Source organism: Thamnophis sirtalis, unplaced genomic scaffold (genome assembly GCF_051295495.1).
Source record: "Thamnophis sirtalis isolate CommonGarterSnake01/CBP01778 unplaced genomic scaffold, rThaSir2_p1.2 scaffold_6, whole genome shotgun sequence".
NCBI lineage: Eukaryota > Metazoa > Chordata > Lepidosauria > Squamata > Natricidae > Thamnophis > Thamnophis sirtalis.
Window position 1 is genome coordinate 23,172,822 of NW_028261386.1, and position 72,089 is coordinate 23,244,910.

Sequence of the window (72,089 nt, forward strand, 5' to 3'; positions counted from 1 at the left end):
CATTCTCTTCTGAATTGGGACTTTAAGGGTGAGGAAGGGATCAAATCTCCTTCACCCAACCTAATACCCCTTTCCCACAGAAGTCCAAAAAACTCTGATGATGTCACCAGAAAGAAACTTAATAGCTATCTAAAACCTTGAAACTTGCCCATTCCTATCTCAACCACAATATGGCTTGCTTGGGCATTTCAACATGTAGAAGACAAACAAATGAGATACAAAAGGCAGTAACATGAGAATTAAGGAATGATGGCAAAGCCTACATTCAGAATTTTATTATGACCTCAAAAAGTTTTGAGTAAGGGCCAATAAATATGACTGTTGGGAACTGCTGAAGATTTAAGAACTTGTAAATGCAAAGTCCCTGAGCCATCAGCTCTCTCTATCTTGCCAGGATGTACCAGCATGCTGATGGAGTACAAGCAAAACTAAATCTGGCCAACTATTTATTATTGATTACAGATTTATATGCCACATATTTCCAAATTCACCTACATTCAGACATAAATATCTTGCTCTTCCTACTACCACTTCCATCTAAGCCTCTTAACAATGCTTGGACAAGGCTTTGTAATCCTTCAAAAATCATATGAGATTGAGGTACTATAACACAACATGTGCAAACAAGTTTAAAGCAACAACACCCACAGGCTTCTTTCAGTAAATTAGGAAAATTTCAGAGCACAGATAAGCTCCCCCAAAATGTCATGACTTGTCATCTTTCAAGATGTTTGCTTACTCAGCAACTAGAACTTGCAAAAGGATTTAAAAAATCCTGTGACAGGGATTTAGCTGATGAGATTTGTAAGAATCAGGAATACAGCTACAACTTCTAACAGTTACATAGATTCTTCAAGGTTTAAAACCATCAGAGGAAACCTATAGATAGAAGAAATGCAGCCAGGTATTATGTGGTAGACTTATGAAGAACAGAAGACTCGGACTCAAAATAATCTTCCCTGAATGGATATCTCCAAGCAGCTAGAGGTGGCGCAGTGGTTAGAGTGCAGCACTGCAGGCTACTTCAGCTGACTGCAGTTCTGCAGTTCAGCTGTTCAAATCTCACCGGCTCAAGGTTGACTCAGCCTTCCATCCTTCCGAGGTGGGTAAAATGAGGAGCCGGATTGTTGGGGGCAATATGCTGACTCTGTAAACCGCTTAGAGAGGGCTGAAAGCCCTATGAAGCGGTATATAAGTCTAACTCCTATTGCTATTGCTAGATTTGGCCAGATTGACTGGTTTGTACAAATGTAAACCCAGTCCATTTGGAAGACACTAGGTTGGGAATCCAGCAATATAGTATGTTGGTGCCAAGATGAGATCAATAGGGAGATCTGGAGAAAACCTTACGATATACTCTAATGTTTATGGGAAAGTTGTCAAAGAAAAGTTCAGAAATGGTTCAGTACTAGAAACCATTTTTGCCCGGTACTTCCAGGCTACTTGGGAAGAAGAAGAAGAAGAAGAACAACAACAATGTACTATATGAGCAATCTAGGAAATTATAATACAGAAAGGGAAATCTTTGAGGAGCATGAATACTGGAAGACTGGCAAAAGGAACCACTTACACTGGAAGAAAGTGAACAGAATTGATATGTGGAAAGTCTCAAACATGAACCATCCAAAGCTAAATGCAAAGAAAGAAATGACAATGACCAAATAGACATTCCTGGCATCACTGAGATCATTTTTGGGCAGAAGAGTTTATGCAGTATTGTTCTGGAAATGACACCATCAGAAGGACTGCAGTAGCACTGATAACAAATGAAAATCACCAATAGGTTGGCAGTTTTCAAGCACTAAATGCAAAAATAATGGCTGATCAAATCCAAGCTAAATCTCTGAATGTCTCATTTGTTGAAATGTATGCACCAACGACAGAAGTATCTGAAGAACAGCTCTATGCTGACATTTAAGAAGGGCTATAAAAAAGCTGAAAAGAGATAAAATATACTTTATGGGAGATTTCAACACCAAAATTGGAGACAATTAAGAAGCAGAAATTGTTGGCAGATATTTTTAATAGAAACTGGATTACCAATACAAGACTTATTCAATCCAAATGCTAATTGTACACCTGGACATTCGAAATTCATTGTATTGCAACGAAATCTATTATATGTTATGCAGTCAATGACAGAAAAACACATTTATCTCTGTTCAAACTTAATCTGCTTCACACTATGATTTGGATTATCAACTACTTGTAGCTAAAATTGATTTTAATTAAAATTCTGTAATACAAAAAAAACAAAAAAACAAAAAAAAACCAACCCCGAACATGGTACTGTACCTAGGAATGTGATAGTGACAAGATTTCATCTCTATACAGTATGTAGTTGAAATAAAAAGAATTAATCAACCATGGAAAACCAACCTAATAAACTATGGAAAGAAACAATAAATAAAAACATCACATTTCAAATACACAGTCTAGAAACAGGTCCCATACAAAAATCTAACAAAGATAAGCAAATGGTTTTCAGTGGAAATCATCCAAAGAAAAGCCAAAGGCTTCACTAACAAAGCATGGTAAATGAGGACTTTCAACATAACTAGAAAAAAATGACAAATACTGGGATGAGCATTGTATACAATGGAAGACAGAAACTAAAAAGGATTACTTCTTGCCCTAAGAAAACCCAGACACCATTCACTACAGGCAAAGGAAAAATAAGGGGCAGAGATGGGAGGGAAAACAATGATAAGAAACAAATAAAATATAAATAGAATAAATATTCTATTATAGCATTGGAAATAGTAATGTTTTTAACTCATGACATAACAAACAGAAATTTGAAGAGAAGTCAGATATATTGTTCTTGTGAGCAGCCCAGAGTTGTCTCTTAAAATGGATGGCCATAGAAAAATATTAACATTTTTTTAAAAGTATTAATAAATAAAATTAAAATTTATTATTAAAAGTAAATCAAATTATTGGAACACAAGGTAGCATGGGCACTGAAGCAGTTGTCCAGAGAGACCCTGGAGTTGAAATTTCATCAAAACTGCTTGAAAAGCAGCAACAGCAGCAATTAAATTAAATAAAAAGATATGGGATGCCAATAAATGGATGAAAGACTGGAAAAAGTCACATTCAACCCAATCCCCTCCAAAGATTAACACTCACAACTGATACACAAAAGGCTTGATTTCATACATTAGCAAAAATGTGTTGAAACTGGGTCAAACATGAAAAAAAGAGCTGTCCAACACATAGAAGAGGAAGAGGTACTTGAGACCACATTGTGAATGTTGGAATAAGCATGCAGATTTCAAAAGGACATATATTTATTCCCCATTGACAATACCAAACCTTTTCAATTACACTAAAATTTTATCTAAGTAGTAGTAAGATGCGAATGTTCCAGGATGCTTGATCAAACCAATAAAGCATTATGCAACGACAAAGACTGTGCTGTCAGAACACAAACTAGTTCAAGACTAGAAAAGATGTCTTGCAGGCCTGTATTCTATCCCCTTTGATATATAGATAGAGGCAGTTTTAAGTAAGATGAATCAGAATCAGAAGAAAGATTAGTGGCAGGAATATTAACAATTTAAGAGATGGAGATGATTCTATATTGGCAGAAAATGCTGCAGAACAAAGAATTCAAAAACTTAAGGCAGAAAGTGAAAAAAACTGGATTGCAGCTAAATACCAAGACGTTTAAGGTTACAAAACAGCTGGAAATGGTGACATCAAGACAAAAATTGATTGAATCAGTCCAGGACTTTATTAGATAATTTGGTTCCACAAATGATTGAAGACGTTTAAACCAAACTTAAATGTAGAATATCACTTAGCCATGCTGCAGTGAGTAAAAGGAAGATCCACAAGGCCATCAGTCTTAATACGAAGTGCAGAATAGTAAATATGATTGCTTTTCTATAACTACTTAGGATGATGAAAATTAGACAATTAAAAAGTGGTAGGAGAAATGTAGACTCCTTTAATTTATGGGTTTGGAGATGTCTACTACGCATATTTTGGACAACAAAAATAACAAACATGGAGATTTTAGATTGCATGATTCCAGAAATAACACTGGAAACTAAGATTAACTAGCTAAGGCCATCTTATTTTGACCATATCATGTGATTAAATTCCTTAGAAAAACCAATTATGTTGAGAATAGTTGAAGGCTCTGATACAGGAGGCTGGTAAAGGAAATGCTGAAGTGATATTATCAAGCAAGATATGGTTTAAAGCTTAAAAACTTAAAGTAGTAAGATATTGGAAAGAATGAAGAGAGCAAAGTTTAAAGGATCTGAAAGTTGGATGAGACCGAATACAGGTTGTCCTCGACAAAAGTTCAATTAGTGACCATTCAAAGTTACAACAGCATTGAAAAAAGTGACTTATGACCATTTTTCACACTTACTACTATTGCAACATATCCATGATCACATGATCAAAATTCAGATGCTTGGCAAGTGGTTCATATTTATCATGATCGCTGTGTCCCGGGGTCATGTGATCAACTTTTGCGACCTTCTGACAAGCAAAGTCAATGGGAATCCAGATTCACTTAACAACCATGTTACTAACTTAACAAATGCAATGGTTCACTTAACAACTGTGGCAAGAAAAGTCAAAAAATGGGGCAAACTCAATAAATGTATCACTTAGCAACATAAAATTTACACTCAATTGTGGTCGTAACTCAAAGACTGCCTGTAGATAAAGGGTTGGGGAAGGCCACCTAAACATTATTATCTTCACTTGTCAGGCACAATTAGCATGCTTTCTCTATTCTTGATAATAAGGTGCAGAAATATATATTCATTTCTATTCAGAATTCACCACAATATTGGTGGATCCTCCAAATAAATCAGGCTTCACTACATTCCTCTTCATTCAAAGAAGGGTTAATTCAGCATATTCTCCTTTTTTCTACTACAGTTCTGATAACAAACTTGAAGGACTTTAAGCAAGTGATAAGAATGGTCACTGATGACCATTCATCAGCGGAGAGCTGCTCTCTCCACTTTTTTTATCTGCAGCAACAATCCGCTTGTTTACCAGAAAATGAAGTTTCAGACAGAATAAGTAAAGCAAAGAGAAAAATAGGTGATGAAGTTGAAAGAGAAATCCTTTCAGGAAACTGGAGAACCTTAATATGTGGAGCAGTTTTTTTAATCTCCAGGATATTTCCCTCATGTCCAATAAATGGAAACAGAAAAACGAAAATGGACATCTCCACAAACTGATTTCCCCCCTTCTCCTATTTGCACACACTCACACACTGACATCCCTAGTTTATATAGCTATTTTTTGCATCTGCTAAAATATCCTTTGGCCAGTTAAAGCAGATATCACAGTAAGTTTAGGTAGAAGGGTTTATGTATCACCTTGAATTGGCTTTATTTGCTTCTAGCCTGATACCTAATCCCAGCAATTGTGGTTTGTAAATCAAGGTATACAGCAAAGCATGTTGTGCCAACCCAACTGATGTGGATTACTCCATTAGCCATGGAGAAAGGGACCTGACTTTAGCACAATGTGTAAAACGGGTCTACGGACAACTTCACTATGTGACAGGACGCTCAGAAGAACTGTGCAGGATCAAAATCCTTCTTGTTTCATGTTCAGTTTCACAATGAGCAAAAACCATCTCTAAGAAGCTATTAAACAGGATGTAAGAACTGAGTTGATTTTATTTATTTATTCATCAGATTTTTACATGCCCGCCTCACCTAAATGACGCTGGGCAGTTTACAACAAAACGGGTCTCCTGTTGACGTTTCACAGCAACTGGGAACAAACTGGCTCAGTTCACATATTGGCCTATAAAGTAATGAGGTTGAGTAACTATAATTCAGTGGGAATCGATAGAGCACCAGTATGGCAACCATCACATTTATTTATTTAGTTTGTCACTCATGTACAAGATTACAGGAATTAGAATAAACATAATAACACAGGAAATGGGTACAAATAAATGGGGACAGTAGGACAGGGACGTTATCAAGTAGATGAACCTAGCAATTAGAGGTTGATAATCTGGATTAATCTGAACTCACCCCAACTCCGAAAACTGCAATTCGTGTCTAGCTAACTTTCCCAACAGACCCCCCCAATCACTCTGAAAGGAAAGGCATTCAAGCAAGCACACAAGGCCATGGCAAGAGACCCTTAAAATAATATTTATAGCTCAGGATTAAATTGAGGGGTCATTAGCATTCTGTGCGCTACGTTGTTTTCTTGTAGACCGTTTAATTACCCAAACTACATAGGTATAACCTCATCAGATAGAGAGACCCTTTCCCCTCCATGAATGGAGGATCTCGATGATCTCATCACAGACTATATACCCCCCTCCTCCCGCCTCCCCAATTCCTTACACTTCTTTCGGTCGATCTTCGGGCTGCCCCGCTTGCTCTCGCTCCTTCTCTCTTTTAACGGCAGCTGCTCCTCCCAAGCCCCATCTCGCCCCATTCCCACCCCGAGTCAGAGTGGACAAGACGCTGTCTGGGATGCCTTCCCACGTCCCCCCCCCCCACACACACAACTTACTTCGCGGAAAGCGTGTTGATGGAGCCGGTGATCAGCATCAGCGCCGCCAAGCAGAGCTGGTACTTCGTCCAGGCCATCGCTGCTCTTTGCCGCTCTCAGTAAGCAGCCGGCCTCGACTATCCCCCGCAGCGGCTCGGGTGCATTTCCTCCTCGGCACGTCACATGACCGCCATCGATCAGGTGACAGTCGGCTGCGCTGGCAAGGGCGCCCGCGGTTTGCGAGCCGCCTTCTCAGCAACGACCGTGGGGGAGAAAGCTCGTGATCGTGTCCTCCTCTTCCCCCCTCCCTCCCTCATTGGAAGCCGATGGGTGCTTTGTGATCAGGGCTAGGCGGCAGGGAAGCGGAGCCTATGCGCTTTAGCTGAAAGCAGGCAGGAGTTCAGCCGGTGAAGCTTCCTCTGCCGTTCAGCTTGTTTATGTCAAGAAGGGGTTTTGTCCTTAGTTGCTGGCCTCCCTAACGATCGCAGTGTGCTGCAGTCCTAAGGAGTGACGGTTGATAAACTAATTTTGAGCCAAGCATTTTAGGGAAAGACACAGATTTTGCTGCTTGCGCGAAGTGAGGAATAGCCGAGCTGGGCAGAAATTAGATTTCCTAGTATACAGATACGGAATTGAAACTGCAGGGAAGAAGGAAGTGTGTCTGCTTATCCCAGATTACTCATTTTATAAAGAGAATTAGACTTGGTTAATACTTGGGTGGGATACTATTAAGATATTCCGTTCCTGAAGGCCAAACTGAAAAGTTGAAAAAAAAACATCTTGAAAGAAAGCAATGGCAAGCTATAGCAATACTGTCGCAAAGAAAATTCCATGGATACGCCCTGGAGAAATCCAACACAATTTGTCTTTTCTTTACTTGACATGCCATGTTTCCTGATAGTGAGATCAAATCTCTGATTTACCTCAGACTGGAGATTCTAATTCTGTTGGGTTTTTTTTTAAATGGCAGCACAATTGCACCACGAACCAGAGCAAAAGGTAAAATTAATAGCTTTTTTGAGGTTGGTTGATCATCAAAAGGCTTGCATTTTTTGGGGTGTATGGAGGGTCGAAGTGGTACATTGGGTTTGTATTTTGGGGGGTATTGTTGACAAGAGGAATGGCTGTGTTTATTGTTTAATGTTAAATGGCCCTGGTTATGCACAGTATATATGTGACTGTACGAAATGAAAATGGAAAATAAAGCACATTTACACGAGAAAAAAGGCTTGCATTTTTTGAATGTACAAGGAGATGGTCCAGGAAAGTGTTCAAATATATTATTTGTTTTAGAAAGTCTGTTAAATTACGTAACATTCTATGAATAATTACTATCTATATGCAGTCATCTTTGGCTACTCTCCTACATTTAATTTCACCAATCATCTCCTTTTACTATTTTTTTCCTCTGCTCCAACGAATCTGACACAGCAGTGCATGTATTATCTTGCAAGGATAATGCTACACACATTCAAATGAAGTGACTCAAATGTAGCCAATTGTAATGTTAATATTTATTTTAATAATTTAATGTTTTGTCTTACTTAGCTGTAAGCCGCATAGAGTTGCTTCTTGATGAGATGGACAGATACATATTTAACAAATATAAATGTGTATTCCAAGAAAACTTATGCTAAACCATTGTTATTTTACCAAATGTCAGAAGACTTTGTTTTGTTTTCACTGTTTAGTCATTTAACTTGTTTAGTTTAATTGTGTTAAATTTAGGGACAAAGATCTGCTTGGGCTTCTTTTTTTTTGAATATGCACAGTAGATAAGTAATGAGTTCAGGAACACCAAATTTTGGAACAATAGCATGGCAAGTGTGTAATGTTTTACCACACTTGAATATGCTGAGGCCACATAGTTGAGAGTGACTTGGGACTTCACAGTTTCTAGAAATCTACCTGTTCCAAAGTGCATTGCTGAATTATGCAAAGTCAAAATGTGACCCTCACTTTCCTTTGCATTTGCACTCAGGCTGGAACTCAAGAAAATTAAGAGTTAACAACATCTGAAATGGCCATCTTATCCCTCCTAGCAGAAACTGCTGTTTTGATTAATACCCCAAATATAGTTGATTGGCTTACAGAACTGCGGGCACCTCAGCATGTTTTCTGTTCTGCAGGATCTAAAGAAAGATAATAGCAATAAAGTGGTAAAGACAAAGCAAAAAAAGTCAATTGGAAGCCTAAGTTAGGTTCAAGGTTCAAGGTTCATTTTATTTATATGCCGCCCTATTCCCGGAGGGACTCAGGGCGGCGCACAAACCCAAGGAGGGGAAGGGAAACACAAAAACTACAACAAAAAATACAGGGCATTTAAAACAACCAACAGCCATACAGATTCGAGAGGGGAAGGGAACTCATCGACCCCAGGCCTGCCGACACAGCCAGGCTTTAACGGCTTTTCAGAAGGACTGGAGAGAGGTGAGGGTCCGAATCTCTGCGGGGAGCTCGTTCCAAAGGGCCGGAGCCGCCATTAGCAATGTCTGACTAAATATATGGTTCTTTTAGTAGATAATATCTATCAAGCATGGCAAAAAAGGAGTGGAAAAATGAAACCCAACAGAATAACTGTGGCTCAGCCCAATTTGCTTCATAGCTTGGTGAAAAAACATCCATTGGTGCAGACAAGATTTTAAAAAGTGCCTCTAGACTTAAAAACATTACATGTGGGAATGTAGATTTTTATTGTATTATATTTGTTTGGATAGACAAACATTGAAAGCTCTTTTAGTTTGTTGAGCTTGATGATTCATCTTGAAATTAAAAAAGCTTTTAAAGCATATGACTAGTTTCTCTAAGAGATTTACCGAGCCCAAGACAACATAAAAACCATAACTAACATTCCTTCTGGCATTTTGAATTATGTCTCATTAGGGAACTGATGAATTTGGCTGTAAGGTTGACGGACCACATTTTCTTGAGTTGAGAATCAGATTCAATTCCTGGCACTTTTATTTTTAAAAGTGAAAAAGCTATTATTGGCTTATTACTCCTGAGTAATGGAGCTGCTTTGCCTGGAATAAATGTTGTGCATTAAATCTACTGAAACCTCAATTTTCCTCCTACAGTATACAAAGCACTATACACAGATTGGTGCCCTCTACTTTTTGGGTTTAAATTTTTTTTTTTAAAAAAACTAACTGTACCACTATTTCTGAAATCTCATACAATGTAAGATTTTTGACTTAGTGTTAAATTTTGGACTGTGCTCTAAAATTGCCTGGGCAGCAGAATAGGCCAAAGTTCATATATCGTTCTGTTGTGGAAAGCAACTTTTAGAGCTGTCTTCACAGCTGACCAGTCTAAATGCAAGCTAGCTGGAGTAGATTTCCAACAGTATCTGACATGGACTTTGTCACATATTGAATCAAATCCTCCAATCCTTCTCTGCCACAGGGAAGAAAGATTTCAGAGACTGCAAGCAAATCTCTGGGAGAACAGAGGCAAGGAGTAACTGCTGACCAAGGAAGGAAGAATTCGGTTTTAAGAAGTAAAGGGGAAGCAGAGGCAATGCTTGTTTCAGGAGTCTTATTTATTTCTATAGAAATAGGTCAGTGTTTAGATAAGAATTTGCTATTAGCATTTTGATTTGATATGGATGTGCTAGCTAAATCTTTATTGTAAACCTGTGTTTATGTCTCTAAATAAAATGATTGATGTATAATTCCCACAGTTGTCATATATTTTGGATTGTGTTCAAGAATCTAGCTTTACAGGCTTTAAATGATCACCATGAAAATCTGCAGCTAGATGGATAGAAGAGAATATTTGTAGCTCAGAATTGAACTGTGGGATCCTTGGGGCTCTCTGAGAGTTGTTTTCTTGCAGATGTTTCATTACCAAACACTGCCTGATGATGTTACCTAGTTTGGTAATGAAATGTCTGCAAGAAAATAAGCAAACTCAGTACTCAGGATCCTGCAGAACAGTGAAGTGCTCAGCTCTCACAGATAGTCTGATGGGAGTCTTGTTTCCCCTGAAATTTGGCAGCTCTGTAAGTTATCCCCCACCCCCAAACTGTTAATATTTAACATTTGAAAGGGCTACTTCATTGGAGTTTTCGCTTTCTTTTTTAAAAATAAAGTTTAATTTTGGTCTATACCTCATGAGATTGGTCTATCTCCAAAGATAGAAGGGTACTTGGGTGTCAAATACCCAGGAGATTATGTAATAGCAATTATACTTTAAAAAAAAAGCCTTTTACCTAGTAATTGTCACAAAGTCACACAAGATATAGAAGCATTGTATTTCTCATATGCCAAGGTTAAGGGGAAAAATAAGTGAGGCATTGTCTAGAAAATAGTTTGCGGCAGTGAGACTAATCCAAGGACAGGAAGCCAGGTCTGGGAGTGAAAAATCAAAGGGCTTTTAGGAGGGGAGGTTCAGTCTAGATGTTCTTTTGAGTTGTCACAAGATACAACTAATAGTTATTTGGTTTTAGATTAGCTTGTTGTATGATAGAGGTACATGGTGACTAAGACGCTAAGCTTGTCGATCAGAAAGATCGGCAGTTCGGCGGTTCGAATCCCCAGCACCGCGTAACAGAGTGAGCTACTGTTACTCGTCCCAGCTTCTGCCAACTTAGCAGTTCGAAAGCATGTAAAAATGCAAGCAGAAAAATGGGGACCACTTTGGTGGGAAGGTAACAGCCCTCCGTGCGCCTTTGGTGTTTAGTCATACCGGCCACATGACCACGCAGACGTCTTTGGACAGCGCTGGCTCTTTGGCTTTGAAATGGAGATGAGCACCGCCCCCTAGAGTTGGGAATGACTAGCACCCATGTGCGAGGGGAACCTTTGCCTTATGATCCCAGTAACAGTAATTGGGTTCATTCAGCATCAGGTCAATTGAGGACCTTGCAATTGCACCAGCCAAAACATGCTAGACTTGTTAGGTTTATCCGGTTTTCAGTGGCATGTTGTATTGTGCAAATTCAGCCTGCTTGATCAGCTTGAAGGCTCAGTGTACAATGGAATGAGAAAAATTGACAGATTTAGTAACCAAGATAAATGTGTTGTGTTGTATAAATCTGTCTATTATGGTTTAGAACAGGCATGCCCAAAGTCCAGCCTGGGGGCCAATTGCTGCCCATTTTCAAATTTGGAGCAGCCCGCAGCCTCTTCTCCCCACCAGCTCAGGCTGTCACTCATCCCTGCTGGCTGGCGTTTTTTCCTTCACTGCACATTAATGTTAATAGTTCAAAGAATGTCAGGCTGAATGGTCGGCCCCACACATTTTTACCTCACCAAATCTGGCCCTCCTTGCAAAAAGTTTGGACACCCCTGGTTTAGAATGTTCTGTGAATTAAGCCTGTCTTTCCAAACCTGAGGAAGCAAGAATTGCTTGCTTTTTTCTTCCCATAAAAGTTTTTGAGGCTTTTGCCTCAGTCTAAGATCACCTCTTCATTTGTCAAGCTCTATTGTACATATCTAAGAACTTTTTTTCATACCAAGAAACTTGAATAGACATTGATGAAACAACTACACTGTCCCTCACCTCATCCGTCCCCATTTTACCTCTATGGTTGAATAATTTTATCAGAGTTCTTGCACCAATTATCAATTTTATACTAATTAGAAATTTTATAATTGGCTGGTGTTGCTTCACCATGGATTTTGATCTTTTCTTAATTTGAACACGCCAACTCTCCCCTAACCCCACCAGTGCTGTGTCTGTCTAATCCTGTTAGAACTCCTTCACCATGGATTTTGATCTTTTCTTAATTTGAACACGCCAACTCTCCCCTAACCCCACCAGTGCTGTGTCTGTCTAATCCTGTTAGAACTCCTAATTTAATCTTAGGGTGTGTGTGAAACCTTATTAGAATTGCTGGCAGGCAGCAATATCTGACTGCTGCCATAATTTGAAACCCCAAATTACAGAATATGAGAATTAAATGCAAAACCGCCAGAGAATCTGAGTTGTGCCAAGTAATTTGTTTAGCTGTTAAAGTATTTGTTCGTCAAGTAGCCTGGTCCAAAACATGTAGAACTTTAGGAGTCTCAGAATGGTGAACTGAAATACAGATAGTTCTTGACTTACGTGAAATATAGATAGTCCCTGACTTACAACAGTTCATTTAGTGACCTGTTGTGGCCCAGCAGGAGCTGTTGGAGCTGCCGATGGACTCCGATAGCAAGGACCCCTATGAGTCTGCTATGGAAGATGTGGAGGACCCTGGGCAGGGTTCCGACTCAGAGCAGGGACCGGAGAGGCTGGTTGGCCACCAGGAGGCGCTTGAGGCATGGAGCAGTGGGGAAGATCAAAGGGAGTTTGTCCCTGACGCCAGGCAACGGAGGGCGGAGAAACGGAGGCAGCAGTTACGGAGACAGACTCATAAGAGATAACCAAGTCCAGGTGGTTGTGGCTTGGCCCCTCCCAAGAGAGTATATAAGAAGAGACTTTGGGAGAAGTCCTTTTGCAGGACACAACCGTTTGTAATAATCTGGAGAACTCCTTGTCTGGTCTGCCTTGTGTTCCCATGTCTGTTGGAGTCTGTGTTGCTGCCAACATCTTGCCACTGAGTTGTGTCTGGGCTTTCAGACAACAGGATTATAATTGCTGTGAATAAAGAGTGGCAAACAGCTAAGCCTGTATCTGCATTCATTACAGGACAAAGGGGGGGGGGGGGCAGAACAGTGACCATTCAAAATTACAATGCACTAGAAAAAAAGTGGCTTTTGACTGTTTTTCCACATTTACAACTGCTGCAACATCCCTGCTGTCATGTGATCAACATTTGGATGCTTGGCAACTGGTTCGTATGTATGACAGTTGCAGTATTCAGGGGTATGATCACCTTTTGCAACCTTCTGACTGGCAAAATCGATAGGGAAGCCAGCTTCACTTAACAGCCATGTTACTAACTTAATGCAATGATCCACTTAACAACTATTGCACGAAATGTCATAAAATGAGGCAAAATTCACATAACAAATATCTCACTTAAGAACATAAATTTTGGGCTCAGTTTTGATTGTAAATCAAGGTCTATTGTACATTGACAGTCACCACTGTTGCAGAATGCAGCATTTTGATCCCTTGTTCCTACCAATTCAGGTGGTTGCATTCTGTCACAGATAACCGAGCCTGGATTTAGGAATTTACAGATGCCCATGATAGCATCAACTGAGATAAATCAGTTGCCTTGGAGCTTAACTATAGGAGAACTATAGGAGATGGAAATGGAGGGCTGGGGCGGAGTTGGGAGGGAGGACAGCTAGAGGCTTTCTTCATGTAATCATCTAGTAGAAGAATTCCTCCTTCTCTCTAAAATAGCAGAACAGATATAGCAATTAAACTCCCATTACCAACTCATCTCCTCCTCTTGATGCACCAGCACAGAAGGAGATTTATGGGGCTAGAAATAGACCCAGTAACTCTCATTGGCTCAGATCTGAGAATATTATGTCATCATTGCCCAGTCAGGATAGTTCACCTTCCTATCGGACAGATGTTGAAGACTAGCTGAGAATTAATTCCTTTGTGCTTCTGGAATTTACTTTGGGTATATTTCTAAATGTATAGTTCAGTATCTTATGCAAAACTAGACAATTTCAGTAATCAAATTAAGGACCTTGTATAATTGTATAACTCTTTTTTGAGCACTACTGGTGGAGAAAATGTTGAAACTGGGAAAACAAAGAATTATTCTGTAATAAGGTCTCCTTTGTGTACTGATTTTAGCCTTTGTGGTGTCCTGTACCCCCTTTCCCCTTCCAGGCGTTTCATTTTCTGTTTTATGGCTATGCAATCATTAAATACAGTTCCATCTAAATTCTCCATTTCACTTCAATTGTCTAACAGCCACTCCTTTTAATCCCTTTCTTTCCCGAAAAGAGGTTGAACCATATTGGGTCATGCAGTGGCACTGCCTGTGCTCTTTACTGACACCTCGGCTTTGTGATATAAATCCCAACAAAGGAAAACCAAACACATGTTGCAGGCTTGCAGGTTTAACTGCGAAGGGGCCGCAACTACCGTAGTGTTAAATTCTAACAATTCCGAAATGTTGGTCCTGTCGTGCACAAACGTCCATCCATTTTCAATTGCATTTAAAATATTTTTTATGGTACTTGAATTCTCAGAGATGTGAAAGGTAACTAAGAAATATTAAATGAATGAAATCCTCAACTAAAGCTAAACCTTTGAAAGCTAAGATCTGTGCCAGATTGATCAAAGGACTTTGTCAATCAGCCTTCCATTCCCACACTGTTAGCTGTACCAGTAGGAAATTCCCAAACAGCAAACGAGAGCCAGTGGAGTGTAATAGTAAATAGCTGGACTGGGACAGGAGAAACTAAAAGTCAATTTTATCCTCAGTTATGAAATCTGGCTGAATTTAGACCAGACACTATTATAAAATCAAATCTACCTTAATAGAATTCTTGTGACAAAACATAAGAGGTGGGAGTGGACTTCTTAGGATCTTGGAGGAAAGGCAAGATATACTGTAAAGTAAGTCAAATGATTAATGACAATAATAGTGACCTTGTATCTCAACAAGATTTCTGCCAACCTAGCAGTTCGAAAGCATGTAAAAAATGCAAGTAGAAAAATAGGAACTACCTTTGGTGGGAAAGTAACAGCATTCCATGCCCCTTTGGCATTTAGTCATGCCAGCCACATGACCACGGAGACATCTTTGGACAGCACTGGCTCTTCGGCTTTGAAATGGAAATGAGCACTGCCTCCTAGAGTCGGGAACGACTAGCACATATGTGCGAGGGGAACCTTTACCTTTTACCTCAATAAGAATGGCCTCATGTCTTCTGCTCTCCAATAACCAGAACTGAGAGAAAATATTCAGCCACTGATATCCCTGATGACTTTATAAATTTGTGTAGTTTTTGGGTTACACACCCAACAGCTTTTGGGGCAGTTGTGCTACTATCATTATTCCTTCTTGGCTGCTGCTGGAGAAAAGTGCATGTGATTCACACAATCGGGGAGAATCATGTGGGAATTTTCCATTGGTTCTGTGAAATTGTATAGCTATGAAATCACTAAAGTTGGATTATTTGGGGGACAATGTCCCAAAGTAGAGAGCAGAATGAACCTGAAGACAGAAAGAAGAGCTACTGCCAAAACATGGTCAGATAATAGGCGCTTGAGCTCGGGCCAAGAAAGAAACAGACAAGCCCCCTGTCAGCTTCTTGAGGTAGTCCTGAAAAGAAGCAGAAACCACAGGTACTAAGACGACCTTCATTGTGAGGTTACAGTAACAGAATCCTGCAAGTCTGAAAGTTTTTCTCCCATCCTTTATTTTTACTTTCCAGGAAATTAGGGCGGTTCCCTTCTGAGGCGCTTCCACATATCCTCCTATTTCTGCAGGCTGAGATACCTTTTGCATGATGCTGCCTAGTCTGCAGCTCTTTCTCCTGTCTCCCAAGGTTATTCCTACATAGCATCACAAAGATAAAGTGAAGGAGTGGGAAGCACATTCAGACTTGAAAGTTACTATAAAAACGGTAAAGGTTGTCCAGTCATGAAGACTCTAGGAGGCGGTGCTTATTTTAGTTTCCTAGCCAAGGGAGCCAGCGTTGTCCAAATACACTTCTGTGGTCAAGTGGCTGGCGTATACGATGCTGTTACCCTCCCACCAAAGTGGTACATATTTATCTAATTGCATTTGCATTCTGTCAAACTGCTAGGTCGGCAGGAGCTGGAGCAAGTAATGGGATCTCACCCCATCACGCTGTACTTGGGTCTGCTAGGCCATCATACTCCATTCTGTTACTATAGCTGTTACAATAAAAGTATTTCTGCCCTACATGGCATCTGTTTCTAAGTCAGGCCTGTCTTGTTTGGCTGACGCCCAATGGTATTCCCGGGGAGGTGTGAAAGTTGGCCATATGGTGGATGGAGAATGACAATCCCTTTTCGGATATATGCTAAAATTGCATGCATGTTCAAAAAAGCTGTGGTTTTCAATGCAATCGCCAAGATTTAAAATAAATCCCTATTCCTTCTTGCGTACACTTCATATACAGTTGATATTCCATTCCTTCTCAGGAACAATCCCTTTTATAAATTTGACTCGGCGTCAAAAGCAACACATGGGAATTTTTCCAAGAGGAATTCTAATACTTACAAAAGCTTGTCAAACTTAGCATTCCATTATTTGCATCTATTGTGCATTCTCCATGGACTATTAGGGAGGAGCTGTCTTCACCCTTTTTATCTCGCACATAATAGGTAGTCTAAGATTTTGGAATGTACCCCTCCTTCCTGGAAATCTACCTCCTCATTCCATTCCATTGCATCTAGCAAAGTGCTGAAGTGCTAAAGAAATTCACATTTGATGGGTTTTAAAAAAAACACATAGAAAAACAATTCCTTTCTTAACCAGCAATTCTTCAGTGGAAAGGAGGAGCTCAGAAATGCTCCTCTTCCTCTGAAGAATTGCTGTTTAAGAAATCAATTGTTTTTCTGTGTTTTTTAAAAAAATACATCAAATGTGTAGAAATGAAAGTGAACCATGGTTATTGTTCAAAACCAGCCCACATTTAGAAAGGGAAAATGTGCTAAATAACAATCCTGGAATCCTGTTTACCAAAGGATGTGAGCCTTCCTCTGTTTTAGTTCTTAATCTCCTCTTGAATATCCCCAGAAAAGTGTGGAACTTTTTATAGCAGTATAGCAGTAGACTTATATACCGCTTCATAGGCCTTTCAGGCCTCTCTAAGCGGTTTACAGAGAGTCAGCATATTGCCCCCAACAATCTGGGTCCTCATTTTACCCACCTCGGAAGGATGGAAGGCTGAGTCAACCCTGAGCCGGTGAGATTTGAACCGCTGACCTGCTGATCTAGCAGTAGCCTGCAGTGCTGCATTTTAACCACTGCGCCACCTTGGCTCTGTTCTCTTTGGCGGGGTATCCTGTTCTCTTTGGCGGGGTTTTTGACCCCGCCAAAGAGAACAGGATACAAATTTGGTAAAATATTGCTTTAGGGTTAAAAGTTCTCAAAAAAGAAAGCAAAGGAACGCATATTGTACAGCTAGGATAAATACTAAGGTTTAAAAATACTCATAAGTCCTGGTATGATATCTAAAGTCAATGGATGAAATGTCTTATTAGGGCCTTTCTTGATCAATAAAAATACAAAAGCAAACATTGCAATATCAATGGAGTCAAAATACTGTATAAAAGAAGTTCATAATAAGCACATATATTTTATAATAAATTTAAAAATGATACTCCTAACGGAAATCCACCTTGACATCCTTTGGAAGAACAAATGCTGAATATGAAACTTATATTTTGGCCACCAAATGGCCAAACCCACCAAAGAGAATTCATTGGAAAAGCCTCAGATGTTGGGAAAGATTGGGAAAAAGGAGGCAGGGGATGAAATGGCTAAATAGTGTCATTGATGCAATGAACATGAATTTGGGCAATTCCAGGAGACAGTAGAGGGCAGGGGGTCCTGGTGTGCTGTGCCCATGGAGTCATGAAGAGTTGGACAACAACAACAAAAATGATACACTGCCATTTTTAAAAAAAATTCTAAATCTTTATAGCAATAGCACTGAGACTTATATACTGCTTTCCAGTGCTTTCCAGCCCTCTCTAAGCAGTTTACAGAGTCAGCATTTTGCCTCCAACAACCTGGGTCCTCATTTTACCCGCCTTGGAAGGCTGAGTCAGCCTTGAGCCTGGTAAGATTTGAACTGTCAAATTGCAGTCAGCCGGCAGTCAGCAGCCTACAGTACTGCTCTCTAACCACTGCACCACCGTGGCTCATATAATATAATGTGCCCATTTATAAATAAAAAAATAACTACCGTGTTTCCCTGAAAAATAAGACAGAGTTTTATTTTCTTTTGATCCCCAAAATAAGCTCCTGGCCTTATTTTCAGGGATCTCTTATTATTTTTCAGGTACAGAAGGCGGCGAACATTGTCACCTCATGGCTGCTGCTGTGTTGCAATATTTTCAGGGAGGTCTTATTTTTGGGGAAGGGCTTATTTTAGCGCATGTGCTCAAAAGACCGAATTGACTTATTATCTTGGGAGGTCTTATTTTCAGGGAAACAGAATAGAAACCTTGATCTCTAATCATGCTGGGATGCTACTAGTTTTTGTGCAAATAATGAAAAAACAACTGGTTTAGTATTATTAGTTTGAAGTTTGAAGTTTGAAGTTTTATTTTATTTATCTGCCGCCCTATTCCCTATAGGGACTGCTGGGGAATGCTGGCTGGGGAATTCTGGGAGTTGAAGTCCAGACGTCTTCAAGTTGCCAAGGTTGAGAAACACTGTTTTATACTAAAACATGCAAGAATATAATTTATTAATTTATGGCAAGAGGCCAATAAAACAATGCACAAAAAAGCAGGATACGGGGGATTACTAATAAATCTCTAAAGATACAAAAATAGAATAACATAAACATAATTAAAAAAAACAAATAAAAGATAGATGTGAAAGTTCTGTGTTGCCCTTAATCTGCATGAGAATGAAATACATTGCAACTGAGCAAAGCTTTGCCTCATTCCTGGGAATTGCAGTGGAGAAGTCAGCGGGTTAAAAAGTAAATAACTTTTAATTTCCTATCAGCTTGATCTCTTCACACTGAGCACAACACAAAAAGCAGTGAAATAAAACATGGCTTACTGATTTGTTATTGCAGTGTTGGAAAACATGCAGAAACATTGTGCATGTTGGTGTGTTGTATCTCCCATCAGCATGTGGGGTAAAGCATTAAACTTTGCTCTTCTCTGAGTAGCAGAAATACAGTGGTAATTGGGTGTGTGTGAAAGTAGTATGGAAGACGTCCCTAAGACAGCAGCAGGGGTGAAATGCTACTTGTTTCGGACTGGTTTGCCCGAACCGGAAGTAAAAAATGCTACCGTTTGCCTGAACTGGTAGTTAAAAAATGCTTTAAAAAGTTTTTAAAAAGTTCCGACGATCAGCTGTGCTACAATCAGCTGTGCCTGATTGTCTATGAGGTTCCTGCTTGTTGCAGAGGCCATTTTATGTGATATCCAGCTGCTTTTACATTGTGTATGAGTCAGTTGTGCAGTTTTTGTGTTATTTTTGTGTAAAGTGTGATAGTTGGTTTTTGAGCTCTCTGTGAATCTGTCAGTTTCCTGCTTGTTACAGGGGACATTTTGTGTGAAGTCCAGCTTCACACAAAAGAGCCAAGGTGGCGCAGTGGTTAAAAAGCAGCACTGCAGGCTACTGCTAGATCAGCAGGTCAGCGGTTCAAATCTCACTGGCTCAGGGTTGACTCAGCCTTCCATCCTTCCGAGGTGGGTAAAATGAGGACCCAGATTGTTGGGGGCAATATGCTGACTCTCTGTAAACCGCTTAGAGAGGTCTGAAAGGCCTATGAAGCGGTATATAAGTCTACTGCTCAGCTGCTTTTACATTGTGTGTGAGTCAGTTGTGCAGTCACGCCCACTTGGTCATATGATCACCAAGCCACACCCACCCGGTCACATGCCCACCAAGCCATGCCCATAGAATCGATAGGGAAATTTTTTTAATTTCACCATTGGACAGTAGGGTGGACCTTCAGATCTGTCTTTATCTAGGTCAAGGATGCTTTACTCAAGTTTTTGCATGGATTTGCCTTTTCCCAATTGTAGAAGGACCAGAATAAAAAAGCCACAGAAAGACAAATTGTTGGCAATAATCTTCCAAGTGGAAGTATCCTTATTTACCAAAACCAGTCGGGCCAGCAATTCACCCCAAATGGGTCTGTTTTAGCCAGTATTTCAGATGACCAATCCTCATTTGAGGCGCTAGAAAGGGGCATCCACATTTTATCCAAAAATAAAAAAATCATATTCTGATTGAATTGAGAGACCCATAATAAACTTCTGATGAGTTTAGATCAAGAATAGAATAGAATAGGATAACAGTTACAAGGGACCTTGGAGGTCTTCTAGTCCAACCCTCTGCTTAGGCAGGATACCCTATACCATTTAAGGCAAATGGTTATCCAATTTCTTCTTATAAACTTCCAGTGTTGGAGCATTCACAACTTCTGGAGGCAACTTGTTCCACTGATTAATTGTTCTAACTGTTAGGAAATTTCTCCTTAGTTCTAGGTTGCATCTTTCCTTGATTAGTTTCCACCCATCACTTCTTGTCCTGCCCTCAGGTGCCTTGGAGAATAGCTTGACTCCCTCTTCTTTGTGGCATCCCTTGAGATATTGGAACACTGCTATCAAGTCACTCCTGGTTCTTCTTTTCATTAAACTAGACATACCAAGTTCCAGCAACTGTTCTTTATATGTTTTAGCCTCCAGTCCTCTAGATCACATGGCTTTCAAAATGTGAATACAGGTAGTCCTTTATTTGCAACCGTTTGTTTACTGACTGTTCTACAATGGGTCCTTGCAGTTGCTACTGTTACTGCGTTCCCACAGTCAGATGATGAAAATTCAGATGTTTGGCAGGCAGTATATATTTACAATAGTTACAGCTTTTGGGGGTCATGTGATTGCCATCTACAATTGGTTTTCGACAAGCAGAGCCAATGGAGAAAGCCAGATTCGCTTAACCCGTGTATGATTCACTTACACCTGCAGTGATTCACTTAACAATTGTTTTTAAAAGGTTGTAAAATTGGCACGACCCTCTTGTTTAGCAACAGAAATTCTGATCCCAGTTATGGTTGTAAGTTGAAGACTATAATCAGAGTATGCACTAAATTGGACACCAAGGAACAGTGGGCTCAACACCTTAGCACTGAAGATATTAATGGCTACCTGGAGCAATATATTCCCATTGCAGCCAGCTAATCTCATGACTTCCCAGGCAGTTTTGTAAGTTCAGACTGTGAGCTGTCAGGTTTGCCATATTCAGAAAGTGGAAATAGATGCCAAGATATTTAAATACTTTCACTAGCTCAGTGGGGTAGCTACCAATTTCACATACCTGCTTGGGGAAAATCAACACTTTCATTTTTGAATAATTTGTCTCCTAATTTAGCAATGTGCAGCCAAGCCCTGATGGCTACACTGGAGTCCAGTTTGGGTGAGGGAAGAGAATAGTTATTTTGTCAGCATAGAGTATAGAAATTAGTCTCCAATTTGGGGCTGGTAAAAGTCATATTTGAAAAGCCTGAGTGATTTTTTTTTTAAAGGGAGGGATGTACTCTTCTTGAAGCTTCCCTTTTGTGTGGAGACTGGTGCTATCAAAATATTGCTGATATTGCTTTAACTTTCATTGAATTGCCTTCATCTGTATGCAGCAGAGGGAATGACTTTGAAGGACAGGAGGAAGAGCTGCTACCAAGGCAGTGGTCCAGAGGTTGGTTGCTCCCAGTTCGGCCAAATCAGTAGTGGTTTTTTTGGCCTGGGTCGTGGAACTGGCAGCGACCCAGGCTGGCCATGCCCCCAACCCCATTTCCTGGTCTCTGCTGCTATTGCTGGCATGTTGTTTTGTAGTGTGTGTGCTTGCGCATTTCACATTAAATTGTTCTGTGCATACACAAAGAACCATTTACATTGAACTGCGCACATGTGCACTGCGATAGTGCGCAAAGCGCGCACGACGTAAACCAGTAGTAAATCTGGGAGCAACCCACCTCTGCAGTGGTCAGATAAAAAGGGTCTGAGGCAGGGCCAGAATAGTAATATGAATACATGCCTCAAACAAGCTGTCTTAAAATAGCCGCTTTGGCCTTGATAGGGTACATTTTTTACTGATGCAGAATTTTGAGGGTTTAACTGTAAGAGTCCTTAGTACAGGAATAGCATTATCTTTAAGTTATTCTTTAGTAAGCTGCAGTAATTTGAATAGCTAAAAAAGTCTATCCCCAAACTCCTCTTGTTATGCCTTTATCTTCCGTGTTATAATGGCAACGTTGAAACTGGCTACATTCCAGTTTGACAGTACAAGTAGTCCTCGAATTATGACTGTAATGAAACCTTACCTTGCCCATCATAATCATCATGAGTCAACCATGTGATCAACCCTTTTTTACTGCAATCCTTAAAGCGATTGTGAAGCCAGTGATTCTCTATAAGCCACTTTTGCCAAAACCCAGAAGTAAATGTTGGTTTGGGGAGAACCATCATAAAACACAGTCTCATGACCATGGGATTCTGCAAACGGGCATAAATATGGGCTGGTTGCCTAGCACCTGCTATGCAAGCATGTGACCTTGGAGAAATGGGGGTTTGGGACAGCCTTTAGAACTTAGAAAGTGGCCTGTAAGTACTCCCAGGGAGGTCCATCCTAACTTTCAAACAATTGCTAAGTCGTAAATTGAGGACTATCTATAGAGTGAGATCAGGAACTGGTTGAGGGGATCTGACAAAAGGTGGATTATTTAGGCATGAGGAAATTTTATTTGAGTTATATCTCATGTTGATATACTTGAATAGGGAATGGGCTTCTTGAGGTATAAACGGGTGGGCTGCTACAGGTTCACCCAGGTTCGGGAGAACCCGTAGCTAATGTTATGGCTGGTTTGGAGAACCTCCAAATCCCACCCCTGGCTGGTCACTCTCCTCCCCCCTCCCCTCCCACTCTTTCCCTCCCACCCTGCCCCTCCCAGGAGTCTCCACGCGGCCCGTTTTGGATGTGAGGTAAGTGTAAGGCCTGTGTGGAGGCTCGGGGAGGGGGAAAATGGGCCTCATGGAAGTTCCAGAAGGCTGGAAATGGGCTCATTTCACCATGGCCACGCCAACCCAGCCACCAGACAGAGAACCATTGCTGAAATTTTTGAACCCCACCATCACTAGCTGAATGGCTGCTGAACTGTGGCCCAAAGCAGCTGTTGGAGTAGCAGCTAATATTCTTTTCATTTTTGCAGAGGAAATTTGATGTTTGTGGGTCAGTGACTTCTGTAGTCCAGTGTGGATGCATGATCAGGCAAAGTAGGAGAAGAATGAGGTAGAGGTACAAGTGTGAATGTTGGCAGATAGGAATTTCGCAAGCAATTCGTCATCAGAGTTTACAGTAATAGAACTTGTATTAGGTCATCTACTCATGAAAGAGTGGGTGTGCGATGGCTCAGCAGTTAAAGATGCTGAGATTGTCATCTGGAAAGCTGACAACCCGGGTTCGAGTCCTGAGTGCTGCACAATGGGGTGAGCTCCCATTCCCGCCCCCCCATGCAATTTGAAAGCATGCAAATCCAAGTAAATTAATAGGTACCCCTTTGGTGGGAAGGTAACAGTGTTCCATGTGCCTTTGGCGTATAGCCATGAACTGGCCACATGACCTCAGAAAATGTCTTCGGACAACATTAGCTCACTCAGTCGAGAAACAGAGATGAGCCCTAGAGTCAGACTTTACTCTTGAATAGCAATAGCAATAGCAGTAGACTTATATACCGCTTCATAGGCCTTTCAGGCCTCTCTAAGCGGTTTACAGAGAGTCAGCATATTGCCCCCAACAATCTGGGTCCTCATTTTACCCACCTCAGAAGGATGGAAGGCTGAGTCAACCCTGAGCCGGTGAGATTTGAACCGCTGAACTGCTGATCTAGCAGTAGCCTGCAGTGCTGCATTTAACCACTGCGCCACCTTGGCTTGAAGTACTCCTTTGGTAGCTGGGTAACTTTGCAAGGTTTCTTTGGGGAGGACCCTGGAGCTGAGAGAGTTAAATGGTCCTTGAGCAAGTCACGGATATCTGTGTTCAAGGTTAGATTATCTTCTAGTTGATATTTTGGAAAGTACCGGTAGTTGTGTTTGAATGAGAGATTTGGCACAGCGCCCTTATTTTATGTTAGATAGCCAAACTTTAACTTTATGCTAGATAGTCACAAGAAACATGTTTCGGGTAGGGTTTAAGAGGACTCCAGATATTTTGAGTAGCAGGAGCAGGATAATTGAAGTTTCGAATTTAATTAAAATTTAGCAGTTAATGAATTTAAGAAGCCATTCCGTTGTTTCTGAGTCTCTATGGAGACTAGTGCTCCTAGCAACTGCCACAAAGCGAGACTGGCTGACTATCGGCATCAGTTGCTAATGTTGTTTCTAATAAGAAGTTTGAGCTGAGTTGGTCGTAGAGAAATTAGATGAAACATCAGCCAGGATGGAGTAAATGTGTTTCGTTGTGATCTGTGGTCACTTTAGTTTCCCCAAGGAGCAATGCATTGCCCCTTCCCCATCTATAAAAATAGCCTTTCAGTTCTTCAGCAGTCAGAAGAGTGACTTAAAAGATTGTATATAGCATCATATTTTTTGTCAATGGGTTTAAGATTCAGATAGATTGAAAACACTGTCTCAGCTTTAAAAAGGGGAAAACCCCACACTATTTTGCCAGCAATTCAGGTTGAATGGCTGTTAAATTCTTGGTCAGATCCTCTGTGATGGAGCTGTTCAGTTGGTTATTTGACAAAGGGTCTAATTTCCAAGGAGAGGGTTCATTTTTTTATAGCTCTATAGGTCTTCAGGTTCATTTTCTGTTAAACGTAGAAGGACAGGTGGGTTATTTGGGGTGAATAAATCATCCCCACATACTGAGATTCAACCCACAGTCGGTATTTACTTGTCACTCTTATAGTAATTGTTTTGAGGTTTTCCTGGGATTTGGGTGGGTGGAATTTGTTCAAACCGTTTCTCCTTTAAAAATTCAAGGTTTTAAAGAAATTAGTTTCCTAGGATAAAGTTATTCCTAAAAAATGGGATGAAGGAAGATGAAAACAATAAAATGAAACAAAATGAAGCTTATTGATGAGAATAACTAGGGGGATATAAAGGAGTAAAATAATAACTATCTCATAAAAACAATATTGAAAGAATGGCAGAACAGAGAGAACTAAAGCAGCTGTATAGTTCATATGCCATCATGAAAAATGAAAAAAATAATATAAACATTCCTCCTTCATGATATTATTTGGTACAAATATTGATTTGAAGGTACAGTTGTTAATATAAGACAATAAAAGAAAAATATGCTTAGTTGAATGCACAACATGAAGGAGGAGGTAAGGCAAAACTGTGATGTCTGATTCTTTAATTTATGGATCAACGTAGAAATAATTATTGTGGCAAAGATAGTGGGGAGTTGGTTGGGGATGCAAACATTTGTGTTCTTTTGTATGTAGTTTCAATTTGTTGCTGGAACATCTAAATGTTTTACAGATAAATTATATTATGTGATGAAAATAGATCTGAAAACTAAGAACAAAGGTTTTGGCCGCAAAAAGTAAAATGGGTAAAATATTGACAAAAGATGAAAAAAATTGAGAAATTTTAAGATGGGGGCAGAAAGATAGTAGATAACATGTGGTTAGTTGCAAGAAATGTTTGTTGAAAGATGTCATTTTGTTATCTAAATTTATTGTTCATGCTTTAACCCTTGTTTTAAAAATGTAAATTTGTTTGATGCTGTAATTTGGGGAAAAAACCCATATAAATCAATATTCTAATTCAATATGAAGGCCTTGACTTTTCACAACGAGCTGGCAAAAATACCTTTGGACAAAAGGCTTTGCACCGGAAATCCCATTGTCTTGGGAGCCATACAGAAAAGCACCCATCTCTCTCTTATTGAAGGTGAGGAAGAGACACTGAGATGATGTCAACAGCTAATGTTTGCATAATACCGGTAGTGAGTCATATGATAGTGGCACTGGATCATTTCTCATTAAAGGCAGCCCCCTCCAAACTCTTTTAATTCCTTCCAGCAAGAAATGATGTAATCAGTGCAGTATCCTCAACACTGCATTTACAGTCTGCCAGATCCTGAAAATACCTTAGCATCTCATTCTACATCAGTTGTTAATTCTCTTTGAAATAACCGTTCGTATGAAAGCAACCAAGGTGTCAGACCTGCAGACATCTTTTCTTTTGGATGTTTGGCCTGCCATACTTTCTATTATTCTACTATGCATTTTCTATTGTGGGAAAATGGGAGGGCGGATTGTACGGAGTTAGATGCTATGTAGCCATAACAAAATTCTTTCTAGAAAGCCAAGGTCATCCTTTGTCTCTGCACCTCTGCACCTGACAAGAACTGGATGGGTGGCACTTCCAGCATGGCAGTGGAAGATTGGACCATGTGATGGATTTGTGGGTGTGGGGGCAAGAGCATGAACTTTCAACTGGGTGGGGAAAACCCAGGAAGCTTTCAGATTCGGGTTTTCCCAGATGTGCCAGCATGACTCTCTTAATAAATTGGAACTTTGAGCAATACTTTGCCTTCAACTCTGATTTACTTTTGGATGCTATTTGGAACCCTGACATAAGGTATAAAAAGGTGATTTGCTGCCCAGTATCCTAAAGAAAGAAAGCATATGATTCTATATCAATCAGTTGCAAAAAAATAAATAAATAAGAATAACAATAAGAATCTAAGAGGGTTTTTCAATGGAGGCTTTTTCCATTGGTGAGTTGAAATGCTATCCACCCAATTTTGTGTTGGCAGATAACTGGATTGGCATAAAAATGGTGCTTCCTGCCATTGATTCCTATTCTGCCTCTATTGTATCTATTCCAAATCACTGCCAGTCCCCTAGTTCTGCTCCAAGTAGCGGCATCCGCAGAGATGAGTTACTCAGGATTTGCATCGTTGACTCTTTCCCTCTGTCAGCCCTTTGAGGTAGTCCAAACAAGAAGCACCAACCAATAGTAGTAACACAACCTTTATTGTAAACTTGCAGTAACAATCTTGCAACTTTGAAAGTTCCTCTTCCCTCCCTTACTTTGACTCTCCTGAAAACTAAGGAGGGTTACTTCTGAGATGCTTTCCTCGCTCCCAACCAGTGGTAGGATACGACTAGTGTTGGGAGCACCAGGTACCGTTCTGGTATGGTGCTCTGGAGGGTCCACCCACCGGCCTTACCTGTATTTGAGCTGATCAGGGCTTCCGCGCACGCACACGGAGCATATGGCGTCTGCACGACGCTGCAGCCAGCAGCTGGAGTGTCGCGGAGCTGTTGTGGAGCATTGTGGGCGGTAAGTACGCATGGGTATGCTGCATGCATGCTGCGCACGTGTACGTGGTGGATGCCTGGCCCCGTTGCAGCATACCGGTTGCAACGGAATCTGGAACCCACCACTGCTCTCAAATAACTTTCAGACTCAAATTTTGATGATTAAACCAGTGTTCCCCAATCTTTTGAACAACAGGGACCAGTTCTGTGACAAGAGGCTTTTCTGTGGACCAGAGGGTGTGTGGTTTTGCATGCTGCCTGCATCCCACAGATGGGGCTTTGCTTGTTTGCACGGCCCAGTTTCTGCCATGCTGTGGCTTGGTGCCGGTCCATGGACTAAGGGTATATTAGACCATTGTCAATGTGAGGGCCCTTCTTCCTCCCTCCCAAGGTCATTTCCACATACCATTGCATCAGAGGTGGGTTTCTCCTGGTTCAGCCCGGTTCAGCCGAACCGGTAGTGGAATTCAGACCTGGGTCGCAGAACCGGCAGCAACCCAGGCCTGCCACTCCCCCAAACCAGTTTCCTCACTGCCCCTGTGCCGCCACCATTTTGGTTTTTAGTGACTGCATGTGCACAGTTTACTGTAAATTGTTCTGCGCATGCACAAAGAACAATTTACATTGAACAGCACATGTGCGCGGGTTGCAAACCGATAGTAAAACCGGCAGAAACCCACCCCTGCATTACATCATCTGCTAACAGTGCCACCTTTAACACTGTTGCACTAGGTGAACAACTTAACAAATTTTACCCATCTCAAGACTGCCTTGACTGTTAGAGTAAGAGGAGAAATGCTATTTTAACACAGGTGTGGTTAAGGATGACTCACGTCTTATTTGTGGGATGGAGTTGAGGCAATTGTGGGACTACCACAAGGACAAAGATATTGCCATTGACATCCGAATGATGTGGTTCAGTACATGCAAGGAAAGGTCTGAAAAGTTATAAGCCAAAAGATCTTGGCAGTATTCCATTATTTCTTTCCTATCGGCTTCTCTGCATCAGGAAAAGCACAGCAAAAGATGGGTGGAAAACAGAAGGTTTTAAAAGAAAGGCAACATAATAAGGATTCTGTATAGGACAGTGATGGCAAACCTTTTTTGCCTTGGGTGCCAAAAGCACGCTGTGTGTGCCAACCCCAAAAATGTAATCCCCCCGCACCGTGCCCACTGCGCATGCACGTGTGACCCCTCTCCGCTGCCCTGTGCATGTGCACACGGCTTTCTTGGAGCCTGGGGAGGGCAAAAACGGCCTCCCGCGCCCCTTGGAGGCCTTCCAGAAACTGGAAACAGCCCATTTTCTGACTTCAGGTGGGCCTGGTAGGTCCGTTTTTCTCCCTCCCAAGGCTCCAGAGGCTTTCTAGAAGCCCGGGGAGGGAGAAAAACAGCCCAACACACAAACTGGAAGTTTGGGAACAGATTTCCAGGTTGCCCCTTGGGCCATTTTTCTCCCTCCAGAGCAGGGGTGGGTTTCTCGCCCTGTTCCAACCGGTTCGGTTGGAACGGGGCTGGCGTCGTCGTCGTGCACGCGCGTGGTGCACGCATGCGTACTAGCGTCTGTGCGATGCTCCAGCTGCTCCTGGAGGATCGCGCAGGCGCTGTATGCGTCCTGCACATGCGTGGAAGCGCAGAACTTGTCAAAACCGGGTAAGGAGCGTGGGCAAGCGGGTGGGCCCTTCGCCATTCCCAGAAGTTACTTACTTCTGGGTTCGCCGACCAACCGGTTCGCGGGGACCGCCGCGAACCGGTTGAAACCCACCCCTGCTCCAGAGGCTTCAGGAGGCTTCCCTGAAACCTCCAGAGTGTGAAAAACAGCCCAACACACAAACCTGAAGTCCATTCCCGAATTTCTGGTTTGCCGTTGGGCACTTTTTTGCTCTCTGGAGGTTTCAGGGAAGCCTCCTGAAGCCTCCGGAGGGTGAAAAACGGCCAAACTCAAGGCTGAAAATCAGCTAGCCCGCGTGTGTATGCGTGCTGGAGCTGACAGGGCAACACCTCATGTGCCTTCAGAAATGGCTCTGAGTGCCACCAGTGGCATACATGCCATAGGTTCGCCATCACGGGTATAGGAGGTTTTGGCAGTGGCTGACAGCCTGGGAGATGCAACTCAACCTCCAAATTTTCTAAGGCTGGTTTTTCATCTTTTTCTTATCCTCTTCTTCCTCTTCTCAGCTTTTAGCTGCCATGATACATCAATGACAGTTACACAATCTGGATCTTTTGGCAGAACATTTGTGAAAAGAAGATAATCTATTAAGGGAAAGGACTTCTGTTCCTAATGTCTAGTTTCTTGCTGTAGGAGGGCTATTGAGTTATATAATGTACAATGTCAAGAGAGGCTGAATTCACACATTATGGTACACGTACAGTCTGCTTAGGCCTCTTTAGCTCTGACTTAGCTAAGACCAGGCAGTTTTGATGCATTCAGTAAAACATCCTTAAAAAAACATGGCTTAAAGTGATGTCATGTGGCTGATCATATATTCCTGAAAGAGATTTGACTATTTTATAAAATGACATTTAAATGGGGAGCCATTCAAAGTGGAACTGCTAGGCTAAAATCCTTATAACTGGACGAATAAGATCTTCCCTTTCAACAAATATTGCCTTTCGTAAAGATTTATTAACGGTCAGCTGACAGCACTGAAGGAGCTAAAGGTGATATCCACTGAAGCTACTATGCATCAGAGGTGGGTTCCTACTGGTTCGGACTGGTTTAGCCAAACCGGTAGTAACTTGGCGACCTGCCACGCCCCTGTACCAGTTCTCTCATGGGGGCGCCATCTTGTTTTTCGGTTCTGCACATGTGCACAACAATTTTCAGTGGAAATCCCCCCCATTTGTTAAGATTTTGCGCATGCGCAGAACTTTTTATTTGCAAATGTGCCCAGGTGCGTAGCACAATTTTTGAGGCACTGAACCGGCAGCAATACCGGCAGCAACCCACCCCTGCCATACATCAAGGTGGCGAGGTGGCGCAGTGGTTAAATGCAGCACTGCAGGCTACTGCTAGATCAGCAGGTCAGCGGTTCAAATCTCACCGGCTCAGGGTTGACTCAGCCTTCCATCCTTCCGAGGTGGGTAAAATGAGGACCCAGATTGTTGGGGGCAATATGCTGACTCTCTGTAAACCGCTTAGAGAGGCCTGAAAGGCCTATGAAGCGGTATATAAGTCTACTGCTATTGCTATTGCTATCACAACAAAGGTGCCCTGTGAAGTAGGCTTGACTGGACAGAGAGATCAGCCCAAAGTCATCAAGCAAGCACTATGGAGGTAGTCCTCGACTTACAACAATTTGTTTAGTAACCGTTTAAAAGTTACAAGGGCACTGAAAAATATGACTTATGACAGTTTTTATTGTTTTAATTTTTTTATTTTATTTTATCAATTTCATATATACATTCACAATTATATGATCTCATAACTGTTATTAATAATATGTATTTATAACAATTTCCCCCTACAGTTGACAATATACTTGAAGATTGCTTTCTTAACATCCCATAGATCCATCTCATCTTACAACGGTCCTACTTCTTCTTCCCTCCCTCCCTCTTTCCTTCCCTCGTTTCTTCTCTCCTACTCCCCTTCCTTCCCTCCTTCCTTCCCTCCCTCCTTCCCCCTCCCTCCTTCTCTCCTTCCCTCCCTCCTTCCCTCCTTCCTCCTTCCTTCCCCCTTCCTTCTCTCTTACATTCCCTCCTTCCTTCCCTCCTTTCTTCTCTCCTTCTCTCCCTCCTTCCCTCCTTCCTTCCCTCCTTCCTTCCTTCCCTCCCTCCTTCCCTCCCTCCTTCCTACCCCCCTTTCTTCTCTTTCTTCTCTCCTTCCTTCCTTCCTCCTCTCCTTTCCCTTCTCTCCTTCCCCTTCCTCCCCTTTACCCTTCCCCTCTTCTTCCCATTCCTCCCCTCTTTTCTACTCTTACATTCCCTCCCATTCTTCCTCTGCCTTTCCCTTTCTCCTATTCCTCTCCTTTCCCCTCTCCTTTCTATCTTTCCTTCCTTCCTTTCTTTCCTGTATAATTCCCTCCATCCACTCTATCCGTTGTGTTTACATATTCTCCTCTTCAGGGGATGACCTGGTTCTCTTTTTTTTTCCTTATTTGAAAGTTATATAAAAAAGGCAAGATTTACAAAATACAAGATACAAAAATAGATAAAGCTCTTTACATATTTTCATCTCCCATAGCTCATCTCGCCTTACCTAGTATGAGACTAGGTTGCTAATTCCATGCAGGTAGTTATAACGGATTACCTATCAGCTTTTCAAGTTTTTCCAACGTTGTGGTCTAATGGTATTACTCGACGGTGAATTCTCACCTCTAATACATTTCTACTCTCATTTGTCCCTCTGTCTTTGTGTATTGTTTATTTGAGTTGTTGCTTAGATCATTTTAAGTTAGTCAGCTATCTCCTTTTATATCTGAATCCTCACTGTCTCATCAAGCCATTTGTACAATTTCTCCCAGATTTTGTAAAAGTCTGTGTCTTCTTTATCGTTAATCCGCATTGTCAATCTGTTCATTTCTGCTAATTCTAAGATTTTATTCATCACCATTGTGCTAGTGGGGGCATTTTCACTCTTCCAGCACTGCGCGTAAGCGATCCTTGCGGCCGTCAAGATGTGGACGAGAAGGTATTGATTGGTTTTATCTATTTTTTGATCTGTTATCCCTAATAGAAACATTTCCGGCTTAAGACTTAATTTAATTGACATGATTTCATTCAGCCATCTTAGCGTTCGCTTCCAATATGTCTTAGCCACCGGACACGTCCACCACATGTGGTAGTACGTGCCCAGTGTTGTTTTGCATTTCCAGCATTTGGCCGATAATTTTGAGGAAATTTTTGCCAGTCTTGTTGGAGGGAGATGCCAGCGGTAGAACATTTTGTATATATTTTCTTTATAGGCCGTCGACTTCGTTAATTTCAGGTTCCACTCCCATACCCTTTCCCAGTCATCCAAGTCAATTGTGTGGCCGATATTCTGGGCCCAGGTTACCATGACTTCTTTCACTCTTTCTGCTTCCATTTTTCGGATAAGCAAGCAGTTATATATTTTCGAGATTAATTTCTCGTCTGGTCCTATTAAGATTTTATCCAATTCCTGGTCCTTGTCCTGAAAGCCAAATTGTGCTAGATCTGATTTGTATTTATTTTGTATTTGAAAGTATGGCCACCAATCAATATTTATTCCCATTTCAGCCAAATTTTCCCTGGAATTTAGTCTATTTTGGTCATCTAACAGCTGTTTGTAAATAACATTTTTGTCAAAATTTATCAGATTTGGGTATATCAGGGCTTCCGTCGGGGATATCCATTTGGGTAGTTGGATATAGAATTTCCTTCTAATTTCCAGCCAATCCTTATGACAGTTTTTCGTGGTTACGATCTTTGATGATCATGTGATCAAAATTCAGCACTTGGCAACAGATTCATATATATGACCGTTGCTGTGTCCCAGGGTCATGTGATCCCCTATTGCGACCTTCGGACAAGAAAAGTCAATGAAGAAGTCACATTCACTTAACAACCAGGTTACTAACTTATCAACTGAAGTGATTCATTTAACAACTGTGGCAAGAAAGGTCGTAAAATGGGGGAGAACCTCACAAATGTCTCACTTAGCAACAGAAATTCCGAGCTCAATTGTAATCATGAGTCGAGGACTACCTATCATTGAGTGGGGATTTGACCTTGGATCTCCCCAGACTCATTCAACATTTTAACCATTAAGCCTCCTGATCTATCTGAGTTGGAGCACTAATATTGAGTTGCAATAACTCTGTCTTGCTTTTCCTGGCTCCTGTAGGTCATGGGAGAGAATCAAGTTTCCACGCCGCTTAAGATTGAAAAGAAGAAAAAGAAACAATGATTAGCAGAGTTACAATTAAGCACAGATGTTCCAGCTGGGCTTGCAGAGCATTTTAGAATTGGCTAAAATGGAATTGGGCAACTTGTGTACTTTTTGTGAATTAGATTATAACATTAAGGCAGAGTGTGGTTGATTGCTTTTGACATAGCAGGGAATGTGAACGGAACAATTGTGTTTAACTCAAGGGTTTAGCTTTCAATTTGTTTGGGAACCAAGTGCTTAAGTGGGAGTCTAAGGCTGAGCATTTGCCTACATCCTGTCAGTGTTAATCATGCCATGGGATGATGATCTTCAGTGTAGCTTTTCAATACAGGCTGATATCAGAACAACTTCACAAAATGTTCTTAATGATCAGAAATGTTTTGATGAACAGACAGATCTATTGGCAGTGCAGCTGCTCTAAGAGAAATTTAAAAAAAAGAATGACTCCCCATTTGGTGTTATGTATTGTATCTTGTATAAAGACCTGGTTTTTGTTTGTGTGTGTGTGTGTGTGTGTGTGTGTGTGTCTGTGTGTGTGTGTGTGTGTGTGTGTGTAAGGGATGCACACCATATCCTTGTGTGTAAAGTAGGGGTAGCTATGGTAGCTAAAGACTGCATGAACTTTGCTAGATGATTAGATCCATCTAGTTGATTGCTCGATTTTCAGTAACAGCCCTTTAAATACTTTTGAGAAGTTAAATAGAGCATGAAAGGAAGTAATCCTCTTCTATGCTTTTAATCTGGTCCTCTGCCTTTGAACATGAACATTCCAATTATTCTGGAAGGCAATCTTGACCTGGTAAGCTAAGAAGGGGAAAAATGAGTGAGGTCAAAGAGGAATTGGAATTTAAACAGCCTACCTTTCTGTCCAAATCTCACAAAAGTTCTCACAGATCTTACAGAGAACCTCTGAATCATTTCAAAAGTCAAAACAAAATTGTTCGTAATAAATTTCTTTTGTTCAATTAGGCCCAGTTCTTGGAGACTGCTTGGACAAGTCCCTACAATTTTCTTGGCCATTTTTTTCCAGAAATGGTTAGGCATTGCCTCCTTCTTAGGGCTGAGAGAAAGTGACTGGCCCAAGACAAAGCAAAGAGCTTTCTCATGGGAACCAAGGTCATCTCCACTGGTAACAAATAAGGTCGGGGAAGGAGTGACTGGGGAGTCCGCCAAATAACCTAATTGGCCAATGTAACCTGTGACACCTGGGGATGGGGTTATTTCCTATTTTAATTACTGTATAATGAAACCACGAGAATTATTTAGAGTTGGTTTTCCTTTAATCTGTGCCGATATGATGTAATCAACAAAGAGGTTCTTTGAGGTGAATTCAAGTCTCAGAGTTCTGATTTGCTTGGATTCATTCGTTGGAGCCTTAACAGTGTCGACTGGCAACCACACGGAGGAGAGCCTTTTCAGTAGTAGCTCCGACCCTTTGGAACGATCTCCCCGTGGAGATTCGTACCCTCACCACCGTCCAGACCTTCCGCACAGCCCTCAAGACCTGGCTATCCAGTCAGGCCTGGGGATAAAGAGCGTAATCTGTCCCCACCCGAATGATGAATGAATGTTGTGTACTATTTTTACTTATGTATTGTTTTATGTTTACTGTTTTGTACCCCCCTCCCTATATTTTGTAAGCCGCCCTGAGTCCCCTCAGGGAAAAGGGCGGCCTATAAATAATAATAAAACTAAACTAAAACTAAACTAAATTAACAGACTGATTGATACCTTTAAAGCCTTACATAGCATGACACCAGTGTATCTGAGGGACCACCTTACTCCCATGGCTTCTCTTCCCTTTAAGCTGGGCAGGAGGGGCATACACTGAGGGGCATACACATTAGTGATTGTCATCTAATGGGACCCAGTAGCTGCTCCTGCTGTCTAGAACACCATATCACCTGAGGTTCACCTGGCCCTGACTCTGCTCACCTTTTGAAAAACCTTGGGGACTTAGTTGTTTTTCCTGGCAGGGGGGGCAGGATAGTAATTGAGTCCACACTATCGGTGAATGTTAGGTTCAGGACTCATTTTGTGCTAACTTTCTGGAACAGTATTTTTTATTTCTTTAGTATACTGTGTATTTTTATCGTGACCCGACAAAAGCGCGAACGACATAAGCGCGCCGACAAAACCGCAGCGCTAAAACCGTGATGTCAAAAGCGCGTCGACAACAGCGCGCCGACAACAGTGCACCGACAGAAGCGCGATTTAAGTTAAGGTAAGGTTTAGGGTTAGGTTTAGGGTTAGGTTTAGGTTTAGGGTTAGGTTTAGGGTTAGGGTTAGGGTTAGGTTTAGGTTTAGGGTTAGGTTTAGGGTTAGGTTTAGGGTTAGGTTTAGGGTTAGGTTACAGTGCGCTGTTGTCGGCGCGCTGTTGTCGGCGCGCTTCAGGGCTCATTCGTCACTCCGTCGCGTGGTTTTGTCGGCACGGTTTTGTCACCGCGGTTTAGTGAGGCGCGCTTTTGTCGTTCGTGCATTTGTGGTGGAACCTATTTTTATTATGTTTTAATTCCTGTTAGCTGTCCGGAGTCACATTGATGAGTTGGGCAGTCATATAAATTGATATATGAAAAATAAATAACCATATTTAGCAGGTATGCAAATCATGTTGCAGAAACTCATATACAATTCTGACAAATCCTCTTAAAATAGATCTGCTGTGGAGTTGTGATTACTGAGATGTCCTTCACCCAGAATTTCCCATGCTCTCATCCGCCATAGCATGTAATTGCAATACATGTAATGTTACATACTATGGCTGGGTGGGTTCACACAAAAAATTAAAAGCCAAACTTAGGTTAATTTATTATGGCTGATTTGATTTGGCTCATGCAACTTGCTAAAACAAAGAATGGATTTCCACAAGATGCTGAATAATTATCCAAGCCCATTTTAGTTTAATATAGCAACTGAGTGAACCCAGTCATTAAATGCATTTTTAAAAAAATCTCCACTCCCACTTCAGCCAACTTCTCCCTAAATTGTAAAATAAAATTCATTTTTTTTCTCCAAACAACCAAACAGTCTTGATTTTGTAGAGATTCTTCCTGGATACAGATGTAGAAATGCAAATTTCTGGTCCAAGCTTCACTCCCCCCCCCTTGTATTTAGCTTGGATAACAATAGCTAGTTGCCATAGAGGATGGAGGCTTGTCTTAACAGCCGTGGTGTGGGTAGCTTAGATTTCCTATGATGCATCCTTTTGAAGCAGGGGCTACTGCGTTTCCTTCTTCATCTGAAGAAAATCACATCTTTTGTGTGACATCATCCTCAACCCACCTGGGCTCATCAAGAGATTACTCAGGCAGTTCCTTCTTCCCAAGAAGATGCTGCCCAATCAGCTGCTTCATTACCTTAGCCAATCAGCTGCCTCAGAGATGATGTCATGGTGTGAACTTGGCAGCCTGGTGGATGCTAAGTGGATCTTTTAGCATCACTCCCTGAACAAGAGCAAACGAGAAGCTGGGAGCGGCTGAACCAAGCATTGGACTTAAAAAGAGGTAAGTGCAGCAGGATTAAGAAAGGGTCCCATCGGGAACTGGTGCTGGGCAGATGGAGGAAAGAATAAATTTCTACCAAGTGTAGAAATTCTCTCTTGAGAGCTGGGCTTTCAAAATGAGGAATGCCAATAGGGGGATAGGTACAGACAGGATCCATGAATATTACTATTGGCTTTTGGAAACCAGCACTTAAGACTCTGGTTTCTTCTGGTCTTTCCATCCCATTCAGATCTTCAATTGCCTCTTTGCATATCTTACATATTAATATCTGCTTTACTACTTTCATAAACACATTCTGTCTCTGCATCTTGCTTTCCTTTTATCGGTGACCTCATTCTTCCAACTCTTGACTATTTAGTACTTTTTTTCTTTTTCGTTCTGTGCTGACACTGAATATGTCATCAAAACAGATTTATTTTCTTTTTTTCTCCCTTGTCTTCAAAGTCCCCTGTCCCTCCCCTTCCTTCTTAATACTTTTTTTTATATCTTTGTATTTCTAACAATCCCCATACCAAGAAATAGCTGCTTCCTATTACTTGTTGTAATATGTGTAATACACTTCACATAACCTGCTTTGTGCCCTGTGATCCAATATAAAATCTGAAACCCTTGAGATGTTGGGTTGAGAGACATCAGTAATTTTAGATCAGCAATGTTGTGGAAAACAGCTTCCAGACTATAACAAGTAAAGTCTGGTGATATCTTAAAGACAGACATTTATATGACAGCAGCTTTCATGAAATAGAGTTCATTCAGAGACAATGCCCCCATTCTCTGGGAGGTTATATCTTAAGTGCCACAAGTTTTCCTCAAAAGAAAAACATGGGTATTATCACAGAGGCAAATAGGATTGCTTTGGAGATCTTTTACATCTAGCCATTTTTGCTCTGGATGGATGGAGGCACTTTTGTGTCTGTGTGTGTGTGTGTGGGGGGGCAGTGGATAGTTACAGAACATTTCTTTCTTCCTCTTCGCAGCTGTTTCTTCTCTTGCAAATTTGCAATGAACTCACCCTGATCCAGACAAACTAACAATGGGCAAGGCTGCTTTTATGGCACAATGCTTTCAGAAGGCAGGAAAGAATAGTCAAGTTAATTGGATGTGGAATTCAGGTCCCCGAAACATCCCTGGCTTTCTTTCTTCATAATTTCTTTGTTGATAGAAAGTTTATTTTCTTCAACCTGGGCTGAAACCTCATTGCTGAAACCTCAGAAACCCGAGGAATGGCTGCATACATTTCCTGTGGTCAAGGGGAGAGTTGCTTTAGTAGTTTTCTAAACCTGTTCTTACCCAGCAAATCCAAGATTGATTATCACCCCGCACCCCCCCCCCCCAAAGAGAAAAGCATTTGGACTTCTTTGTGTCTGCAAAAAGAAATAGATGTTTAAAACAGGAACGGTCAAATCTGGTTTTGTTGGCAGAGAAGATAGCTAGCAGATTTTTTCCCCCCAAAGGGAAAATTATGGAGTTTTCATAGTCTTTTATTATCGGTGCAAAGTTAGCTCTGTTAATTTGGAAATTCTCTTTCTGTGACTTGTATAATGATTACATTCATACACAGCACCAACCCTGGTCTCCTTAGGCTAAATGGTAATATCCATTGGCTGAATCTTTCTATAGCAATTGTTCTCCAGATTTAATTTTTTCTCTCCGCCTACTGCCCCCAATCCCAAAAAGTACCTCCGAATGCCTATAGACATCAACAGACTAAAGCCTTTTGACTCCATTTCTGGCTGGAACTTTCACATTACATGGTATGATCCCCTTTTCACCCCAGATTTCACTAATCAGCCCACTTCTACTTTATCCTTTTCATATTGTGAAGGTGCTCTGATTTAGGCTAAAAGATGAGGGGGCATCAGGGCTTAATATCGTCAAGAGTCAGAAGGATTTTCTTCCTGAGGACTCTGTTTTAATCATCATCAGACAACCTTGGCAAATGTGAAGCATTACAGTAATGAATATCCTGGGACCATGTGCAGAGTGCTTTCCAAATAGCTCCAGGGCAGAAAAGAATGATTGGAAATGACAAGTGAACACATGGGATGCTTTGATTGGTTATAGGTTTCCCAGCAAGTCACATGTTATCAAATGCAGGTGGAAAGCAAATGTAATCTTTCCTGCCTGCACTGAAATTCCTCCCATGTAGGTAAAAGCAGTAAAATCAGATTCCTGTGGCATGAGGTAAGTGAGCATAGCATGTTCAACAGCAGAAACCCTTTGCTCTCTTCTCCTTTCCTTTATATTTGCGGATAATGTCTTTGCCACAGGTAACCTCATGACAGAAGAGCCATCTTCCTTCCCTCCCTGCTTCCTTCCTTTAGATTTCATTGGTGGCATCTGAAGAAAGGCCAGCCCTCCATCTTTTCTCCCCCCACCCCATGTCAGTTCTTCAAATGCCGAACAAAAACTGCAATTATTTGTCAGGGGTGGGCAGAGTCCTGCCTTGAAAAAGGGAGAGGTGCCAAATTATTGGTAAAAATAGAGACAGAAATGTTTAAAGGAGAGAAAGCACACATTCATACCTGTGTGGTTAAACCTGGGGTCTATATTAGTAATGGTGGATTTTATTTTATATTTTTTAGAAAAATAGGAATCAACATGTGGGCTTTTTCTCTCTCTCTTTCCCTCCCACATCTGGAGATGAAGGCTGAGAGGCCTCTCCCACTTCCATGGCATTTATCTCAAATGGGTGTGGGATGGAATAGTTGCTGAAGGGGGAGCAACAGCTGTTTTCTCTTTAAATTTTTTTAAAATATTTTTTTTTTGTGTGGAAATTGATTCACTTCTTTATTACCTAACCCTGTCCTCCAGCCACCACGGCTCTTGAGAAGGTTTGCACAACCACCAAGTAAAAGAACAAAGTCAAAGATAAATGAAAAGGCACAGAGCAAAAAAAAAAAAAAGACAAAGTAAAGGGAAATATTTAAGTGAAGGGAATAGCGGCGTAAAGATCTAAAAGGTACGAATGAAGGTTGTTGGGTTAAAAGAAAAAGAGAGAAATTTAAAAGATCACGAAAGGGAAGAAATATGTAGGCTTTCACTTGGCATTAAAAATGGCACAGTGGAGATAGCAGGGTCCTTCTCGATTATGTCTGTGTGTTTGGAAATATATGAGCGCTTACTTTCAGGAGAGGGAAAGGTGTCTGATTGTTAATGAAACAAGCCCATATTGTACAGAGGCAAAATGTAAGTTCTCCAGCTCATCCTTTTCGGACAAGGCTGCAGTGTCAGGTCCTTATCATGCCCACCTTTTTCTCCTCCCTCCCTCCCTGCTTTCAGCTGCTGTGAGCTCATCCCACATTATACAGTAACAGGGCTGTGGCTTCCACCTCCCTCCCTCCCTTACCGACCAAGCGCCACACAGCATGCCTGGTGGAGCCATTGGAAAGACAGCAGCTTTTCAAACGTCTAGGGCTCACTCTGTGGATTTGCCTCCCAGCCAGCCCCACGCTTCCCAAGCCGGCTTCTTGAGCCAAGCGCTTTCCCAGGAACCAAAGCAGGGGAGGGGGGAGGGAGTCTTAGCAATAAAGCAATAGCGGTGAAGAGGGGCTGTGGGCAGATCACAGCCAGTCCCCAGAACTGCCGGTGAAAACGCTGAGCGCATGATCTCCTAACAAAGGAAAGGAGAGCCGTGGATCTTGGGGACTGAATAATGTCTGCTAATAGGTCTTGGATGAAAAGGAAGGGGGCTGCTGTGACAACCCCATTTGTAGAAACAGAGATTTCCTTTACATGAAGGGAGAAGAGCTTTTTGAGGCTACTAGATAGGCAGAAGGAGGTGGGGACAGAGGAATGAAGTTTTGAATGAAGAATGAAGTCTTCCAAGTGGAGCAGCAGGAATTTTTCTGTCGTTGTGGGCAAATTCCACTTTTTTCACCAGGAGGAATCCCCAGTCAAATTCTAGAGGCTTAAGATTTAACAAGAGGACTTTTGGGTGTTGTATTAGGGGATTGGAGGCTAAAATATATAAAGAAGAACAGTTGCAGGAATAGGATATGTCTAGTAGGTTAATGAAAAGAAGGACTGGGGGAGACATGGTAGCAGTGCTCCGATATCTCAGGGGCTGCCTCAAAGAAGAGAGAGCCAAGCTAGTCTCCAAAGCACCTGAGGGTAAGACAAGAAGCAATGGGTGGAAACTAATCAAGGAGAGAAGCAACTTAGAACTAAGGAGAAATTTCCTGACAGAACAATTAATCAGTGGAACAATTTGCCTCCAGAAGTTGTGAATGCCCCAACACTGCAAGTCTTTAAGAAGATGTTGGGTAGCCATTTGTTTGAAGTGGTGTAGGGTTTCCTGCCTAAGCAGGGGATTGGACTAGAAGATCTCCAAGGTCCCTTCCAACTGTGTTATTCCTATTCTATTCAATTGTATTCATTAGCTGTTGTAATTCAAGTAGGTAAAAACAAAATCATTTTAAAACTAGCATCAATCCTAAGAGGCACCCTTGTCTTTCTCAGTGTCGTGGCCCATTCTTGGGAAGTTATCATGGGGAGAGGGGGAAGGGATTCTGAACACGTGCTTCCTTCCTCTCAAAAGAACAATCCTCATTGGTTTTGGGAAATGAATATAGCATTGCTCCTATACTCAGGTCTAAAACTGAATTACACCATGTTTTTGGGGAGCAAGCAAGCAGCCCTGGAAATGCACCCCCCCTCCAGTTTAGCTAATTTGACTTTCTGAATTGCTGAGCTAAAATCTAACCATCTTTTTGGGGGGGATCTTTATCATTCTTTTGTACTTAGCTGCTGCAAAAATTCTGTATTCAATGACAGTAGCCCCCAACCTTTTGGACACCAGGGATCGGAGGGGGCGTGGTTTCACATGCTGCCTGCATCCCATGTATTTTGCACAGCTCTGTTTCTGGCATGGCACGGACCAGAGTTTGGGGACCCCTGCTCAAGGAGACAGAATTCCAGGCAAATGGAATTCTTTCACAAATGGGATTAATAAAGAGGGTTTTTTTTGGGGGGGGCAGACTGAACATTACATATCTCCTGATAGTTGAGAAAAAGCCATCTAATAATAAGTAATGGCAATTTTTTTTTGTAGTTCTAGTTTTATTGCAGTTTTCTTGTAGTTCAAAGCCCTTGTAAGTTCAAAGTCTAATTTATGTGTTGCTTATAGAAATGGATTAAGAGTTCATTTTTCAACCTACACTTACTGTACACTGGAAAGCTTCTTCTTCACTGCTGCAACCTATTGGGTCTCATAATTAGCGAGTGGGATGATCCTTATGGTTACACAGAAACTGGGTCAAATCAAATGAACAAAGAATGGATGTATGGAACACTGCTTTTTCCAGAGTTCCTTGTAGCAGCATCTGGAAGTATCCATGCATATACAATCAAACTAGTCATTTCTGGAAGAAAGGCACTAGTCTACATCAGAGGTGTTGAACTCAAGGCTCGGGGGCTGGATATGGCCTACGGGGTGCTTCGATCTGGCTTGCAGGGCTACCCTAGAAACAGCAAACGACCAGTCCGCGGTGACTCTGCTAGCAAAAATGGAGCTTGGGAGGGTCACGTGTGGCCCTCCCAGGCTCCATTTTCAGCTGTGATGGCCTCCTGCCACCCTCTGCCAGTGAAAATGGAGCTTGGAGGAGCAACATGCGGCACCCCCTGAGTTCCGTTTGCACTGGCAGAGGGCAGCAGGAGGCTGTCACAGCTGAAAGTGGAGCTCTGGATCCCGTTTTTATTGGCAGAACACTTGGGCTACCATAGACGTCCCCGACATGAGTGATGTCAAGCTGGCCGCGCCCACCCTGGCCCCAGAAGTCAAACACAATCCTGATGTGGCCCTTAATGAAATCGAGTTTGACTCCCCTGGTCTACATTGTATGAGAAGGACTGAATCTAAAACATCTCTTGTGTTCCACCTTTGTGTCATGTTCACACAGAACTGAATGATTCTTTCAGCTGGAAATTTAAGTACTCCAATATCTTAAACTGTCTGGACTATAAAAGAATGCGTTTCCGATGTTCTTGTTATTCTTCCTCCCCATCATTATGATCCGATTCATGTAACCATGGTTTGATGAATAAATTGCAGACATCTGAATTTGCACGTATGCTAGGCCACATTATGGCTCAGCACCATACCTGCGCCCAGTGGGTTTTGTTTGCCAGACCCTTTTCAAGATCTCTGCAGATTTCTTAAAAGGCAGCGATCTAAATTGCTTCTGGGTGGAGCAGTTCCATCTGCCATGTCTTCTATTGTTTGAGCTACATTCTTCCTCCCTGGTTGTGAGAGCAGTGTTCACGCATGGAGTCACCCCAGACATGGGGCCAATGTGTTCCAAGACTGAATCAAACTCTCAAGTCAGCATTGCTTAGTGTGCTTCTTCAACTTCTTTAAAATGATCTCTGCAACTGAATGAAATCTAGTCTTGATAGTTCACGCATGCGTTTTATTGATTTACAGAATTTATATGGTTGCCTATTGAACACATATAGGCACGTGGTGGCTCAATGGCTAAGATGCTGAGCTTGTTGATCAGAAGGTCGGCAGGTCAGCGGTTCAAATCCCTAGTGCTGCGTAATGCAGTGAGCTCCTGTTATTTGTCCCAGCTTCTGCCAACCCAACAGTTCATCAAAAGCACGTAAAAAATGCAAGTAGAAAAATAGGAACCACCTTTTGCTGGCCACATGACCACGGAGACATCTTTGGACAGCGCTGGCTCTTCAGCTTTGAAACGGAGATGAGCACCGCCCCCTAGAGTCGGGAATGACTAGCACATATGTGGGGAACCTTTACCTTATTGAACATAGCCATGGCTGACTAACAAAAATCCAGAAAAGCATATTATAAAGCCTCTAATCACAAAATGGAAACAATATTAAAGTAACCATAACACCATAGCCAGGACACCATTACAGACTCATAACACAACTACACTTAGAGTGTCTCAATATCGCATCCAAGCACCTGAAACATCACATGTCAGTCATTGCAACCTTCCAGAAGGCCAAGAGAGTTGTGGCCCTCTGGATCTCAGAGATCAGGCTGCTCCATGCCAAGCGTCACAACAGTGAAGGCACATTTCCTACCTCCCACCAGATAATATTGAGCAGAGGGGACCTGGAACACCCAAACTCTGTTGTGCCTAGTGGGATGGAGAGAAATCCTCAAGAGAGAGGCACTCCCGCACATTATCTACCCCTTTTCTTCACCATGGGCTCCCTTTAAATACCTTTTGTGGCCATAGGCCTTAGCCACAGACCCCCCAAGACTTAACTGAAGATTTAAATTAACTTTACCCTTATTTAAAACCATAACATTTCTTCAAACCTTCATGGATTGCTTGTGATGACTTCATGCCCCTCCCTCCCCCGGGATCCATGGACCACAGGTTGAGGATCACTGATGTAAGGCTTTAAAGGTGGTAATTAGAACCTCAAATTGCACCCAGAAGCACATGGAGAGCCATTTCAGCTGACACAATAGTGGTGTAGCACAAGAGAACCTTGGTATACCCAGAAGAGTGCATGCCACTGCATTCTGAACCAGTAGAAACTGTTTTTTTCAAGGACTCATGGAGCATATAGTAGCAGCAGTCCAACTGGGAAGTGACCAAGGCGTGAGTGACAGTGAGCAGAACCTCCCAGTCCACGCATGGGTGCAGTTGCCACACAAGATGGATTTGTGCAAAAGCCCTTCTAGCCACAGTTGCTACGTGCTTTTTGGTAGGAGCCATCAGTCCAGGAAGACTCTCATGATGCACACTACATTTATTAGGAAATGTGCTACCCTGGAAAGCCACTCTTGTTTTGCCCAGATTGACCTGTTGTTCTCCATCTAGACACTGATAGGCTCCAGACTCCGTTGATGGAATGATGGCATGATTAAAGTTAGATAAACTACAGTACCCTTCTGATGATTTAGGCTATGAGAAATGTGTGTAAACATATGCAAAAGGCATTTAATGCTACTTTTATGAATGGTGTAGTGGCCTAGAGGTGGAGCTCTCAACTCACAATCAGGAGTCTGTGAGTTTGATCCTAGATAGAGGCAGATATTTCTCTCTCTGGGCACAATGAGAATATATCTGCTGAACAAAACTCTGCATTGGTGACAAGAAGGGCATCTGGCCAGTAAACACTCTGCCACCTCCATTCAGTTGCCTACACTCCACCTGGTAAGGGATTATGGGGTCGTTAAAAGAAGATGATTTAATGCTACCTTTATGAAATATGCTGTGTTTCTCCATGAAACAGAAAAAAGGTTGATCTTCACTGGCCAAATAGGCAGAAATTAAAAGATTAAAGGCCCTTTTTATGCTTGACTTATTGATGTTTAAATGCATCAAGTAAGAACTAGGGAAACAAGTCACAGAGTTTTGAATTGCACGTAATTTTGATCTGCATCTAAGAGTTGAAGATGTTTAGCACTTCCACATCAAAAGCCCTGCATTTCTGGGTCCTGTATCTTTGTGGCCATCCCTCAACTAAGAGAATATCAGTTAGTGAAACTCAGTCTTAGCAACTTTAAGGTAGGTGGACTTCAACGCTTCAAATGCTGTTTGATGAAAGAATTCTGGGCGTTGAGAAACACTGAGTTAAACTATTCATATTCAGCAGACCAATACTGGGACATTTCATAACATATTATAGTAGACTAAAATAAGGGTTTGGTCCTTGGTTGTTCAGAGTTAAAATAAGGAATCTATCCTTAAATGGAACATAGGGAAATTGGGGATAACAGAGCTGGGCCGAGTCTAATGCCTCCTGGAAGGAACGTGAAGCTGCCGGGGTGAACAGCTTGAGATCTTTGTGGGAAATTCACTTTTGAGCACTTGACCTGTAATGTCTTGCATATTGCATCCCCTTGCAAATCCCACCACTCGTTTCCTTAAAGGGACAGAAGCAAATTGAAATTCACTCGTGTTGCTTTGTCTTTTGCTTGTCTCCTCAGGTTGCTAGTAGGCTCCACCGGTTGTGATCTTCCCCACCCCTGACAGCCACCAAAGCAGCAGGAGACTAAGAACAGCAGACACCATGACACTGGCAGGTATGGGAATGCTTCCTTTTCAGGGCTTTTCTGCATTGGCCTTTGAATGTAGTATAAGCATCCCCTGGTTACATTTCCACTCTGCTATATCCTTATAATGTGGCCATATGTCACTCATAGTTCTGCAGGTGTTACAGTAGCGTGACCTTTTAGTAGGGTAACCCTTTAGACTGATTTCAATGCCCATGCTTTTAGTGGCCCAGGAAAATGGGGTCAGCTCAATGCCCATTAGCCAATTCAGGCTTGTTTGGCACCACTCTTCCATCTCTGGTTTTTCTTCTATGTTATTAACAGAAACAGACCTTGAAGTGGGTGTGTTGGGTCTCTAACAATGCTTTGAGCTCTAAGCACATAGCGTTTATAAACAGTATCCTGAATAACAGGAAACGAGCTTCCTTTAATCTTCTCAGCTGTCCTTATCACTCTCTGTATGGACTTTCTATCTGACGCAAATCCTTGTGACATTCTCACAGCTGGAGTATAGTGGTCGTGCATTGGTTTAGTTGTAAAGTGGCCCAAATAAAGGAGACAATATGTGTGACTATCCTGTCTTTCACTCTTCCGTACCCACATCAGATATCTAATATTATCAGATATCTGTTCCCCTGGCTTCCCATGCTTTAGTTAAATCCCCAAGGAAGATATCAAAAGTATTCTTTTCCCATGGGATGTTTTAGCAGTAATGAAATTGGCATAGCTCAGGGGAAATGGAGAAATCATTGAGGGATTTTTTTTTCCTTCTATGCCTAGAGGAATTCAGATGAATCATCTCTGTATTTAATTTCTCTCCTTGAAAATTTGCTGGAAAACCTCTAAAGACCATTGGGCACCAAATTAACTACCCTGTTTCCCTGAAAATAAGACCTCCCGGGATAATAAGCCCAATTGGGCTTTTGAGTGCATGCACTAAAATAAGCCCTCCCAGAAAATATTGCAACATAGCAGCAGCCCTGAAGTGACTACATTCGCTGCCTCCTGTACCTCAAAAATAATAAGACCTCCCCCAAAATAAGGCCAAGTTCTTATTTTGGGGATCAAAAGAAAATCATATCCTGCCTTATTTTCACAGTAATTGATTTGTCTTCTCTCTATATGGGTGTCTCTTTTCTCTCTTTCCCCAGTTCCAGAACTTCCTTTTGAGATATAATCACCAGATGTGGACACACAGCATTTCAAGTACAACTGTATTATGAATTTGTATAAAAGCATTATCAGAACTCAGCATCTGAAAATGAAGCCAATAGCAGCTCTTCCTCTCCCCTTCTCTTCCATTCCTTTCCATATCGGCCATGAGATGAGCATGAAAGCAGAAAAAACCCTGTCGCCAGGAACAAATGCCAGGGAAATTGCTAATAAAACCTCCTTTTTTGTAATTGTATTTCAATGTTCTTATTTCACACAGCCTACAAAGAAAAAATGAAAGAGCTCCCCCTGGTGTCCCTCTTCTGTTCCTGCTTTCTCTCAGATCCTTTAAATAAACCATCATATAAATATGAAGGTAAGTGGAAACTGATAGTCTTGCCAAGAAAGCTATAGTTTGTTTGTTTGTTCATTCTCTCCCTCCCTCCCTCCCTCCCTCCCTCCCGCCTCTCTCTCGCAAAAATAGCTAAGCCAACCAACTTTCATGTTGCTCCATGGCAGCTGCTAGATTTCTAGATGAGCCAATAATATGAGTTGTATGAATTTAGCCTTTAAGAAGAAATATATATTACTGCTTCATTTTTATCTCTGGCTCAGTGTCATTTGCCAGCATGATGGAAGAATAGGCAGCAAAGAAGGGATTTTGCACACACTGATTTCCAAACTTGGAAACCTTTTCCTTTCATGTCTACTTCTTTGCTGATGAATCCCATCATGTCTGCACCAAAGGACCTCAGTGTTGCAGGGGACACTTCAGATCCTCTGTGAGACACAGATTTCCAGTAGTTTCCCCTGCAGCCTACAGTAATTCTGCCCACTGCTAGTTAAACTGCTTCTTGGCATATTGATTCTTCAGCTTTACTCTCCCTTTTGTTCAGTAGACACTGTAGACCTGACCTGGTGTGTCATATCTGACATGGAGGTCATTGAACTCAACAAGCGCACCTCTGGACAATCCTTTGAGGTCATTCTTAAGCCACCGTCCTTCGATGGGATCCCTGAATTCAATGCCTCCTTGCCTCGACGGCGTGACCCATCATTGGAGGAGATCCAGAAGAAGCTAGAAGCTGCTGAGGAACGACGTAAGGTGAGAAATAGTTTGTACCTGCATGATACCCACAGTGCAGTTAAGAAATTTAATGGGCTTTATGGTAACAGCAGGCCACCTCTTTGGATAGTAAAACATGTTATTTATTCATCCATTGAGCTATCCATCCTGTTTTGAGGATTCTCCCTATCATTCTGCAGAGTAAGGGATTTACTCTTTGCCTTTCCCAATGGCACCAACCTTGGTAAATAGTTTAGACATTGTAGAGGACAATTTGATCATGTGAATAAACCAACAGGGAATCTGCCCCACTCTTTTTAATGCCAGGAAAAGTATGAAGAGTTGTTCTAGAAACATAAAGATTGTTCTCCGGAGTCTACCAAATTACTCTAGAAAAAAAAACTCTCCCTGTTTGGGTGCCTCCAGAATTATGGACATTAATTTCTAGAATTCTTCACAGAGCCATGCTGGTTGGGAATTATGGAACTAAGCCCAACACCTGGAAGGGTCCCAGGTTGGGGAAGTCTGCTCTAGAAGACAATATATAGTTGCTAATTTTCTGTGTTCTAACTAAACATTACAATTAATTTGAAAAACTGACCATTTACACTGCCTAGTTGAGTTCACTCAATGTACTAGTTGGGTCAGGAAAGGGCTTAGTGCTTCCATTTATAGAATGTTCAAAACCCGATAAATTTTAATCTTAGTTAGAGGATTTCCCCCCACCCACATAAAGTGTTGTATAAACCCAGCTTCTTTGGTTAGTTTAGGGTTCAATATATTGTCCCTCTGTGAAGGAGATGGGCTGTTCCAAAATATGAAAAATAAATCATGCAAACCAGATTAAGTATATTGTACAAACTCAGCCTCTCTCTTAATTTATATTATTCATATGCATGTTTTATTACAGTTGAGATAGTTAAGCATTTGCTTAATCTAACCCCGTGATGGCAAACTGATGGCTCTTGTGGCACGCGGAGCCATATTTGGTGGCACACCAGCTGTCAGCTCCAGCGCATGCATGACAGCTGATTTTTCACCCTTCCAGAGGGTCGGGGGGGGGGGCGTTTTCACCCTTCCCATGCTTCAGGAAAGCCTCCAAAGGTTGGGGAGGGCGAAAAATGGCCCCAAGTGGCCAACTGGAAATTCGGGAACAATCTGTTTCCGGCTTCTGGAAGGCCTCCGGGGGACCGGGGGGGGGGGGCGTTTTTGCCATCCCAAGCTTTAGAAAAACCTCCAGAGCCTGGGTGGTGGTGGTTCATGCACACATGCGTGGGGGGGGGTCACGCTTGCATGCGCAGGTGGGCGGGAAGATTGAGTGGGCACGCGTGAGCCCGCTATTGAATGTGTGTGCAATTTTGGCACGCCGTAAGAAAAAGGTTCACCATCACTGATCTAACCATTGAAAAGATACCCTGTGGTAGCCTGGGCTAAGAAAGAGTGATTGGCCTAAAAGCATCCAGCGAGGCCTGTGGTTGATGATGGACTTGACTCTAGGTTTCCCTGCTCCTAGTTCAGCGCCTTAAGCTCTCCAGTTCAGCACTACAGCACCTTAGTTCTCCTACAGTACCATTTGGCTAAATTTCCCCATTGAGTGGAGAAATAAGCTCTTAAAGCACACTTGCCTTGTTTTATTAACGTTCAATATTCACAAAAATAATAGAAGAAAATCATGTCTAATTCAAGTGAATGTCATTCATAGGTGACATGTAAAAGAAATAATTCCATTTGTTTATAACCTGCAATATAATACAGTCTTGTAAATAAGCATAATATTGAAGTCTTGGGCATGTGCTTAACATAAATGTATATAGAAGGGAGCCATTTTTAGCTTCTGTGAACAATGAGTAGGAAAGGAATTCAAGCAAAACGTTAGCTAGCCCTTCAACTGCTTACAAAGCAGTTCTAGGGAACGGGCTGATCACAGGAAGAAAGAAATTGGCGCTGCTTTCCTGCTTACAAATTATTGATAATCCATTAGAAGGCATCATTCATTCATCCTTGTTCCTGCCTGACCTTGATAGGTAATCATGAATAGCTTCTGGACTACAACTGTAGGGGAAAGAAATGAATGAATTCCTTTTCTTTGGCTCAGCTTTTCTCTTAGATCCCGAGTTAAACCTTTTCCTGTCTCCTTGATCTTAAGAAGTGATCTTATCCACACCTTTCCTCTTGGAAATACTTTAGGAAATATTTTTTTATAGCCCTCGGTTCTTTGTTTGCTTCCAGCGTATCTACTGTTAAGGCTGGAAATTACATCCAAGTCTACACATTTAAAGTTTGAAGTGACTTCCCAAGAGAGGGGCTTTTCAATGGTAGCTTTCTTAAGTCACAGGAGCCTTCTCAATTTATTGTCAACAATTATACAGACATTTTTGACAATCCCCTCTCAACAAAGCTTATGCATAATGTACTGTTCCCCTATAATGACAGGCCTTTGATCTCCCCTTGTTTGGATCATCATAAATGAAACCAGAGGTGATCAAGTCAACTTCCTGAAAACTGAGTAGAAAAATCAACTTGCACAAAAGAGAAATTGCTAAGATAAATTAAAGTATTCATATCTGGGTGTCTTTGACTGATAAACCCCTCTGTGTCTCTGCATTACCCATATAACAGATTCATTCATGTGGTCAGAACGTTCAAATGGCAATAAATAAACCTCTATTTTGCCAGAATCTAGGTATAACTTTATTTGACAAGACACAACCAAATAATACCTTCAAGTATCTTTCCCTGACTTTCACATGAAAACTTTTGCAAGATTACATAAGTATAGAATTGATAAGGAAAAGGACAAGAACAGAAAAAGTTTCAAGTATGCAAGGCGGGAATATAAATATGTAAGGGAACTGTAGACCAGTGGTGGGTTTCAAAATTTTTTAGAACTTCTTCTGTAGGTGTGGCCTGTTTTGTGGGAGTGGCTTGCCAGCTATGTGACTGGGTGGGAGTGGCTTGCTGGCCATGTGACTGAGTGGGAATGGCTTGCTGGCCATGTGACTGGGTGGGAGTGGCTTGTCGGCCATGTGACTGGGCGGGCATGGCCAACTTGTAAAATGTGGTGAAACTCACTTAACAACGCTCTTGGTTAGCAACCAAAATGTTGCCTCAGAAACTCTGGAATTTGTAGCACACAAGTCTTAAAGTTGTCAAGTTACAAGATTCTTGCACCCCTAACCCTTTAGAAAAAAAACCCCCAGGGGTGTTCAAACTTGACAGCTTTAAGACTTGTAGACCTCAACTCCCAGAATTCTTCCTCTTGCTCTTCATCTTGATGATGTGCGGACGGGTTGGGGGGAGGGAGCTAAAACCGGTTCTAAACAGCACTGTAGATTCGTGGAACCTCTTCTATAGAAGAGGTTAGAAGTGGCAGGAACCCACCCCTGCTGTAGACCCATGACAAACTAAAGCTTGGATTTCAGAGAAAAATCAAATATAGGGCCAAACGTAACCCACATCACCAACTTTGCAATGGCTTCCTCAGTGAGGTACCCTTTGTGCCATCTTTGTTGTATTTTTGGCACCGGGCAAAGGCATTCTTCTTCTTCTTCCAGGTTTTTAATCATGATGGTGGCCATGAAGGTGTGATCAAAGCCCTGCTTATTTTATGTGCATTGCAGCTGGGGCTTAGATCATGGATGCCATCCAGGGGTGGGATTCAACTGGTTCACACCAGTTCGGGTGAACCAGATGCTAATTTTACATCTGGTTCGCTGAACTGGTAGTTGGAAAGACTGGCTGGCCCAGGGGTGGGTTTCTCGCCCCGTTCCAACCGGTTCAGTTGGAACAAGGCCGGCGGCATCCTCGCGCACGCGTGCGGCGTCCTCGCGCATGCCAGCGGCATCCTCACGCATGCGTGCACACGCGCGGCGCGCGCATTCGTACTAGCGTCTGTGCGATGCTCCAGCTGCTCCTGGAGGATCGCGCAGGTGCTGTATGCGTCCTGCGCATGCGTGGAAGTGCAGAATTCGTCAAAACTGGGTAAGGAGCGGGCGCGGGCGTGGGGGCGCGGGTGGGCCCTTCACCGTTCCTGGAAGTTACTTACTTCCAGGTTCGGCGACCAACCGGTTCGCAGGGACCGCCGCGAACCGGCTGAAACCCACCCCTGGGCTGGCCCCACCCTGCCCACCTCTCCCCATCCCTCCCAGGAGTCTCCATGCATCCGTTTCATCATGTCAGGTAAGTGCAGGGCTCGCATGGAGGCTCTGGGAGGGTGAAAAACGGGCCTCCCGGAAGTCTGAAAACGGGCCTGTTTCCGGTCTCTGGAGGGCCTCTGGAGCTCAGGAGAGGCCATTTTCATCCTACCGGAGGCTCGAGTAAAGCTTCTGTAGCCTGGGGAGGGCAAAAATGCCCCCCCCCCATGGGGCAGGAGGTCGAGTAGGCCACGCCCCTCATGGCCATGCCCGCCCAGCAGCCGGGCAGAGAACAGGTTGCTAAAAAATTTCAATCCCACCCCTGATGCCATCTTAACTTTTTTGACCATTCCTTATGGAGATGCTTGATAGTGCTTTAAAGTAGATATCTGTTTGACTTGTTTCGTAAACCACTTTGAGATTTGTTTTGAAAAATGTACAAATAAAACATGCAGATATTTTGTGTCAATGAATCGGGTGCCCTGGTTTGCCACTGATTTCTAGTAGGAGCCGAAAGAAATGAGGTTCTTTCAGCTCTAGCTTTCACATAGACTTGCTATATTGACAGAAGCAGAAAACAAAACTGGGCAAATTCTCTTTAAAAAGACAACAACTAGGGGAAGCAATCCATCCCACTTAAGTGTTATCAGGAGGCCATGGAAAATATTTTTGAAAATGCTGTTCTGCTGAAAATAGGTTACTTGCTTTTGCACTACGTGGTCTTCGAAAGGTCATATCTGATCCATCTCATTACAATTACTTGACATTTTACAAATTAAAAGCCAGGTTAGCCTGTTTGGGCTGCTGGTTAATAGTATTCTATAAACTAAGCAGTGTTTCTCAACCTTGGCAACTTGAAGTCCTGTGGACTTCAACTCCCAGAATTCCCCAGCCAGCTATGCTGGCTGGAGGATTCTGGGAGTTGAAGTCCATAGGACTTCAAGTTGTCAAGGTTGAGAAACACTGCTATAAAGTACCCCTTAGGATACATAGATGGAAGTGAGATCCTGACCTGCAAGGGAAACTGGTATAAGTTAAATTGAAAGATTTTGTCCCAACATTGTTACTTTAACCATAGAGAAGAAGGCTGGGGATATAAAAAAATCTGCATACATGACACTGAACAGGTTTTCCTGCTGTACTTAAGCATTCAGCAGGTGAAAGAAGACTTCCCAAATGTATCTTGATGAACACAGATTACAAAAAATATACTTGGTTGGAAAATGGCGATTGACAAATGTCAAAATCCCTATAAGGCAATTGGAAATCTGTCTTCTTAGCCATTCATCAATTTAGCTATGTACTTTAGCCAGGGTGGTGCAGTGATTAGAGTGCAGTACTGCAGGCTACTTCAGCTGACTGCTAGCTGCAGTTTGGCAGATCGAATCCCACCAGGCTCAAGGTTGACTCCGCCTTGCATCCTTCTGAGGTGGGTAAAATGAGGACACAGATTGTTGAGGCAATATACTGAGTTTGTAAACCGCTTAGAAAGGGCTGTAAAAGTACCTTGAAGTGGTATATAAGTCTAAGTGCTATTGCTATTGCTACTGTTGGACTACAGCTCACATAATCCTAAACCAACATAGTCAGTCTGGACAAAAGATTTTTGGAAAAGGAAAAGAAGGAAATAGCGATACAGCATTTGGGAATGCCATCAATCCCCAATTTTAAATCAGGTAAAATAGAAAGTTTCTTATAAAAGTAGTGTTGCATACTTCACACGTATATATTGATATTTGTGCTGGAGTGTGCATGATATATTCCAGCTGCGTTCATCTCTTGTTGCAAAGCTCTTAGTAATAAACATCCCTAATTTTGTTTTTGGGCCAGGCCAGGAGGCAAGGGTTAGACGTGAGTGAACTCTGACATACACAGCAAACAGGCTACTGAAGCCCAGTGCTGATATTTGACTTTTTAACAGGTTGTCTTTCTATCATCAGTCATTTAGGTGCGTGACCCCTCAAAACCGCGGAGGACAAAATCGCGCTCGACGAAAGCGCGCATGTGACGTCATCACAGCGCGACGAAAAAAATTAAAAATTTAAATAAAATTAAAATTAAACCAAGCCGATTCACATAAAGGTAAGGGTTAGGTTTAGGGTTAGGGTTAGGTTAAGGGTTAGGGTTAGGTTTAGAGCGTTAGGTTTAGCGTTAGGTTAAGGGTTAGCGTTAGGTTTAGCGTTACGTTAACGGTTAGGTTTAGGGTTAGATTTAGGGTTAGGTTAAGGGTTAGGTTTAGGGTTAGGTTTAGGGTTAGGTTTGGGGGGGTTAGGGTAAGGTTTTAGCTTTATTTTTACATTTTTTGATCACAGCGCGATGTTTTCATCGCGCTGTGATGACGTCAAATGCGTGCTTTCGTCGAGCGCGATTTTGTCCTCCGCGATTTTGTGGTGGAACCATTTAGGTGTTGGAATTTCTTTCTTCATCAAGTCATCAGATCCAATCTTGTTATCAATGCGAAATAGCCCAGAAAAGCATAGATTTTGTTAGCTGAGCTTCATTTGGAGCCTTCTGTGTCTAAACTAGGCTCTGCTGCATTGTCCTTTGGTCATTGCACCCGATATATGTACATCATTCTCATATTATTCTATGGCTACAGTACCAGGAAGCAGAACTCCTGAAGCATTTGGCAGGAAAGCGGGAACATGAGCGGGAGGTCATCCAGAAAGCCATTGAGGAGAACAACAATTTCATCAAAACTGCCAAAGAGAGGCTGATACAGAAAATGGAGTCCAACAAGGAGAATCGAGAGGCACATTTAGCTGCTATGTTGGAACGTCTTCAGGAGAAGGTGAGGGGTCAACGCTAGTAAGGATGGAGATGGAAGGTGTGGATTGCACTGGATCAAGGCATGTGTGCTAGACTACAATGCGTGTGAAGAAAAACAGGATGGCTCCTCTTTCAGGATTTTTATCTTCAGTTCAAAGAGCTGATAGCTGCTGAAGATCCATCAGATATATCTTGTATGAACCCAGTAATTGTGTTTCTATGGAAGCCAACTAGATGTCTCTAGGCCAGTGATGGCGAACCTATGACACGCGTGTCAGTGCTGACACGCGTAGCCATTTGGGGTGACACGCACAGGATTTCATGCGATTCATCCTCGGCTCCTGCACGGCCACCAAGGATGAAAGAATCTGTGCTGGAGGAACGGGGGGGCGGGACGTGTGATCTTCCCCGCCCACACTCACTTACTGTATCGCCGCCGCCCCTTTCTGAGCGCAGGGGCTGCTGGTAAGGCGTGCGTGCCGTGCGCACACACGTCATCAGCGCGGCGAGGGAGGACCCGCAGGAGAGGAGCGCAGGAACAGTGCGCGCTTCTCTCCAGTCAGGCCGGCACAGAGAGTCTACTCCTGGGACTGTCGGTTACGACCGCACCACAGCAGGGAACAGCGGAGTGCCAACGGGAACTGTGAGCGCCATTATACATTTTTGTAGTTTAAACTATAAATTGCGCAAAATTATGTTTTTGTCGAAGTGACACACAACGCGAGTTATGCTCGATTTTTTGCCGATTTTTGACACACCACGCCAAAAAGGTTGCCCATCACTGCTCTAGGCACATGATAGCCTGTTTTTCTTTCACGGTTATTGATATCCAGAGATGTGCAGCTTCTCAAGAAGATTGATGGAAGCTATGGGACTCCTATGCATGAACATCATGGTGGCCTAGAGGTGGAGTTCTCACCTCACAATCAGGAGGCTGTGAATTCGATCCTAGAGGCAGATATTTCTCTCTCTGGGCGCAAAGAGAAAATATCTGCTGTGAGCTCTGCATAGGTGTCAGGAAGAGCATCGGGGCAGTAAACGCTCAGTTCCATTCAGTCACCCCGATTCCACCCCAGTGCAAGGGATTACAGGGTAGTTAAAAGGGGGAAAAATGGGAGTCCTATGCATGAATTTGCCTATCCCACTAAATTGATGACTCTAGCCACATCTTGTGATATCTTTTTTTTTTTTTTAAAAGGATAAGCATGCTGAGGAGGTCCGGAAGAACAAGGAATTAAAGGAAGAGGCCTCAAGGTAAAGAGGCCTTCAAGCAGATAACAATTTGGACTGACAGCTCCAAGGAAAGATGGCAGCAGGCGGCAGTACATGGTGGAGGCTGCCTTAATGCAAAGTGTTGACTGAGGAACTGGGACTGTCCTCTGCTTTCGTTGTTTGTGAATGTAAAGAATTGATGGGAGAAGCCATCTCGTGTGTTTCAGGGAGGGAGGGGGACATAAGGGGAAAAGGAAGTTGTGAAGAAGAAATGTTCGTATCTGGGGAGGGAAGAGGGTGGGCATGGATGAGAAGAAACCCCCCCAAACAATGAGATGATTTGTTTTTTTGTTCCCACATGGGTCCTTCTGAAGACGGAATCCAAATACAGGAGGGGTGGTAAGAATACCAATTTTGGAGGGAAGTATTCCAGAAAGGGTGGGGGTGGGCTGGGTTAATGAAGAAGAAAAGGCAATCTAATTTGGTGATGAGCCCAGAGCAAGCAGAGGAAGTAAAATCACCTCTGGGGTGAGTGTTGTCTTGTGTGTTTTGCCATTGTTAGTCTCCCCCGTGTGATAAAAACAGCCCTCGTTTCTGTATCCCTTTGTAACTTTCCATCGTGTCTCTTAACTCCAAGGTATTACAAGCCTGATATTGCTTAACTAAAAGTGGCTGGGGTGCTGATTTTGACCTCACAGGCCTCTGTTTTAAAAAATAATTGTAACAATAAATGCCTTTTGCCAGAGATTCACCATGGTCAGCTATGGATATAATTTCCCCTGCTTTTCCATTCAGATCTGTAGGGGAGACCCAAGTTCTTTGAAGGATAATGAGTTTAGGACAATTGAAACATCATTTCCTTGGGATAGTAATAAAAAAAGAATATTTGCATGGATACGCTCTCAAGTAGAAGCTATGAAACTATGTGACAAAACAAGCAGAAGCATGATTTAAACACCCACCCCACCCCCTGACTTCAGAACATAAACCTATAGACAGACAGGGGTGGGTTTCTTCTAGCATTACCGCTGGTTCAGTGCACACACAATTTTGTGCAAGGGCCTGACACGTACCCAGCGCACACGCAGTTGCCTATAAATAGGTCTGTGCATGCGCAGAACATTTAAAAAGGTGGAAAAAAGTTGTCGCGGGAAACGATTCGGGGGTGTGGCAAGCATGCCGTCCCTACCGGTTCAGAGACCCAGTTGCCATTTCCACTACCGGTTCCACCGAACCAGTGTGAACCAGTAGGAACCCACCTCTGCCTATAGATCTTTATATGGCTAAGAATGAATTTATTCTGAAAATGAGACTTTGAGATTTCAGAATTCTTTCAAAACCTCCCCTCACGTCTACACATTGGTTAGCATTTTCTTTAGTTTTACAACATTCCCCTTTAAGAAGCTTGTTTGATAAACTGCTTTTAGAAAGAAAAACCATCTTTGGAAGAATATTTTGCATTTGATAATGTAATATTTAACATCATTTTTAAGGAATACACTAATAAGGCAGGGTTAATAAGGCACTGTGAACAAATGATCAGCCATACAGCTGATTTGGTTGTGGAAAAACAATTATAACAGAGAGCAATATATGAATGACAAAATGGTAGGACTAAATAAAGTTTTTAAATTCTTATTGCTTTTCGGTGAAGAGTTAAACACCTATCTCTACTTCCCATTCTTAAGAAATTCTACAGTTATATTTATTAGATTCATGTGCTACTACACTATTGTTTCTCAACCTGGGCGGCTTTAAGATGTCTGGACTTCAACTCCTGGATTTCCCCAATCTGCACAACTGAAGGCACAAAGATTGAGGAGGCGCTGTGGCTCAGTGGTTTAATGATGCTGGAGATAGTCTTTGCTTTAGTGGTTCAAGTCCTAGCACTGTGTGATGGGGTGAGCTCCCATCACTGACCTCAGCTTCTGTTTACCTAACAGTTCTAAAGCATGTTCTATGCAAGTAGATAAATAGGTACCACTTTGGTGGGGGGACGAATTGGTGTTCCATGCAGTCAGTCAGATTCCTGCTGGCTTCCTAGTTGCGGCACCTTTTTATGAGGCGGGTCTAGGGAAGAGAGAGGGCCTAGGATGGCGCTTCAGGAACAGCTGCTCATCTTTCTTTCTGGTGCAAAGCCAGCTCGCTCTCCTCTGGCACATCTTGGGAAGCACATGAGCATATCCTACAACACAGCTGGTAAATTGGCAGATAAATTACTATTCTGCAAATGTATTGTGGTCTCCTAGCTAACATAACAATGCCATACACTAACAACAACAGCAAAAACAACCAGGATTGGGAAACATTATACTATACATTCCCCCAAACGGTACTCTATTCTTTGGAATAGTGTTGAGGTGTTCCTGTTTGTAAGATGCTGGATTCCTGCACATTCTGAAGCACAATTTCTGGATGAAATCTGAAATATGCACAATCCTAATATTTTATACTACAGTATAGGCTCCCAGTTTTTGTGGTCCTCAAACAAGAGGACCAGTGTACAAATAAAATAAGAGATGAGGCTAAGTTGGTGAAGGAAATGCTTATGTTGTCTCTAAATTTCAAACAGAAAGAACATAGGCTGATTTTGTAACCGTAACTTGGCTAAAATATTGTCTAATTTGTAAGGTTTGAGTGTAGTCATGTTTATCTTTCCTAATGTTTGGTTTGGTTTGGTTTATTAGATTTATATGCCGCCCTTCTCCCAAGGACTCAGGGTGGCGTACAACATTAAAAGAAACACATAATACAAAAGTTTTAAAAAAATTAAATAGAATATCCCAAACAAACCCAGTTAGGATTTACAACATTTTTTTAAAAAAACTGAATTAAAATTAACAATGATCAATAATTTATTTTGTTTTGTTCAAGCCAGGCTGGCTTGCTGGAAAAGCCCACTTTTTAGGGTGCGTCGGAAGGACCGGAGGTCGGGGATTATACGAAGCTCAGGGGGCAGCTCATTCCAGAGGGAAGGCTCTCCCACAGAGAAGGCTCTCCCCCTGGGGGTTGCTAGCCGACACTGTCTGGCCAACGACACCCTGAGGAGGCCATCTCTGTGGGATCGCACTGGGCGGTGGGAGGCTACTAGTGGCAGTAGGTGGTCTCGCAGGTACCCTGGGCCTAAGCCATGGAGCACTTTAAAGATCATAATTAGTACCTTGAATCGCACCCGGAAGACAACCGGCAACCAGTGCAGGCCGCCTAAAAGTGGTGTAACATGGGAGCACCTAGGTATCCCCATGATAACCCACGGAGCCGCATTCTGGACCAGTTGAAGCCTCTGGGTGCTCTTCAAGGGCAGCCCCATGTAGAGAGCGTTACAGTAGTCCAGGCAAGAAAGGACGAGGGCATGAGTGACTGTGCACAGAGCATCCTGATCCAGGAAGGGGCGCAATAATAATACACAATCTATGTACAGATAACAGCAACCAAGCGGATTATGTTGTGCAAATGCAACAGCTAAAATGTAAACTGACCTCCCCAAGAATGTTGTATGAACACAGATAATTGGATGATTTTATTAAACCATAATTCAGTAAAGTCAGTATGTTGTGCAAATACAGCCATAGAGGTTTTTACAGCAGCTCCCTTCTGGGATGTTGTATACAAACCATTTATATTTGCAATGTTTGCTGAGTTAAAGACTGTATTTTGGGTTGAGTGCCCTGTTAATTTCATTCATTGACATATCAGTTAATTAAAATGCAATCAACTTAATGTGATTAGTCAGCAGCAGTGACGTGCGGTGAGCTTCATGGCCAGTGAGGCAAGCGCAAAAGCCCTGCCGAAGCCCCGGTGCCACGTCCGCCATAGAGCAGGACCGGGACCCGCTCTATGGCAGACGCGGCGCTGTGACTTTAAAGTCCTGCCGCCGGTGCCTGCCGCCACTTTAAAGCCCTGCCGCCACGGCAGGGCACCGGCGGCAGGGCTTTAAAGTCCCGGCCCCATCCGCCATAGAGCGGGACCCGGTCCCACTCTATGGTGGACGTGGCACTGGGACTTTAGTCCTGCCGCCGGTACCTGCCGCCACTTTAAAGCTCTGCCGCTGGAGCCTGAGCAGTCATGATTTCCTTCTCCCCAGCCAGCCAGCCTACCCAGCCCATTCCTCCCCCCGCCACCGCTGTGTCCAACAGGCCAGGCGTCTCGCATTTATAGCGGACATAAACGCGAGATGCCTGGCCTGTTGGACACAGCGGCGAGAACGTCCCTGCCTCTGCTGCGCTCCACCGCCTTGCCCCTCCGAAAGAAACACACGGACACACACACACCCACAAATTCCTTACAAAAAATTACAAATTAAATTATCATTTTGAACCCCCCCCCTCCCTCCATCCGATCCACATACCTTTTCCAGCTGTGGATTTCAACTCTCCTCTTGTCCGCCCGCCATGATGAAAATGGAAAAAGTTAAATAAAAAAGCAACTTACTTAGGCAAGGCTACCAAGGCATGATTTGCTGCTCCCAGATCAGGAGGCGGGAGAATCACGTTAATCCTTGCTTAACTCTGAGCAAGCGTTAAAAGGCAAAAAATTCCTTATGCAAAGGAGGCCCATAGTTCTCTCGCCTCCCCCTACAGTTAGCACTAAGCAGATTCAGAGTCACTGTGACTCCGGAGTCTGGCAGCAACTACCTTAGCCTTTTTAATTATTTTAAAAATTATTTTCTTTTCTTCATGACACTGGTAAGGCCCCGCCTCCCCTGCCTCCCGTGACTGCACGTCCATGGTCAGTAGTCCTTCAACCATTTCATCATTAGGGCACATTTAAAAATTATAATCTGATAAATCCTTTTAAAAGTCTTGGAAGGAAAACATCCCCAAAAGCTTTTGGGAAGCACATAGAATCCTCTGGGCATGTTTAACCAATTTTTATGGAACAGATATCCGAATACACCAAGGAGAAGACCCCTCATCCCAAACATGCAAAACCAGAGAACAATTTTTAGGAAATGAATTTTAAGGGAATACAATTCCAAAACCCATATAAATAACATTAAAGTTGCTGTAATGCAAGAGAAAACTGACACTGTTGTTGCAGTGAATAGGACCCATTAGTGACTAATGGTAGATGCTCTATATGGAATTGAAAGCTTCTGTACACCACCCGGAACACTCAGCAATGACCAAGGATTACTGAAGGGTAATCAGGCATATTTTGCTGGAGTTCCAAAGGCCCAGAGGAATGAATGCTTCTTTAAAGACATGTTAGAGCATTTCACATAGGCATTCCTAGCGCTAGCGCTCTCAGTGGGAATACCATCCCTTTAGAGTATCCAGCTGCTTTGGAGGTCCCCAGCCACCCTTCCAGCCACACACCCCTGGTCTGATCAAACTTGCCTCCAGAAGTTGTGAATGCTCCAACACCAGAAGTTTTAAAGAAGAGATTGGACAACCATTTGTCTGAATAGTATAGGGTTTCCTGCCTGAGCAGAGGGTTGGACTAAAAGACCTCCAAGATCCCTTTCAACTCTGATTCTATTCTATTCTATTCTATTCTATTCTATTCTATTCTATTCTATTCTATTCTATTCTATTCTATTCTATTCTATTCTATTCTTCTAGGTTAGCTGTCAGTCTGCCCTGTGAAGCAATTCCCCTTCCTTGGCAGCAGATGGCACTGTAAGCAAGCCAAATCTGCATGTGCACTTTTTCTTAAGGGAGATGAATTGTTTTTTCCCTAGCTTCCTCCCCAGCCTGTCAGTGCTTACTTCAATCTAATAACACTGGATGTAATAATTCCCTAGAAATCTCAACAGCCAGTGCACCATTGATAGTGTTCTTCTTGACTCTAGGCCACCACAACCTCCAATCAATCATACAACCTCCAGTTACCTCCACTAGCGAGACTAGCCTTGCTAATGAGACAACAATAAAATAAAACAATAAATCCTACTCTAGAAGCTGCCACCCCCTGCGGATGTCTATAAAAAGCCACAATTGCATTTCATACATCATTGCATTATTGCATGGGTGTACTGTCATCAAGGGTTTTTAGGGACACCTATGATGAAGACTATTGTGTTTGAAGGGGTGGCAATGACTGAGGCAAGGCAGTGCCTCGGATAACAAGGCTTTATTACAACAGCTAACACAACAGCAACTCCAGAATCAACAAGCTTGAACAGTTCCCGTTTGACAGCAATTTATATGAAGGCTGTCCCACTGGTAGCCAATCACTGCACAGTAACTTTCCCACTCTTGCCGCGCACAAGCCTTGACCAATGGTGAGACTCGGAGATGGAGCCACTGAGGCTAAGACATAACACCCCTCTCCACCAGTCTGGTGCATGCGTAATCCTTCAAATATGCAGGCCGCCTGTGCATGCGGTCCAATCTTCTTGGCTTGGCTGGAACTGACCCAGGAGAAGGAGGAGGAGGAGACTTCTCCAGGGGAACGTCCCGTGATTGCACTAACTCTCCACCTGGCAACTTTGGATGCAACCCTGATTCCCCAGGTAAGTCTGGGACCAGAATGGTGGACTGCCTGGTCAGGCAACGCGGCATTTCTGTAGTGGTGCCCGGAACAAACGGGGGTCTATAGGACCAACTGGGAAGAGATCAGCTGGCATCTGCATCAAGGCCATACACGGTCACAGCTGATCAATGTGGCGGTGCCAAATGCGCCCATCGCCTAGGCCAACTCTATAAGAGCAGGGACCCGTTAATTGCAGAATGCACCCCGGTAACCACCTCGGCTCACCCCCATAGTTCCCCATGGGTCCCCCATTTCAAAACCCCTGGCATGGTCATTGTTGTTGATAGGTTTGTCATTGCAGTATCTGGGGTGAAGTCAATCAAGATTGGTCCAGAGACTGTGGCCCATTAACAACTCTGCAGGGCTGCGGTTGGTTAGGGGACATGGAACTGTGTGCGGTACTAACAGGTATCTGTCAATTTGGGCCCGCCATTCCCCTGGTCCTAGCCTAGCCAGAGACTCCTTAACAGATTGCATTATCCGCTCCGCCATGCCATTGCTTGAAAGATGGTAAGGGGCCACCAAGACATGGCGGATGCTGTGTCCCGCTAAGAATATCTGAAAAGACGCAGACGCCATTGGGCCCCGTTATCAGATACCAATACATCTGGGCACCCATGAGTTGCGAACATCTTTTGCAATGCCCTAATCAGAGCCTTGGTAGTAGTTGATGGCATGAGAACGACTTCCACCCACTTTGAATATGCATCAACCACTACCAGGAACATCTGTCCATGGAAAGGCCCTGCAAAATCCAAATGGATCCTAGCCCAGGGAGTCTTGGGGTCTTCCCACTTCCTAGGGTGTGCCGTGGGGGAAACTGGCCTGGACTGTTGACAGTCCTGACACCTAGCCACCCAATGCGCAATATCCTGATCCAGGCCAGACCACCAAACGTAGCTCTGGCCCAGGCCTTCATCCTGACTATTCCAGGGTGCCCCTCGTGCAGACAGTGGAGGATAGGTTCCTGAAGTTGAGGAGGAACGACCACTCTATGGCACCACAGTAGGCACCCTTCTTGTACCGACAGTTCATGCTGCCTGTGTTTGAATGGCAGGAACTGCGAGGTAAACTGCATCTGCGGCCAACCTCTCCTTACCCAATCCAAAACCTGAGCTAGAGTAGCATCCCTAGCCGAACGGGTGGCAACATCTGTGGCCATTAAGGGAACCGGGAGGTCCTCTATCAGTAAAACCATAGGTTCAGGATCCGGGTCAGCCTCGGTCACTGGCAGGGGGCAACGACTTAGGGCATCCGCATGCCCCACCTGTTTCCCGAGCCGATAGATCAGCTTATAATTGTAAGCAGCAAGGATTACGACCCAATGGGACATGTGGTGCGATAAGATAGAAGGAGTTTGTCTATCGCCTGCCAATAAACCCAATAAAGACTTATGGTCTGTCACTAACTCAAAGAAACGTCCGTAAAGGTAGTTGTGGAATTGTTTAATTCCAGCTACCGCTGCAAATGCCTCCTTGTCTAATTGACTATAATTTCGTTCCGAGGGGACAAAGTTCTTGAAAAGTATGCAAGAGGCGCCTCAGACCCATTTGGAAGCTTGTGGCTCAGGATGGCACCCATCCCAAATAGTGGCGCATCACATGTGAGCATCAGAGGCAGGTGGTTGCAATACTGGACAAGGACAGCATTGGATGTTAAAAGCCCCTTTACAGCCCAAAAAGCAGCTGCCTTCCTAAGACCCCACCTCCAAGTGGCCCTGCTATCGAGGAGCCGATGCAAAGGCTCTGCTACAGAGGCTTTATGGGGCAAAAACATGGAATAGAAATCTAGGAGCCCAAGGAAAGCTTGCAATTGGGCCTTATTGGTTGGTACAGGAGCCTGCTTAATGGCTGCTATCTTTGAGGTGGTAGGATGGATGCCCTTGGCATCAATCAGATACCCCAAAAATTCCACTTCGGTTACCCCTATCTGACACTTAGAAGGCTTAGGCTTTAACCCCACCTCCTGGAACTTCGACAAAACGGCACGCAACCTTGCCATGAGTTCAGTGCTGTTTTTGGCAGAAATAAGCACATCGTCGAAGTACGAGACAACTCCCGAGATGCCATGGAGCAATTGCTCCATAAGGCTCTGGAATATGCCCGGGGCTACACTGACACCAAACTAGAGCTTCCGGCATTTAAAAGCTCCCCTATGGGTGACAATAGTCTGCACTTCCGCAGCAGCAGCATCCACAGGAAGCTGCTGATATGCTGAGCAAGGTCCAGTTTGGTGAAAATGGAGCCCCGTCCCAACGTATGAAGCAGTTCCTGTTCTACAGAGACAGGGTCGGGGTTCGATTGGAGACCCCTGTTTATCGTGCATTTAAAATCCCCACACAATCTAATGGAGCCATCAGATTTCAAAGGAATCATGATCGCGGTCTCCCATTTGGAGTAATCCACGGGCTCTAACACCCCTTGGGCAATCAACTTGTCTAGTTCAGTATCCACCTTCGGACACAGGGCCAGGGGAACCCTCCTGGGCTTGAGACAGATGGGAGCGATCTGAAGGTCCAAATTAAAACTAATGGGGTTCCCCTTATAATTACCTAATGATCCATCAAAAATGGCAGCAAACTCCTTAGTCAGGCCTACAAAATCATCAAGACTCGTCATTGCATGCACCCCAGTGATGCTGAGGTCCAGGGCATCGAACTAGTCCAGGCCCAGTAGACTGGGGAGGTTGCCCTGGACGACGATGAGGGGAAGCCTGCCCTCAAACCTCGGAGTGACCACTTGGAACCGGCCAATGCCTACTACTGGAATATAGTTCCCCCTGATAGTTCCGCAACTTAATAAAGCAAGGTGACAGGTGCTTCTTTGATAGGGAAGTCACCAAACGCTTGATAGTAGGCCAGGATACAATAGACTTTGAAGAGCCAGTGTCCACCTCCAAGCAACAGGGCTTGCCCTCGAGTTGGAAGCTGAGATAAATTTTATTCCCTGATGTCGCATTGGTCTGGCTGTTAGGCAGAGCAACCTGCCACTGTTCATGAAAAATTGCAAAACAGTGTGGTAAAACCATGACTTTGGCTTGCAATAAATTGAACGGTCAGCTGGTTGACCTTGGGGAGGAGATGGTGCACGGCACACTTTAGCCAAATGTCCTTTTTTCGCACACTTGTGGCAAGTAGCTGATTTGAAATGACACCAGACACAGGCATGGCTCCCACCACAACCAGCACAGTGGCTCTGAGTTAATTTCATTCGTGAACGCCCTGCTCTGCCACCTGCTGTTTTGAGGCAGTCAACACCAGCCTCATCAGTGTCAGACGAAGGATGTTCGTCCATCTCCCCGTGATGAATAGACAGTCTTAGTGGATGGTAATGCAGGGGACGCTGCAGCTTGACCCCTTTCAATCTCGGCAGAGGCACGAGCCTCATCTAACGCCGCTTGTAGGCTGAGCTCAAAATGGGCCAACAAACGGTGACGCAGCCTCAAATCGGTCACCCCACACATGAATTGCTGAAGTAAGGAGTCATCTAGATTAGAAAAATTGCAGTGCAACGCTGCAGCCCTGAGGGCAGCCACGTACTGGTCCACTGACTCCCCCTCTTTCTGTAGCCTTTGTTGGAACGTATAGGGCCTAGCTATGCAAGATGGAGCTGTGGTGTAATGGTTCTGCAGTCTTGCCAACAGTCTCCCATGATAGGGACTGGACTGGTTGCAGTGCGGCCAAAGCCCTGGCTGTTCCGAACATCTCGCGCCCGCAAGCATTCAGGAATTTGGCTCTCTTTCCCTCACTAGGCAAGTTACCCAGATTGTTTGCCTCGAGGAAACATTTGAAACAGTCAATGTACGCCTCCAAGGACTCTAAACCTGGAGCAAATGGTGCAAAATTGTTCGAAGTGGTTCGAAGTGAGAAAGACACATTCTGAGGAGATTGCCTCAGCGATTAACCAAAAAGCCTTGTGTTAATTAAAAAAAAATTCTTACGTGATACAGCTCTTCCTATGCCTCAGAAGATCCCATCCTCACTGCCAATATTATGTTTGAAAGTGTGGCAATGACTGAGGCAAGGCAGTGACTCGGATAACAAGGCTTTATTACAACAGCTAACGCAACAGCAACTCCAGAACCAACAAGCTTGAACAGTTCCCACTTGACAGCAATTTATATGCAGGCTGTCCCACGGGTAGCCAATCACCGCGCAGTAACTTTCTTGCTCTTGCCGCGCGCGCGCCTCGACCAATGGCGAGACTCGGAGATGGAGCCACATCTTCGAGGCTAAGACATAACAAAGATGGCTAACAGTGACAGCCACATCTCAATAGGGAGTGACTGTAGTTGTAGCCATCTGATGCTGGAGTTAGTCATTAGTTGAGATGAAATCCCAGTTTCTTCCAGAGAAGAGGTTAGAAATGTGAGGTAGATCTTCTAGAGCAGGGGTATCAAACTCAAAGCCCCTGGGTCGTATCCAGCCTGAAGGATCTGGATACGGATCTGGCCTGGAAATAGTGAAGGAACAAACCTGTGGTGCCTCTGCCAGCGAAAACATAGCTCAGGAGGGCCACACGCGCCCCTCCCAGGCTCTGTTTTCACTGGAAGAGGGCTCCAGGAGGCCGTCATGTCTGAAAACGGAGCCTCAATGAGTGATGTCAAGCTGGCCATGCCGACCCTGGCCACGTCCCCTGGGTCCCACGAGGTCAAACACAACCATGATGCGTCCCTCAATGAAATCAAGTTTGACACCCCTGTTCTAAAGGGTGTAATGATTCCTATCTTTCCAGATATATGAAAGCATTTGTTGCCATGGTTTCCATAGAGCCAGGGGCCTGTTATGTAGGACTAAGTCCTACTCAAGCTTGGCTTTGCATTATTTCCATCCATAATCTACACAGCATTGCTATCCTTAAAAGATGGCAAAAATAAGAGTTGTTGGACATGGCATAGAACAGTGTTTTTCAACCACTGTGCCGCGGCACACTAGTGTGCCGTGACATAGTGTAAGGTGTGCCGTGGGAAAATTACTTTATATATAGTCAATATAGGCACAGAGTTAAAATTTTTTAACATTTTCTAATGGTGGTGTGCCTCGTGATTTTTTTCATGAAAAAAGTGTGCCTTTGCACAAAAAAGGTTGAAAAACACTGGCATAGAAGATGGGAAAAAGAGTTCTTTCAGAATGGATAAAATTACCAGGGAAAAAAAAAACCCTTTGGTTCAACAAATCAATGTGGCACATTCCCTGAGCAAAAACTGAGGGTCAAGTCTTCTGACCAACTCCCTTAAAAGCTGCTGCTGGGCTAATCAAGCATTGGCAGCCTGAAGTTTGATGGATCCTGAATCGTTCCCCTTTTAGGAAACTCTTTACCTAAAACATTTCCAAGAATTTCTGCAGAGAATGAAAGTACAGTTGTGATGCTCTGATCTTGCAATTAGATGCTTCTGATAGTGGGAAGCTAGGCAAAAGAAAAAAGAGAAAAGAAACAAAAGAAAATAGCAGAATCTAAGCATAGCATTTTAAGGAGAAAGTATAAATTAGGGGAACTAATAAAAGAAAAATCTAATCTCTAGTGAACTCTGGCTATCCCAGATACTTCATGGTATAGGTGGACCTGCTGTTTAATGACTGAAGTTATAATGGAACTCCTCCTCTCCACAAGTAGTTATAACCAAGATTTGAAGTTGCGATGGCTGGCCCCCCTCCTGATCATATGATCATATTTTGGTCACTTAGCAACTGGCCTGGATTTGCAAGATCCCTGCGAGTCCCTTGGACTGCAAGGCAATCAAACTGGTCAGTCCTAGAGGAGATCAACTCTGACTGCTCTTTAGACCAGATCATGAAGAGGAAACTCAAATATTTTGGCCACCTAATGAGAAGGAAGGACTCACTGGAGAAGAGCCTAATGCTGGGAACGATTGAGGGCAAAAGAAGAACGGGATGACAGAGAATGAGGTGGCTGGATGGAGTCCCTGAAGCAGTGGGCATGGGCTTGAATGGACTCCAGAGGATGATAGAAACAGGAAGACCTGGAAGAACATGGGGTTGCGATGGGTCGGATATGACTTCCCGACTAACAACAACAACAAATGGTTATGTGACCATGATTTATTTGTTTGCATCCCACCTTTACTATTTTTACAAATAATTCAAGGCAGTGAACATACCCAATGTACTTTCTTTCTCCTATTTTTCTCCTAAAACAACCCTACGAGGTATGTTGAGCTGAGAGAGAGTGACTTGCCCAAGGGCTTTCATGGCTTACAGCTAGAACTCATGGTTTCTTGGTTTCTTGCCTAGTGCCTTAACCACAAGACCAAACTGGCTTTTTTAAAATGATGTTTTCTGCCAGAAACCTGTGTTTACTTCCATTTTTGGGGGGGGGGGGAATGCCCATGCACTTTATAATGTTTGCTTTATGCCCGTGGCACTCACTATATGAGCACTGCAAAAAAGGGTGTAAAATTGGATGTGGTCAGATGATTACCTGCTTAATAACCTGCATACTGATGGCTGTAATTCTGGGCTCAATTACGGTCATAAGTCAAAGACTACCTGTATTCCAGATCACCTCTATCAGTGGAAAGTAGGAGCATCCAAATCCCATTTATTTTAGGGGTCTAGTGTGGTAGAATGAAGCCGGGTGAAGGCTTATGCTCAGATTTATTACTGGCAATTCTGAGATTGGTGGTGCTTTTATGCTTGGATAGAAGCAACCGCTTTTACGCAGGATGAAGGATGCAAATTGCAGAGTTATGCATCCGGATAGACTCTCTAAACAAATTTTGAATTCTACTGTCTGGCAAAGATCTATGAGTCTTAATAACCGACAATATTGTTTCTTTCTAAAGCGACCAAACATTCATCATCATATTGAAATATTTGCCTTTTCCTCTCCTCCATTGGGGGGGAGGTTTCTATTTTAGTACCCTCGAGTCACGTAGAAATGAAACAGCATGCCTTCCTTTATAAACAAATCAAAGGAGAGCTATTTTTCATTTATAGTTTAATCAGCAAAAGATGATTGAATTGTTAAGAGATAATTGCAATTAGTGAGGTTAAGCACATATTTTTGGTGTTTGAGCTTTTGACTATGGAAATATCACTCAATGTAACTGATTAATTGACCAATACCATATTTGACTCATTAATATTTACAAATTTCCACGCCATTTAATTCCAAAAGTCTCTGGGCAGAGATACATATTTATTAATTGCATACATTAAAAACCATGCAAACAGCAGGCTAAAAACCTTGAAAATCTTTAACAGTTATGAATAAAGATTTATTCCACTGAGAAGGCCACATGATGGAAAAAGACAGATTTAACTGGGATAGGAATCCCTGTGGATTTTAAGTCCACTAGTTGTTGTCAACTATCAGGGTTGGTATTCATCTCCATTTCATTAACTGGGATCTGTAAAAAGCAGAGGGTATAAGATATACTTTCTAGGGTTAAGGTGTTCTGCAGATAATTTCAATCTAAGTCAAGGTGTCCATAGGGTGAGATAAAAAAAATCAAGATGGAAATTTAGATTTTGGGTATTCTAGCTAATTTGCTTTGATTTCTTCAAGCCAAGCTTAATGAAACTCTCCCCATGCTCCAGGCCATGACTAATATTACCCAAAATCTTGGTAACCACTAGAAGGCAGCAAAGTAATAAAAATAGTATTATGTTGTTTTTTTGCCACAACAGAAAGCTTGTTTGCCTGCTTATCTGGCATGAGAATCTATGCCTACAATGTTAATAGACAACCACATCTTGTATATTTTTCTATTGTGTGTAAGGATATTGGGGAAAACAAAACAGAAGGATCCTTTTACTTTTAACATTTACTTTGGTCTCAATACACAATATGGATATAATTTACCATAGTTTGGGAACATTTTAACATGTAGCCTGGCCATCATGTATAAATCCATGAATCTTCTGTGTACACTGAAATGGATAGTTTGACCTGCAAGTAAGTCACAAGGGGGAATTTACATTTATTTTACTTTTTTATTTATTTTATTTCATCAAGCATGAATTAGATAACAGATATATGTATAGACATGATTATGAATACATGAAATGAATGTGAATACAAGGGAACAGTAGGACAGGGATGGTAGGCATGCTGGTGCACTTATGCATGGCCCTTACAGCCCTCTTAGGAATGGGGTGAGGTTGACAGTAAACAGTCTAAGGTTAAAGTTTTGGGGATTTGAGGAAGAAACCTCAGTGTCAGGTAGTGCATTCCAGGCATTGACCACTCTTTTACTGAAGTTGTATTTTCTGCAATCAAGTTTGGAGTGGTTTACCATAAGTTTGTATCTATTGTGATAGAATCCCTCCTTCAAATGATTGAGAATATCTTTCTCCAACCTTCAGGTAGTATGTTCTCTGACTACTAGGTAAAAACATCCTTGGAAGCATATTTACAGTTTGTGGCCTGCACTGCCTAGGGACATCTCCAGAAGAAAGTCAGGTGGGTTAGGTTTGATTCCATACAAAGATGATTCCTGAAAGGAACAAGATAGCCAATTCTACCAGTCTCTTGGCTAACTTAAATGAAAACAAGCTTGATGGAGAAGGTAGGCTGATTCAAAGGAACACAAGGGGTTTATTGTGCTTTGGTACTATAAATAGTGGGAAATGCTTTTTGGAGTAAACTGAGATGAAAAATGGTGACCACTGGAGGCTCAACTTGACTTTTTGGAATTTTAGCAGCAGAGAGAAGATTATGCTGGTTGGATCAAGAAGTTTCTCTTTTCTAGGCAGGAAAGCAGTGCCACACTTGTCAAACAAGCCAACTTTTTCATCTTTGCTGTTGATTTTGTTTAGCTTCAAGGTCAGTTCCACAATTTTATTATTTTTTATTAAACCTATTGTGTAGCTGACAATCACGTGAAAACATTGCCAAGAAAACCTTTGATCTCTGTTTCTGCTGTGTCTCATCTCAGAAGGAGGAATAGAAAGCTGGAAAGACGTTGAAAAGACAAACCAGAGTTATCATGAGGAAAAGAAATCAGCTATTTTTAAAAAGAGAGAAGCCATCTACCTCCTTCACTGGGAAGATCACTTCCATTAATATTTTCATGCTGCACATCAAAAGCGGTGCTTTCTGATGCATGCTGATGCAGGCAGTGCTGTCTGGTTCACTTGTGCCTCATTTGCACAATGGTCAGCACCCTAGTTCTTCAGTCGTTGACTGACGCCCTTCCTGGTCATATTGCCCTGAGCTACTGAGCAGTTCTCTTCTAAGAGTCTACGACTAGGAATCTCTTTTAGTTTTTCGCATTTCGCTGGGGGCTGAGCTTTTCTTTCTTTCTTTTCTACAGATACACAGAAGGCAGGTGAGAGAAGACTTCATTTTCTTCATTACTGCATTCAGTTTTGGTCACCACGATGTAGAAAAGATGTGGAGACTCTAGAAAGAGTGCAGAGAAGAGCAATAAAGATGATTAGGGGACTGGAAGCTAAAACATATGAAGAACGGTTGCAGGAACTGGGTGTGACTAGTTTAATAGAAAGAAGGATTAGGGGAGACATGATATCAGTGGTCCAATATCTCAGGGGTTGCCACAAAGAAGAGGGAGTCAAACTATTTTCCAAGGCACCTGAGGGTAGAACAAGAAGCAATGTGTGGAAA

At 42.7% G+C, this 72,089-nt stretch overlaps 2 protein-coding genes across 3 annotated transcripts in view; one reads left to right on the top strand and one right to left on the bottom strand.

Moving 5' to 3' along the window:
• SLC35F6 (solute carrier family 35 member F6) overlaps positions 1-6,692 on the bottom strand; it is a 20,338-nt gene extending 13,646 nt beyond the window's left edge. Inside the window, exon 1 of the mRNA XM_014057305.2 lies at positions 6,523-6,692. Within this exon, the coding sequence (XP_013912780.1) occupies positions 6,523-6,599 (77 nt within the window). The 5' untranslated portion in view covers positions 6,600-6,692. The remainder of the gene's footprint in view (positions 1-6,522) is intronic.
• A 29,941-nt stretch (positions 6,693-36,633) lies between these two features.
• STMN4 (stathmin 4) lies at positions 36,634-56,772 on the top strand. Of its 2 annotated transcripts, none has more exons than XM_014073922.2 (6): positions 36,634-36,713; positions 45,628-45,723; positions 47,126-47,221; positions 47,742-47,950; positions 54,644-54,835; positions 56,012-56,772. In XM_014073922.2, the coding sequence occupies exons 2-6, from the start codon at positions 45,711-45,713 to the stop codon at positions 56,069-56,071; spliced, it is 570 nt and encodes a 189-aa protein (XP_013929397.1). In that variant the 5' UTR covers positions 36,634-36,713; positions 45,628-45,710; the 3' UTR covers positions 56,072-56,772. The 2 variants fall into 2 exon arrangements, with proteins under 2 accessions (XP_013929397.1, XP_013929398.1); XM_014073923.2 differs by having other exon boundaries at positions 47,745-47,950.
• The last annotated feature ends 15,317 nt before the right edge of the window (positions 56,773-72,089 follow it).

What these genes read in the sequence shown, in the direction of transcription:
- STMN4 (XM_014073922.2), top strand. An exon ending in CTGCTGAGGAACGACGTAAG is followed by an intron (nt 47,951 to 54,643) that starts GTGAGAAATAGT and finishes CTATGGCTACAG; the next exon opens with TACCAGGAAGCAGAACTCCT. An exon ending in TGGAACGTCTTCAGGAGAAG is followed by an intron (nt 54,836 to 56,011) that starts GTGAGGGGTCAA and finishes TTTTTTTAAAAG; the next exon opens with GATAAGCATGCTGAGGAGGT.